This window comes from Puccinia triticina, chromosome 15A, assembly GCF_026914185.1.
Source record: "Puccinia triticina chromosome 15A, complete sequence".
Classification (NCBI taxonomy): Eukaryota; Fungi; Basidiomycota; class Pucciniomycetes; order Pucciniales; family Pucciniaceae; genus Puccinia; species Puccinia triticina.
Genome location: NC_070572.1, coordinates 1,099,132 through 1,169,882, shown reverse-complemented (window position 1 = coordinate 1,169,882; position 70,751 = coordinate 1,099,132). Strand labels below are relative to the sequence as shown.

At 45.8% G+C, this 70,751-nt stretch overlaps 8 protein-coding genes across 8 annotated transcripts in view; 4 read left to right on the top strand and 4 right to left on the bottom strand.

The window, feature by feature from the left end:
- Positions 1-1,017, bottom strand: part of PtA15_15A129 (uncharacterized protein) — a gene marked incomplete at both ends in the record, with an annotated part of 2,605 nt that extends 1,588 nt beyond the window's left edge. Inside the window, 3 exons of the mRNA XM_053163304.1 lie at positions 1-399; positions 458-562; positions 628-1,017. The exon at positions 1-399 is cut by the window's left edge and continues 37 nt beyond it. Coding sequence (XP_053027293.1) covers positions 1-399; positions 458-562; positions 628-1,017 — 894 coding nt within the window. The remainder of the gene's footprint in view (positions 400-457; positions 563-627) is intronic.
- A 449-nt stretch (positions 1,018-1,466) lies between these two features.
- On the top strand, positions 1,467-2,216 carry PtA15_15A128 (uncharacterized protein; the record flags this gene model as incomplete). Its single annotated transcript, XM_053163303.1, has 4 exons — positions 1,467-1,496; positions 1,560-1,676; positions 1,775-2,097; positions 2,195-2,216. 4 exons carry the CDS (start codon positions 1,467-1,469, stop codon positions 2,214-2,216), a joined length of 492 nt encoding a protein of 163 aa, XP_053027292.1.
- A 6,062-nt stretch (positions 2,217-8,278) lies between these two features.
- On the bottom strand, positions 8,279-8,479 carry PtA15_15A127 (uncharacterized protein; the record flags this gene model as incomplete). Its single annotated transcript, XM_053163302.1, has 1 exon — positions 8,279-8,479. The coding sequence occupies one exon, from the start codon at positions 8,477-8,479 to the stop codon at positions 8,279-8,281; it is 201 nt and encodes a 66-aa protein (XP_053027291.1).
- A 15,988-nt stretch (positions 8,480-24,467) lies between these two features.
- Positions 24,468-27,063, bottom strand: PtA15_15A126 (uncharacterized protein; the record flags this gene model as incomplete). The annotated part of the gene is made up of 8 exons (XM_053163301.1): positions 24,468-25,213; positions 25,273-25,379; positions 25,446-25,573; positions 25,632-25,703; positions 25,772-25,938; positions 26,010-26,445; positions 26,504-26,608; positions 26,674-27,063. 8 exons carry the CDS (start codon positions 27,061-27,063, stop codon positions 24,468-24,470), a joined length of 2,151 nt encoding a protein of 716 aa, XP_053027290.1.
- Positions 27,064-27,503: 440 nt separating this feature from the next.
- Positions 27,504-28,148, top strand: PtA15_15A125 (uncharacterized protein; the record flags this gene model as incomplete). The annotated part of the gene is made up of 4 exons (XM_053163300.1): positions 27,504-27,533; positions 27,607-27,723; positions 27,822-28,077; positions 28,129-28,148. 4 exons carry the CDS (start codon positions 27,504-27,506, stop codon positions 28,146-28,148), a joined length of 423 nt encoding a protein of 140 aa, XP_053027289.1.
- Positions 28,149-34,332: 6,184 nt separating this feature from the next.
- PtA15_15A124 (uncharacterized protein) lies at positions 34,333-36,303 on the top strand (the record flags this gene model as incomplete). The annotated part of the gene is made up of 2 exons (XM_053163299.1): positions 34,333-34,608; positions 36,241-36,303. The coding sequence occupies 2 exons, from the start codon at positions 34,333-34,335 to the stop codon at positions 36,301-36,303; spliced, it is 339 nt and encodes a 112-aa protein (XP_053027288.1).
- Positions 36,304-45,212: 8,909 nt separating this feature from the next.
- Positions 45,213-48,963, bottom strand: PtA15_15A123 (uncharacterized protein; the record flags this gene model as incomplete). Its single annotated transcript, XM_053163298.1, has 4 exons — positions 45,213-45,843; positions 46,032-46,153; positions 46,377-46,455; positions 48,908-48,963. The coding sequence occupies 4 exons, from the start codon at positions 48,961-48,963 to the stop codon at positions 45,213-45,215; spliced, it is 888 nt and encodes a 295-aa protein (XP_053027287.1).
- A 19,383-nt stretch (positions 48,964-68,346) lies between these two features.
- Positions 68,347-70,751, top strand: part of PtA15_15A122 (uncharacterized protein) — a gene marked incomplete at both ends in the record, with an annotated part of 4,210 nt that continues 1,805 nt past the window's right edge. The window contains 6 exons of the mRNA XM_053163297.1: positions 68,347-68,436; positions 68,498-68,572; positions 68,637-68,701; positions 68,804-68,972; positions 69,052-69,330; positions 69,393-70,751. The exon at positions 69,393-70,751 is cut by the window's right edge and continues 237 nt beyond it. Coding sequence (XP_053027286.1) covers positions 68,347-68,436; positions 68,498-68,572; positions 68,637-68,701; positions 68,804-68,972; positions 69,052-69,330; positions 69,393-70,751 — 2,037 coding nt within the window. The remainder of the gene's footprint in view (positions 68,437-68,497; positions 68,573-68,636; positions 68,702-68,803; positions 68,973-69,051; positions 69,331-69,392) is intronic.

Sequence of the window (70,751 nt, the reverse complement as noted above, 5' to 3'; positions counted from 1 at the left end):
GTAGGCGGGCGGGACGTGGAGGAGGGCGGAGAGGGGGTTGCGGACGAGGGGCGCGGCGGTGGCGAAGTCGGAGAGGAGGATGTGGCCGTCGGGGTGGTTGATGAGCAGGTTGCTGGGCTTGACGTCCCGGTGGCAGAAGCGGTGGGCGGTGTGGAGCCAGTCGAGCGCCGCAAGCACGTCGATCGCCCACGCCTGCAGCTGGCCCTCGCCGATCGGCCGCCCCGCCAGCCGCGCCACATGGTCCGCTAGCGACCCGCTCGCACTGTACTCCAGCACCAGATGCAGCTCGGTCTCTGTTTGGAAAGACAGCTGCAGCTCGGGCAGCCGCTTGATCGCCCCGGCGGCGCCCGAGGCGCGCGAGAGGAGGAGGATCGAGAGCTCGGTTTCGATCGAGCTGTACTGTGCTTCGGCCGGCTCTTCAGTGCGCTTCCGCTGACGGTTGGGACGGGATGCTCACCTGCTGGATCCTGCGGGAGACGCGCTTGGAGACGGTCTTGAGGATGTAGAGGTTCGTCTGGTTGAGGCTCTCGAGGCTGGACAGCCTAGTCCTGACGAGATGGACCTGAGCAAGGATCGGAGTAGTCAGCGGGGATCGAGCAGCAGCAGGAGCAGCAGCGAGTCGCTCACGGCGCCCGACTGTCCGTCGGAGATCTTGCGGAGGAGGACGAAGTCCTTGGCGGGGTCGATCTGGGCTTGCCGCGTGCGTTGGAGCAGCCGCTGCTCGGCGGCGGCGGGGGCGTGAGTTCTCTGTGCGCGTTCGAGCAGATATCCGAGGTGGGGGCTGAGGGCGAGGGCGTCGTCGGAGTGGATGGCGGGCGGCTTGCGGTGCTGGTAGGCGGCGAGGGCGTGCGTGCTGGGCGGGAGGGCGGCGAGCAGCCGGGTGAGCAGGCCGTGGCGCTGGGTCCATGGCTGGATGTGCTCGGCCTGCGGGTGGGCGTGGGCGGGGTGGGTTTTTGGGTGGAGCTGCTCGCTGGATGGCTTGAAGTGCACCCCGCGGCTGTTGCGGGTCGGATCCATGCACCCAAAACTATACTTTGCAGCCGAGAAGTATGCTGTACTGTTCATGACTCACCCTCAGGTTTGGCTCGAGGGAGTGTAAGCTTCGAATATCCATTTGCAGGCAAGTTTTAACAATCCGATTAGCTCGTTGAAACCACCGGCACCAATCTCGCTAGCTGCCAGAGTCGGAGGAGCACATGAAGCTGTGTGCCCCCAAACCAACAACTCCTTCTTGTTGGTGCTCCCTCAGCCAGACCATCCCTGACTGACACCCCTTTTGATTGAGGAGAACTCTGCGTGAGACCCTCATATACAGCTTCCTGTCAAGAGAATTGATCTTGGACTTTCAAATTGGAACTTGATAGGATTCAGCCAGCGCCAAGACACAACACACACTAGGAAAGAGGTACTAGCTGCTTCCATCCCTTTCGCAAACCAGCGTCTGTTTCGAGGAAATTCTGGCAATCATGGCTGTCTGGCTCCTATATCTCCTCATAGTTAAGCACTCTTCTCCGATGCCCTGGTGCACCCCACAAACCTGACACCCAATGGATCTCTAGCTGATTGGCCATAGCTTACAAAGCGAACACCTGGTTGGCCCGGGGCAGATCCACGACGCAGCAGTGCAAGGTGCAGAGGCGCCCATTCATGGCCCCTCCAAAGCACTCCAAAATCAGGTCAGCACTGTGTGGAAATCAACACTATCGAGCGTGGAATATCCAGAGATCCGGCCAGGGGCTTATAACAAAATACGAAAATCGTCCTGTTTGAGCAGTTTGAGCTGGCCATTCCAATCGGCAACTGCCAAGATGGGATGTGCATTCGAGAGAAAGCCCCGCAAGTGCCGGGTGACGGGCCCGGCAGTGGCGACAGATCCGGCGGCGAGGCCGGCGACACTGCCATCGCCATTGCTCCAGCAAACACAGATGCGGATCATGGACAGACTGAAAGACTCTCCACGGCCCTTCAACAGCAGACTCCAAACACCCCCGCCACCCGGGGCCATCCAATCAGCAAACCAGCTGCTTGGTGTATGCTTGGTTCTGCAGTGGTGTTGATGGCAATGTGCATCGCGTTTATAGTGCTTGCGGCTAGGAAGTGAGTGTTCTGGTCTTCTAATCTTATGGGATCCCTGACGTCTCACTTGGATTCATCTCGCAACTGCTGACTTATTGTCTATCCTTAACCATGGAAGACAAATAAAGTTTTATGTCTGAAGTGTCCATTTTCCCTTCTCACCATCTTGATCAACATTGAACTGTCAGCCTTGTGTTTCAGTTCATCCATCTATTCTCATATATAGTTCTGTTAGACTCCCACACTTTATATAGGTCATAGTGTGAAGTAGCTCTCAACCTGTTTGATAAATTCTGGTTCTCTTGCCTGTCAAAGTTCTCTGATAGAAAGTCATTGAACTCTCTAGTTTCTTTTGCTTAACTCATCCCAGAAATCTTGTTTAGGTTTCTTGGTAGCTTTTATCTATTATCAATGTCTTCCTGATATAAATTCTTCCTTGTGCCAGGAATTTTGTTGTGCTTCAGAATTGCTGCCTTGACCAGTTTCTGTCCAATACAACCAAAGCGACTCTGTGCATGACAAAATACAACCAGGGCTCACTGAAATCTCTCATTGTTCTCATCTGTGTCAACAAAATTGTGGGGGTTTGCAGTTGTTCTTTAGTCCCAAGTCCCAAAATCATTGCTTGTTCTTCTCTCAGAAACCCCACCAGGAAAAAAACAATAGTCAATTAAAGACAAGTGACATTCTGCAACTCTGCTTCCAGCTCCAAAGCTATTCAATTCCTTCTCTGCCTGTAGATTTAATAATATTCACTGGTGGTTTAAATAAATAGTGCATTTCCCACTGGCACAGCTCAGGTTTCACATATCCTGCTCAGTTTGCAAATATTCTGCTCAGTTTTCATATGTTCTGCTCAGGTTGCAAATATTCTGCTCAGTTTGTGTCAGCTGGCTACTATAGCAGAGCCACCGTAACATAAAAATAAAAAATAGTATTACATATGAAAGAGATATTATTACACTCTTACACATGTAATACCATAAAATAAAATATAAAAATAATTACCTATGAAAGAGACATTAGTACTGTCTCTTACATAACTAAAAATCTGAATATTATGTTATATTCTTAATCTACACCCAAATTAACCTAGGGTACCCCACTTACAGGTACCCTTAATTCTCACTGCTTCATTGTGTAATCACCCAATTAGAATTCACAATGTACCCTCGAAGTTGAGCAACCTGTATGCTTGTATACATATGTACATATGCTTATAACACTTCAATAGCCACGAAACTGAAGTGTAATGTTTAGTTTAGAAGATAGCCCAACTCAGGTTGAGTTAACTCTAAACCCGCAGGCTGCGCGCTATGCCTAAAGACGGCGCAGAGCCCTAAAAATGAATGAAACCCTAAGAGGGGCTACCTGTACATTACAGCACGCCCACCAGGGAAGTAATGACATCAATTCTGCCCCTCCACGTGAAACACTACACACATTACATAAGCTGTACATATGTAATGATGTCACATGGATGCAAACAGAATATTCCTGACGCATTAAAACAATTCAATGCCTAATGCATACACAGTACAGACCAATTGGGAAGCACTGTGGCCCATTTGAATAAATGTGAGACACGTAACAGCTTATCTGCCTGGATGAGGGAATCCTGAACTGTAGGCGCCCACAAATGGCCAGTACATATTCCCAAAGAAGACTAGCTTCTATGGCGCCATCAGCCAGGCTGGAAATCCGCCTGAAGGCGCCCCAAATAGGCTAGTACATCTTCCCAAAGAAGAATTAGCCCTTGTAGCGTCAGCAGCCTGGCCAAAAAGCGCCCACAAGTTGGCCAGTGGCCCTGTAGCTCCCCCAGGCGCCCCAGAGAGCTGCCACGGGTATTTAAAGGGCCCTCTGGCCGCCCCAAAAGGCCTTTCCTCACGCTTTTACATACCTACTTGAATTTACCCGCCTTCAACACGTGCTCAATAGCCTGTTTCTAGCCTGGTAAGTCCCTTAGTAGTTGTTTTTAGCCTCATTTTGTCGCCAGAAACTGCCCAGTGTCCACCAAGCCTTCAGAATCAACCTCTTCAAGCGCTTTCAACTGCCCAGTTTCTACCCTGAAGAACCTCAAGACTTTAAGGGCTTTTTACTAGTAAGTTCAAACCCCTTTCTCTTGAGATTCTTCGCCATTCCTTGCTGGGATTTAAACCACACCTGTTTACAGGCCCCAGTGTTTGCTTTTGAGGGATTAAACACCCCTGATTTTATCAGGCCCCTCTTTATTTAATTATATTAATTTTGTTAATATAATTACGCCATTTTTCATATATTTTACGCCATAATTACCAATATATCATTGGAATTATCCCTTGGACTTTTGTCCCAGAGTTTTATACTCTTTTATACTAGTTTTGCACCACATGTAGCTAGAAGGAATAGTCCTTGGCATCACGGAGGCTGACAGTTTGCAAAAATTCCGCTCAGTTTTCACATATTCTGCTCAGTTTGCAAAAATTCCGCTCAGTTTTCACATATTCTGCTCAGTTCTCACTGGTTCTGCTCAGTTCTCACTGGTTCTGCTCAGGTCTCACTGGTTCTGCTCAGTTCTCACTGGTTCTGCTCAGTTCTCACTGGTTCTGCTCAGTTCTCACTAGTTCTGCTCAGTTCTCACTGGTTCTGCTCACTTCTTACTGATTCTGCTCATTTTTCACTAATTCTGCTCAGTTATCACTGATTCTTCTCATTTTTCACTAATTCTGCTCAGTTATCACTGATTCTTCTCATTTTTCACTAATTCTGCTCAGTTATCACTGATTCTGCTCAGTTATCACTGATTCTGCTTTTTTCAGTTGTTCTGCTCAACTTTTAACGGTTCTGTTTACTTTTCCGCTTTGACTCAGTGCTCACTGGCACAGTTCAGTGCTCAATCTGGCAAAACAGAGTTTTCACTCTGGAAAAAATTAATGTTCACTCTGGCACAGCTCAGTTTTCACTCTGGCATGGCTCAGTTTTCACTCTGGCATGGCTCAGTTTTCACTCTGGTGACAGCTCATTTTTTTGCTCTAGTATAGCTCAGTTTTCAAGCTGTTAAAGCTCATTAATCAATCTGGTAAAGCTCAGTGTTCACTGTAGGATAGCTCATTTTTCATTTTAGTGCAGCTCAGTTTTCACTCTGTTATAGCTGAGCCATGGACTTTTATCAGAAGGAAGGCAAGGTAAATTGAGGACAGTGGGAATACATCAAAAATTGTAAATGTGAACTGCAGGTAACAAAAAAACAGTGTTTGAGTGTTTTCACTGCCAACTAAAATTCCGCATAGAATTTTCTTGAGAGTCTAGTTTTTATTAAAATTTGAGTTTATTTTTTCAGTTGGCAGAAAACTATTGGCAAAAATGGAACAATAAAATCTTATATGATAATCATGAAAGTGTGATTTTCAAGATTTCCAAATGACATCTTTGAATTTGAAGTAGTGGGAAATTCAGTGCCCCAAAAGGGCAACTTTAAATTGTCCTTCTACCTAGAAAACCAAGCTTTTTTTTTATTTTCTAATGCAGAAAATGCACGTGAGAGCTGTTTCAGCGTGCAAGACCCCGTAGGGATAGCTATTTCTCCCTGCTTTTTTACCAAGTTTACATATGCCACTGCCTTCTTTGAGTTTCAGTAGGAGTTTCACTGGGAGTGATAACCATTACCAGTTTCTTCTACACTTGGCATTTTTCAAACATGGAAAAAATCAATACAAATTTTGAGGGAAGTTTTGGATTGGATGATACTCTCAAAGAGCCTACCAAAGTAGCTCGCTGAATCTACCAGTAATATCTGTCTCAAGGCGGACAGCCAATTGCCTTGGTTGAACTTGAGCACCTCCAAGTCCAAATCAGAAGATTGGAAATTCTCTCATTTGATTTTCCTTCCAACCACAGTCAAACCATCACCTTTCTGTGTGTTTATGAACTGATCAATTAAATTTGAAATCTGTGTGATCCTTACATAAATCCCAAAGCTTAAACATAAAAAATTAATCTCTAACCCATTAAACATAAAATTCAAAGGAAAATCCAATAGATCTTGTTCAGCTACAAAAGGCAGGACAAAGTATAGAGGTGCTGCTTTCATCCCTTACTCAGAGTCAAACCATCATCTTTTTCCAAGTGAATTTTTACACATCTTTCATAATGGATTTGTGTGTATTATTTCTCATAGTTGATCATTTTTCAACTCATTGTGATTCCTGATTGCAAAAATTTCCACAAGGCTCACAACTAATGATTCAATCTCCAGTTCATTGGAAATACCTTACAAATGGAACATGTAATCAACACTGCTCAGTTCCAATCCATGACACAGCACAGGTTCATCCCGTTGATCAATCCGACTTTCAAAACCACTCAAATCAGGTCAATGGACCACCTCCCACTGTAAGTACAAATTTTCTTTCTATAAGCTAGATCAGCTTTAAAATTTCAAACATTGTAGGGCCTGAAATATGCAATTTTCCTTTATGAGCAGGCAGAGGTAATCATTCCAATCAGTCAAGAAAAAATGTGTAGTTGTCCCAAAATCCTGGAAATGTCCATTTGCAAACACACCAATATTCCAAGAACCAGTGTTGGATCCCTTAACACTGCAATTCCAGCTGATTGAAAAATTCAGAGGGATCTCTTAAGAAAAATGTTAAAAAGAGAGAAGATTGTCCAGTTTGCTTGCATACACGTTCAACTAACAAACAAGAACTTGAAGCTTGCCATCACATATTTTGTAAAACATATCTTGAAGGGTGGGAAGAAACCGGGGCATCTACCTGTCCAGTTTGTTGAAAGCCCTTTACTCCGTTGAAGCCTGGACTGATTGCTTGAGTTCCTGGCAGACAATTTGTGGCAACCACTTCATCAGATGTTCATGAAACGGTCAGTATGAAAGCAAAATACTTTTGATAGCACACCAACTTCAAAATTGACACATCTAATCCACACAGGTCCAGCCATTGAATAAAAAGTGTGCTTGTTGCCTGGTTTCTAGTTTATTGTTGCTGAACTCATTTATCATCACAATGATAGTGCTTCTGCTCATGCAGTAAGTTTCATAGTTGTATTTTCTCATTATAAAATCTCAGTTCAACTCATCCTTTACTAACTTTTTGTGCTTCTTCTGTGCCCCCAAAAATTCAAGCCGTATACATTAGACAGTAATCTTCCCCCTAATCATCTTTATCAGCAACCATGTTAGCAACCTCCCTTTTTTTCAATCTTCAGTCAATTGATATCCAATTACTGAAGGATCCAATTGTAACATGGCACAAAATCAGGCCCACAACTAGTCTAATTAAATCTTTAGAGTCAATTTTAAGGCCTTTACACCAGGGGAGAATTTGACGCACTCTCCAGAGAGTGCCTGACTGTAATTGTTCTGGGTATGGTGTCAGTCGGATGTGTATTAGGAATGATTGATAAATTATTCAGAAGTCAATGGGAAGTCTGTTATGATTTATGAGGAAGAATCAAAGGACCTCAAGCAATTTTCTATAGAACCATTTCATTCTTTAAGTATAACTCAATTCCAACATATAATGAAATGATAGTTACTCAATGCCCAAATATTAATCATTTCTGGCAAATTTATGTGGATCAATTTTAGAGATGGCCTCTGTGAAACCGGGTACTTGCTGCCTTTTTTGGCCAATCCTGGACACCTGCACCCAAAACTGCACCTGCTGGGGCAGTTGCAGGGCTTACTCGCAGGTACCTGCACAGGTACCTGTGACTCAAAAGCCGCTATTGCAACTTCACACATTGGCTTTGATTTGCATGTCAAAATTTCATTTCATGTATGTATCTTGGTCTTATGTGTATCTTGGTCATATGTTTATCTTGGTCTTATGTATCATGGTCTCTCAGTCCAATGAAAGAACTTCCCTGCCTGTAGTCCCCTTCCCCTTTGCTTTGGTCTTGCATTCATCGTTTTTCTTGTTCAGATATACTCATTGAGCGCCAAAGGTTTGATTCTGTTGTTCTTTGAAAAGAAAAACAGTGCCATACCTCTGCTTACCAATTCTGGATCAAGGTTATGTTGCCTGGCGGAAACACATTCTCTGACAAAGTTGAACGTTTTTTCAACATCAACAGTTGTTGTTACATGTGTAGACCTTCATTTGTCAGCAGGGTGATCATGAAAAAAGTCAGGAAATTTGCCTGGGCCGAGAGTCATCTGAGTGGTTGCTTTCTTGTAGAGGGTGAGATAGTCATCCGGGTCTCACTCGAGGACGAGTTCGTAGAGTTCGAGTGCTTTGGAGGCTTGGCCTGTCACTAGGAGTGTGTTGGCCTTGGTGATCAGTTGCGAAGTGGGTAATTCGGATGAGGAGGACGAATCGGAATAGGCCATCCGGGCGAGAAGAGAGATGACGGCGAGTAGGAGCAGGGACTTGGTCCGGAATGGAGGATGGAGGGCAGTCATCGTGGTGATATAAGATACGTTCGAGTCGAAGGAGAAGCTGGGTGGGAAGCAAGAAAACTGGGGAAAAGGGTGTTGGTGGCCAGGCTCAGGACGGTCAAGAGAGGTGGCTCTTTATGTTCTCCGGCTGTTACAGGCGCCTGACAGCCACCGTGACAGCGCCCCGACCGAATACAGCCCAACTCCACGTCACTGCTCAACCATCGCCAAGCAGTTTTATCCAACTAGCATATCTCCATACGACTTGTTTCATCCAGCCCTCCAGCATCGCCTCGACAACCACAACCACTCAACATCCAAAAGAAACCACTGGAATGTTCGGAGTGATCTGTTGTGGATTAGTTTGCGGCCAGCTCTGGGGCAGCTAGTGCGTGGGGATGTTCAATCAACACTTTCAAATATATATTTATCTTGGTAGGTATCATCTCTTGCATACTTGACACTGCTAGGAAGGGGCTTCATGATCAAAATTTATAAAACTGAAGTCAAACCTATTATAAGGTTTTGAAGCATCAACAACTTTAAAAAGGTAGAACTTGACAAGTATAATCCATGCTGTAGAAACCCCTGCCAATTGTTTAGGCTTTCCAAATTTCTAAGATTATGTTGTTGAGAGCCTTCAATCATGAAACCTGCCAATATACAGTTTTGACAGATCTCAACTTCCTAAATCTTATTCACTCATCTGCTGTTGGATTTCAAGATTTTCTTGATTTCTATGATGGCCAGCTGGTGGATAGACCATTGTCATTTCACCAGGGGGGAATGTGTGGCACTTCCTACAGAGTGCCATACCGTAATGTCTTTCAGTAACCTCTCATGAAGTCAACTGCTTGTGCATTTGTAACTAATTCCTGAAGAATTGTTAATCTAATGTTGAACTCATGCTGATGTCTTGTCTAACAAATAACCAGGGGGGAATCTGTGGCACTTTCTGTAGAGTGCCATTATAAGACAGTAGGTGAAAGACAACAGAAATTCAATCTACATTAACATCACAAACTATATGTTTTGTTCTACAGGCCGCTCTTAATTGGTTTTTGTAAGCCACCAATCACTTTTTGAGGATCACATTTCCCCAGCACAACAACCACCATCACTTTCTTTTTTGAGTGGAAAAATCCAAGTTGTTTATGTTTGACGTTAGGTGAGCATCCAAGCAGTGTCTTATTTCATCATCATGAGATTCAAAGAAAAAGAGGAGTACCTCACATGTTTTGCTCAATTCCAGAACACTTTGGAAATCACAAAATCAGGGTCCCCCAATGATTTCAAAGTGTTCATTGGTAGTTCAATGGTGAAGATCTCTGGATTTTCTGGCATTCTGGAATTCAAGATGGGAATCCAACCAACCAATGTCCATTCATTCACATTACCATCCTTATGAGGTTTTTGTTTGAATGGGAGATCTCACATGGGACATATGAGAAAACAGGAATTATCCAATTAGCTGTAGGGCTCACCATACTTGGTGTGACTTTCTCAATGGAAGGTATTTGAGATTGATAAGCTTTTCTTGATAAGAATCACATACCCTACAAGCAACACCCCCTCAAATGCAAAGATAACCATACACCAGCTTCGTGCCACACAAGCATTTAACATGGTGGCAGCATTGATTGGGGTGGGGAACACAAAAACACAACCTCTTTTGCATCTTTGGCAGGAGGGCTGTGCCTTTATTGCCTAGTCCCTTTGTTATTGGGCAAAATCTACTTTGACCTTTGCAGAAATTTTGATTTTGAGAGGAAAGGTCATCACATGCAATCTGATTACGTCCCCAGGCAGAAATATTCACTCAAATTTTTGTATCACTATCAGAGGTCAAGGGAGATATGATTGTCAGAAACATGCTCATATTCCATGTGTTTATATTAGATGTGTTGATTTTGTGATTTACTCCTGGCTGGGCCCAATGTCCAGCACAGGTTCCAGAAGAAGCACCTCTAGAGACCCCATAAAAAGTGCCTCGCGGGGGTCTTGGGGGAGTCTTCCCCAAAGCCCCCCGTGTTGCTGTGTGATGTTTGTCCACCCTGACGTTCGCGCAAACCTCACGGTGGACATTAGACACCTTTTACCAACTCCTCAACTCCCCTTCTGCCTACGAGCTAGATATTCTCTTGTAGAGGGGGTGAGGCAGCGTGGAGGAAGGCCAGGACTTTTCCAAGCCTATCGGCCTCAGAGGAGCCTGGCAAGCGTTCCACATCCCTAGAGATGGCACCAGGTACCCTTTGCAGGTACCTGGTGTCCGTCAGCAGGTACCTGCTGGACTTCAACAGGTACCTGTCGGCGAATACGGGTGCGGGTGTCCACCATTTTGTGCAACAGTTCCCCGCTATATACCCGCCCACATCACCAGAAGCTCGCCGAGAGGGCCTCCTCTCGGCAAGCTGGAATACAAACACAAGCTTGCCAAGAGGGATTCCTCTCGGCGGGTTGGTATACATACACCAGCTTGCCAAGAGGGATTCCTGTTGGCGGGCTGGTATACATACACCAACTCGCCGCGAGGGCTCCCTCTCGGCGGGTTGGTATACATACACCAGCTCGCCTTGAGGGCTCCCTCTCGGCGGGCTGGTATACATACACCAGCTTGCCAAGAGGGATTCCTCTCGGCGGGCTGGTATACATACACCAGCTCGCCAAGAGGGATTCCTCTCGGCGGGCTGTCATACATACACCAGCTCGCCAAGAGGGATTCCTCTCGGCGGACTGGTATACATACACCAGCTCGCCAAGAGGGATTCCCATCGGCGGGCTGGTATACATACACCAGCTCGCCAAGAGGGATTCCTCTTAGCGGGCTGGTATACATACACCAGCTCGCCGAGAGGGATTCAGCCCACCAAGAGGAAGTCCTCTCAGTCTCGGTGTCTTGGCGAGCTGGTGTATGTGTATCTCGGCGAGCTGGTGTATGTGTATCTCGGCGAGCTGGTTTATGTGAGAGGGCTTATTGGTTGCAAAAAATCTCTGCACCCGCGGGTACCTGCCGCAGGTACCTGGGTACCTGCTTGCAGGTGCAGGTGTTGAGAATATGACATTTTTAAGAGGAGGTACCCGCACCTGTGGCGGGTACCCGGGTGCAAAGTGCCATCTCTACTCCAACTGATCACTAATTCAACATCTGATCAACAGATCAGTTTTTCATACATTAGACTACAGTTGCTGTTGGGATACAGTAAAAAGTTACACAAGAGTTATGGTTAACTGTACCATGACTTCAGTCCCTGGGTCTGATGGAATTACGGTGTGGCACTCTGTAGGAAGTGCGACACATTCCCCCCTGGTGTTTATCCTGAATAAATCTCCTTGAATTTAAAATTGGGACTCTGTACAGTAGAATGTTTGGGGTCCTGTGGGAAGCAGATGAGGAATATTAAATGGAATAGAGAAAGAGGAAGGAAAGTGAAACTCAAGGCCCTAGAAATTCAAGAAAAATAGGAAATGTTTCTCCATGATCTTGTACATCTTTTGGTCCTGTAAAATCTATCACACGATTGCACTTTGGTGACCCTAAAAAGGATTGAGAAAAAAATATTTCTTAAATATCTATAGGCCAAGGTTTTAACTGAGTGAATCAGCCTCTCCCTTGTTGGATAAATGTTAGAGATGGCACTTAATACCTGGGTACCCAAAAGGGGTGCGGGTACCTTCCCAAAAAATTCAAGAATCTAGACATCCACAACCACACCCACATGAAGGGTGGCAGTAGGCAGGTACATGTAGATGTAGAGTTTTTTTTTTTTTTTTTTTTTTGCCACCAATTAAGCAAGGAATCCCTCCCAGAGATCTTCTCTGATTATACCAGCCCATCAAGATTAATCCTTCTTGGAAAGCTGGTGCATGTATAGCAGCCTGGTGTGGTGAAGTGGTTTATGTTTTATAAAAGTCTGCCAAGTGGAATCTCTCTTGGTGAGCTGAAATATGTATACCACCTCTTTGAGTGGAATCCCCCTCAGCAATCTTTTTTTATTGATATGATTACTCTCAGCAGGATGGTATACATACACCAGCTTGTCAAGGGGGATTCCTCTTGGTGGGCTGGTATCCATACACAAATTCATGTGTAGATATAAATATGCATTTTGGACCAGCTATAATGCATGGGTTTATGGCAGGCACCTGGTCCAGTTAACTGCTGGTTTTTTGCCCTCAAATGTGTACACCAATCTATTATTTCATATAAAAAAAGCCAAAGCACCCGCCTGCAGGCTGCAGGTACCTACCCTTGGCACCCAAGTAACTGCCTATGGGTCCTGGGTGCAGGTGTCCAAAATCCTGGAATTTCAGGTGGTAAAAACAGATTATTTTTTTTACAAAGATGTTCAGAAATAAGATATTTTGGACAGGTAAACACAAAAAAAATCACAAGTATTTTCTCTTGATATTGTTCAATGTGATACATTCAAGTTTGTCTCAGGCAAGCCTGACTAAAAGGTACAACATAAGGGCCATGAGAAGATTTGTTAAGATAAACATGTAGAATAACAATGATTTTATACTTCTCAAGTTTTCTAAAGCATCTAGCTCAACTTTATCTGATTCATCTGCAACATGATTTGCTTGTGTTTGAGTACCAAAGATAGAATTAACACTTCCTGTTTGTCAAATCACAATTTTTTTGTGTTGAGAATGGTAAGTAGGGTTGTTTGCTCTTTCATAATTACGCTGTGGATGTACTTGGAGGCCAAAATTTTGGTGCTCACCTGTGTTGAGATAGAAGCTGTTGACATTGTTGTCACTTGTTTTTAATTTGTGTTGAAAATTTTGATGCCCTGCCTCTTTCTTTCCTCTTTCTGCATCACAAGATGTTTCCTGCTCTAGTATTTGTTTGGAATATATTTCTGGAGAAGAGTATGTGCTTCTTAATTTAGAGTGGATTGTGGGGGTCCTTGTATTGTACTTTATTTTCCTATTGCAAAGCCCAGTGTTTGGTGAGTTAAATCCCTTTCTCTGAGACCACAAACAATCACAAATAAAATTTAACAACATGTTTCACAGTAATTGTTTCCAAGATTTAATTTTCATAGATAACTCACCGAGAGAAGTGAGCTGTGATCCCCGTCCAGAATTGAATGCTTTGGGTCAATGAAAACTGATTTTTCCATGGAAGACTGGATAACTTTGCCTCCCTCAGTTGACTGGGTTAACTTGAAGGAAGATAGTGCTTCGCATCCGGCAGTGGGATCTTGCCAGGATCTCTCATTTTTAGGTGCATTATTGAGTGAATCCATGGCACCATATCCTCCGAAAAGCTATTAAAGATGATGATAGGCTGTCAGTCCAAAATTCCCCCAACTGTACTATTTTGTTGATAGATAAAGCGGAGAGACCGGGCTTAACTATTAGGTGAAGAATTGATTGAAAAAACATTTTCAAATTTTCAAATACTTGATTGTAGATTGAAATTATATGCTGGATTCAAGGCACAATCAGACAAGATGTTTTAGTGCCTTTTCCTATAGGATTGAGGGAAGAAGCTATCAAGTCATCGGATTGAATCCACAAGTTGGTTATATCTCTGTGAAAGAACACGAGAAAGGAGGCTGTTATGAGGGAAATCGGGCTGGAAAGAATGCCGAGTTGCTATTAACCGCAACTTTTGCGTGCTTTGTCTATCTATGTTTTGACAAACTGCTCGATTAGTAGAGAACTGGAAGGTTGATGACTGCAGTTTGCGACTAGAAAACTTCGAAGCTATCCCGTCACTGGTCAGAATGAGGATCTCGGACGAGGAAGAGCTTGAATAGGACTTGCGGTCGATTTAATGTTCTACGTCCTGTAGCGTTTCTGAAAGGCCCGATGAGGCGCAGGGGCCCACTGGGTCGACTTGAGTATCACGCTGCGTAAAAAGAGCACGTTATAAGGCTTGTTTCATTATACTTGTTTTCCAACTCGGCCTGAAGATGAAGTGGGCTGCAGCTATGTATAAAAACTAAAACATAATACTACTTCCCCCACCTCTGATAGCAGCAAATTGACAGAGTTTTGACTTCATAGTATTACCGTATTCTTCTCATGGAAATATAGGCTTAATTAATTTATCCATTCTCTATTGTATTCAAATTTTGACATGTTGATGGGTTTCTTTTGAAAAGACATGCCAAGTTGATGATCATGAAATATTGGAGCATGTTTCTTGGTCGACTGTTACGTGTTTGGAGATCTCTTGTCACATCGAAAGCCGGTCGCAGCATCAACTGCTGTGTCGTCTACCTAGCATTGATTCTAACTGAACACTCGCTTCGGAGGGCCGTACCGCCTGGGCTGGCGTGAGCCTCTGAAGCCTCTTTCAGAGGCTCGCTTCGCGAGGCGCCTTTGGCGCGCCGGGTCCTCCGGCCCCTGAAACGAGGGGATTGTGCTAAGCTAGTGAAACAAGGGGATTGTGATAAGCTAGGCATTGATTGTTCTCAACTTTCACCCACGACTTTAGAGCCTCCCCAGGGCCCGAATTTTACTGCTTGCAAAAACCGGTCATGACTGCGCTATCTTGCGCTATTGTTGCGCTACTTTAGCACCAAGCGCACTTCCTGCGCTGACACATAGCGCTCCAGCTCTAGTAGAACTGAACTCAACGAAGTCCCTCGCTGCTGCGGGCGTGTGTTTTGCAAAGCGAGCCTTCAACAGCCCTTGGCAGGAGGGACTCGCGCTGTATTGCCCCCTTTTGCGGGGGCAAGATTCTAAATTTAGGTGGCAGGAGTTTTCAAACTTCTATAATTCCTTTCTTCCATAACTTTATTTGGAATAAAACTACTTAGGTGAAAGACTAGCTTGTTATCCAACCTACAGAATTTGGGTAACTTCACAATGTTCCTCCCAATCCAAAAAAATCTTTAAATACACCCAAAATGAGGATTTTGTATAGAGAGGGTCTGTGCTCACCAACTCAGTTTCCACAGTTTGCTCTCCACCAGAATGTAGAGGGGATCAAGGGAGATGTGAATTTTTTTACTCTTTTCTGCAGCATGTTCCGATGACATTGGAAGACTCCCCCTCAAATCTGTAGGGGGCTACAAAGTGATATCTGCAGCCTCTGGGACTAGATTTCCCCATAAAAATCTGCACTACAGGCTGCAGATCTGGCTCTGTAGGGGGCTACAGAACCAAAGGGAAGCCTTCCATTGAGCTAATATAAAAGGATTGGATGTGGTAGGTGAGCTGTAGAAAAAATAAACCCACTACCTTGAAAATCCATTCTTGGTGCGCAAGTTTGGGGAGCTAAGGGGTAAGTCCCTCCTGACAGAGGCTTGCTTCGCGATTTCACCCCAAATTCTGAAGGGTTTTGTTGAGTTTGTAGTAGAGTGCTGCTGCATTAGCACGCTACTGGAATGTATTTTTTGCTCCACCACCAACAAGCAGCCCTTGCACTACAGAGCAGAAAAACACAGCGGGACAAAAATGCTCTGCACAATCCACAGACCAATGCTTTCACCATTGTTGACACCAGGTGTTGGGTTCTGGCTTTTTGGAAAAAAAACGCGGGTAGGTACCAGCAGTGCAATCAGTACCCGGGTCCATTTCAAAATTCTCTGTCAGCCTTAGAGTCAGCGCAGCTGACCTAAAGTCTGCCTTTTCTACCATTTTACATATGAATTACTTCTTATCCTTTTAATCTTAAGAGTTACACTTATTTTGACTTCATATTCTGTTTTCTGATGCAATTTTAACCCTAGTTACAACTTACCATTTCTTTGTAACTTCACTCCTTCCCTGAGTTCTTGAGTTGCAGCGCGCATGCGCAGTTGTGACGTGTAAGCGCAACCAGGCGCGCCAAACCACATATACATATGTAATTACATAAGCAAACTGTGAAAAATTTTGAAGCCAGGTTCTCCCTTGCCTGAGGAGGATCTACAGACTTCACACACCCAGAATCACACCCCCAGATAGCCCAGGATCACCATCAAAGAGGATACCACGCTCCCAGTATACCTACCGTCACAGGTGCCTAGGATATTGACTGTAATTAGTATCACTCTTTCACTGAACCTTGACTATCTCAGAGGTAAAACTCTGTGTCTCTTTATTACTCTCTCTTTTTGCTTGCTTTTGCCCAATCTTTGTTCACAGGTCTGCACATATCTTGACATCATCAACCAAAGGATTCTGCTGCATCATATCCTTCTTTTTCTGTGGTTTTTGTAAGAAACAAACCACATAGGTTTCCCTTTAAAGAAACTTGACTTTCCAGAGGGAAGTCTAAAAAATTGTGGCTTTATTAAACTTGTCTAATCCAGGAGCCCTCCACATCACCAGGGGAGATATGTTCCCACTCCCCAGGGAGTGCCTTACCGTAACTTTTTTCCATAACTGTGCTGGAGGCCTTTGGTAAAGCAATATTGAATAGGTATGAAAAAGACTGGAAGTCAGCGTGGAAATCAGTTGGAAATCATCCTGAAATAAACCATAAATTGCCAAAAAATCATCCAGAACTCATCTATAATTCATCCAGAACTCATACAGAATATAGTCCTTTCTTGGCTCCATGACCAGTGTGTCCTTTCCATGGAGATGTGAAAGGCCCAGCCTGTGATTTTTTCCCCCTCATGTACTCGCGTACATCAGGGGGACAATTGGTGTCTCAAAACAAATTTTTTACTTTTCATGTGGCTGTGAAAGGCCCATCCTGTGATATTTCCACCTCAATGTACGCGCGCACATCAGGGTGACTATTAGCAAAGTGCAAAAAGGTTAACTTGCATGTGCACATGTGAATTTTGAAAAGCAAAAAAATACAAAATTCACTAGATCATTTTTGTGAGGAGGACAGGATATATGGCCAAAGTGAATTGGCACCGCAATCCAACCTTGACTTAACTCAGACTTTCACCCTATTAAAACAGTTTTTTGTCATTTTTATCAGCCAAATTCAAATTAATTCCCGCATTTCCAAGAAAATGGGTTTCAATTTCAATGACTGCAACATTACCACATTCCAAAAATCTAAACCCAATAATACCAAGTCGACTTTTAGTTTAATTTTGTACATCAGGGCATATAATGTGAATTACAAGAAACCCATTTTTTTGGAGGAATTACTTTTGAGAATGGGAATTTTGCTTTGCTATCCTTAAAAATCAGTAAGCAGGAGCAATTGATGAGTTGGACTTTGGTGAAATATCATTTCATCATATTTCTTCCTACAGTTGTACATAGAAAACAAAAGAATTCTACACAACATTGTGTTGACTTCCAAATCAATTGTGACTGACTTTTCACTAACTTCTCCATCCAATTTACTATTTTGGGGATGAGTTACTAATCTACATCAGGCTCACATCCTACCAAAACTCACATAAAATTCAGCTCTGGCACTCCCTGGGGAGTGGGAACATATCTCCCCTGGTGCATGTCTTTGGTGAGAGGAGGCTGTTGCACTCTCTAGCACAGCTTGGCAGCACTCCCTTAAGGGATATTGGATAGATGGTGGGTAGCTGGCTGGAGCTGGTGTGATGTCACTTGTCATCAACTGACTATTTTATGGGGTGGGTGAATTTTACAAAGTGTTTTTTACAAGGTACAAGGCCCTGTAAAAAATTTATTTGTAAAAGTACAAATTAAGGGGGGGTATGTGTAATTTTACAAAGTGTTGGCTAGATTCCCACCTTGTAATGTAAAAGCAACCATGTAAAATTATACCTGAATTCTTCCATGTGGAATTTTACTTGGTGTTTTTTTACAAAGTGCCACCTTGTCAAAAAAGTACCTTGCAAAATTGCATATTTGCAGCAAAATCCTGAATTTTACAAGACAAATTTTGAGGAAGCAGTACACCAAGCAAAATGTGTGTTGCAAAAATCAATAGCAATGACTACCAGGTTGAAATTTACAAGGTTTTGTGGAGATTTGACAGGGTGTTTTTCCTCTGGAAAATTGACTTCCCCAAACTGCACATTGTCCAGTATGCACTCCTGCTGAATGTTTTTGAAATGACAACCAAAGAACAGTTGAGGACTCAAGGAAGATAGCTCCAGTGAGATTGTGAAGGTTTGAGGCCTCAAGGAGAAAAGCTCAGAGGCACCCAGAAAAGGAGAAGAAACCCCAGAAAGGGGTCAAGCTACTAGCTGTGAGGAGGAAAAAAGGCTCCTCACTACAAGAGACTCACTGGTCTCAGGGAGAAGCGCACAGAAAGCTGACAACAGTGGGTCAGCTACGCTAACATAGCTGTTAGCGTAGCGTAGCACAGCGCAAATGCACTATTTTTTAGCGTAGCGTTAGTGCAATTGGGCGCATCTGCGCTAATGCTACGCACAAAGGATGCAAAGCTATTTTAGCTTTTAGCGTAGCGTTAGCGCAGATGCGCGCAATTGCGCTAACGTTAAGCACGCAAGGCGCAAAAGAGCGCGCGCTATGCTGCGCTACAGCGTTTTTCGCGGCAAAAAAGTGCCTTTTTTCCGCTAAAAGCGCCTTAGGGAAACGTAGCGTAGCGTAGCGGCTGTAGCGCAGGGCTAACGCTAAACAAAAATTGGTATGCTGTTAGCGCCGCTGAAAATTAGCGAAGCATAGCGGCGCTAACAGCGCGCTAACGCTATTCAAAAAAGGTTGGCGCTTTTTGCCGCTACGCTAAACTTTAGGGCTAAAATAGCGTAGTTTAGCGTAGCGGCCCACTGTTGAAGCTGATGATGTTTTGATTATCCAGATGAGCAGACTTTGTAGCTATTACAACTGAGGGACAAGTTGTGGGCAGAAGGTGAACAAGCATATTCATCTGGAGGGAGGAAAAAGGAGTGACAGATGTGTGACAGGGAGAGAAATGGACCCTGAGCTGTTGCAGTTTCAACAAAATTATTGAAGGTGCAGGACTCCAGGAGCAATAAGAAAATTCCCTCCACTGAATTAAACCTTGACCAAGGGTTATATGGTGATTCATGACTCCCAGAAACTTCATAATTCCAGCAGAAGTTCATATTTTCCAAGTGCAGTTGGTAGTAGTGGGCTTTCTAAAAAAAAAAAAAAAAAAAAAAAAAAAAAACTGCCTTGTAAATTTCTCACAGCAACTTGTAAATTTGAGCTTTGTAACCACTTTTATTGATTTTTACAAGGTAGATTTTGTGCAGTATACCAAAACCACCTTGTAAAATTTACACAACACATTGTAATTTCAAACCTGCTTGCCATTATTATTGATTTTCACAAGGTATGTTTTGCATGGTGTACTGCTTCCCCAAAATTTCCCTTGTAAAATTCATGTTTTTGCTGCAAATATGCAATTTTGCAAGGTACTTTTTTCACAAGGTGGCACTTTGTAAAAAAATACCAAGTAAAATTCCACATGGAAGACGTCAGGTATAATTTTACAAGGTTGCTTTTACATTACAAGGTGGGAACCTAGCCAACACATTGTAAAATTACACATGACCCCCCTTAATGTGTACTTTTACAAAGGTATTTTTTACAGGGCCTTGTAACTTGTAAAAAACACTTTGTAAAATTCAATATCCCCCTATTTTATTTTCCTGGTGTGTCCTGCAGAAAAGGGTTTATGAATTTATGCATGCACAAATCAATTAGAACACAAAGCATAAAAGGCTTGCGCATTCATGAGACTGTTTCTTGCAACAAGTTCTTTGTCTCCAAGAACGGTGCCAAGAACGGGCCAATCCGCCTCATTCCAGGCCCCGCCCCGCCCCAAAATCCCACCATGTGGAACCCAACAGCGCCCTTCCTCCCAGCCAAACAGTCCACCAAGCAACTTACCAAGTGCATGTCCCGGAGAAATAAGGCGTACCAAGTATGCCCACATCCACCACTACATAAGTTATGGTATTCAAAATTGCATGAGATTTTTTTACGTAAAATCATAACCTGCATTGTGATAAATACCATCTTTGACATTGTGATTAATACCCTCTTTGAAATCTTGATGAATGCCATCTTTGAGTGTGTGATCAATAACGTTTGTGAACTGCAAGGGTAGGAAAGGTTTCAGAGTTTATCCCCCAGCTGTTGCAGGATGCAATAAGGCTGTGGGTAAGACAATTCTCTCTGCTGTTTTACTGAGTTCATTGAGCTGCAGTCTTGGGGTTTCAGCTGAAGTGGCACCAGGAGTGATCACCATACACTTGGCTTTGTTCAAACTTTGAGTGCATCAATATTAATCTGCAGGGAGGTTTTAAATTGGATGTTCTGTATTCAAAGGCTCAGTCTGACAAAACATCTCATTGACAACATAAGCAAGATATCTAATTACCTGGGCCAAGTACGTCTTAATAGGAATCAATTGTTTCTTAAAATTGATGCTGCTGCCATCCCACCATGACCCTCATTTATACACTCTTCAATTAACTAATTTTTGAAAAAATTTGATCAAATTTTCATACAATTTCCAAAGCGTATATCTTACAAAATAATTTCCAACTCATCAAACATAACCTGCCAAGCAGAACTTCATAGAAATAAGCTAGCTCCAAGACGCAAGACAAAGTATACAGGTGCTGCTTCCACCCCTTACCCCAACCTTCATATTTTTCAAGTGAATATTTGTACCTCTTTCATAATGGCTGTCTGGGTACTATTCCTCATAGTTAAGCATTCTTCAACTCCTGATGATAGTAGAAAATGACACAACTTCAAAAGCTCACACCTAATGGTTTTATCTCTAGCTCATTGGAAATACCTTGCAACATGACCACATAGTTGACACTGCGCAGCTCCATGGTGCAGCGCAAGGTGCAGATCCCATTGGTGTATCCAATGTACTTCAACCCCAATCAAATCTGGAAAACAGACCACCTCCCACTGTAAGAATTTTTTGAGATATAATATTTAGCTCATGCCAATGATTTTGAGGCTGAAATCTCCAATGGTTTGAGCAGTTTGATGCAACCATCCCAATTTTTCAAGATGAAAGCTGTTCTTGTGAGAAAGCCCCAGGAATGTCCAGTTGCAAACCAACCACTGTTGAGAGCTCCCATGGCGTCTCCTCTGACACTGTAATCACCATTGATTTGAAGAATGAAGGAGGATCTCTGAAGAAAAGCGGTCAAGATATAGACGTTTGCGCGGTTTGCTTGGAGAAGCCCTCATCTAAAAAAAGAGAACTTGATACATGCCACCACATATTTTGTGATAACTGTATTCAAGGATGGGAAAACATAGGGACCCATACCTGTCCCCTTTGTCGACAGCCCTTTACTCCCTCAGCACCAAACCGCAACGCAATCTCACAGGATGTCCATGGACAGCGTCAACACAACATAAAATCTGTAACTACCCAGCGGCAAAACAGGACTACCCCCTCCACACAGGAAAACCAAATGAGTAAAAGAAAAGCTTGGTGTCTCTTTGGGAGTTTATGGGCAGTGCTTGCACTTTGCATCACGATAATGGTGCTGAATGGCAAGGGGTAGGTTTTCTAGTTGAATTTCCTCACAAAATTTTGGCTTAATGCTTCATCTTATACTAACATAAACTGCTTCTGATCTATCCCCAACAATCAAGCCTCCTACATACTCCTGATTTTTAAGATTAAACTTCCTTCTCACCATCTTAACCAGTACCCAAACCAACAGCTTCCCCCTTTATACAGCCATCATACAGTAGCGCTAGTGTCCAATGTTTGACTTATCCATGTGTCAAAGGGTAAAAACATTGGTACAACAATTGTATCCTCCCGTTCCACACCTTCAACAGAAATGACCTCAATGTATGTCCATGAAATTGAAATCCCATTTATCTGTTTATCTTAAATTACAAAAAGTCACTACAAAAATAATGTCTTTCCATAGGGCTTGCAGCAGTGTGTAAGGCGGCTATCCCATAGCAGTTTCTTGATCCCTTTTTGACTTGAATTACGGTGTTCAAAGTTGATTTATGCATGCATAAACTCATAAATTTGTAACACTTTTCCAGTGGGATTACATTATCACACTCATGCCCTGCAAAAAAGGGTTTATGAATTTACAATTAGGACACCTAAATACAGCATGAAAGGCTTGCGCATTCGTGAGACTGTTTCTTGCAACAAGTTCCATGTCTCCAAGAACGGGCCGATCCGGCGCATTTGAGGCCCCGCCCCGCCCCAAAAGCGCGCGATTCAGAACCCAACGGCCCCTGTCCCGAACTTAACTAAGTCCCTCCCCCGCCTGAGGCTTTGCCGGAGGGACTTACGCCCTATCAGGAATTCTCGCGTGAGACTATTCTGAGTTTTGGTGGTACTCAACTTTGAGTGCCCAGAACTCAACCTAGATGATTAGCTAGCAATTCAAAAACTTAATGCATGATAGGCCTACATCGTGCCTTTCTTCTAATACAATTTGGGACCATCTCCTCTTCATCTTTGTGCTGTTTTTATTTTTTGAAAACTATGTAAAACTTGATTCCCCAGGTTCGGAGCGGATCACTAAACAACAAAGCCCGTACGCGATTGGCAGATCTGATACAACGTGATATCACGTATGTGCATCCTTTTTTTTCACTTCCTCTCTCCCTACTGACATTTTAGCTTTTATCTCTCGACCATTAGATCCGATCATTCGCTCTCGCCACCAATCATTCTCCTGAAACCCAACCACCCCACGCAAAAAGTTCAACCGAGTCAGCTACCGGCAAGAGCTGACAAGACGACGATGTGCCTACAAAACCTACCAGCACTGTCGGACCAGGCCGAAAAGTTGTTATTCATCGATCAAGTCTTACATGCGTACAATCTAGACGCAAAGCACTTCATCCAGGCCTACCTCCAAAACCAATGTCCGAAAATCAAATCAAATCGTCGAATTTGGGGGGCACCCGATGGCCGTCGACGATGCTGCTTATCAACACCATCAAGGAGCTTGTACACAAGACAACTGAAGGAAAGGCTCGATGGAGCGCCTACATCCGTTGTTCTCTGCTTGTTGTAACTTGTGATTCTGTGCGGATGTTCGCGATGGCGATCAGTTGGCCTTTTTTTTTGTCATGCTTCAATGACCTTGCACGGAGTGCAAGGACTAGTCTCGATCAGGCTTGCTAGCCTCGATCAATCCTCGAAACGGTTGTGTTTTCGGCGCTAAGTAAAAAGTTGGTCTGTGCTCATAAATCCCGGTGGTATGCTGGGATATGATAGTTATTTTGCTTTTATTCAAGATTTTACAAAAAAAATTATAAAAAAAATTGAACAAAGATACAAAGAATGGTAAAAATATAACAAATAAGGGGATGAGGAGGCGCATCAGGAAAAATGGGTTGGAAGAACGGAGGATGAGATCTGCAGGAGTGGCGAGGAATATAACGTTTTCACGGATCAAATATCCGAAAGTCTCACGCGAGAATTCCTGATAGGGCATAAGTCCCTCCGGCGAAGCCTCAGGCGGGACTTAGTTAAGTTCGCCCCCGTCCTCCCAGCCAACCCGTCCACCACGCAGGCCGCTTCCCACGTGCATGTCCCGGAGAAATAAGGCCTACCAAGTATGCCCACATCCATGACCACTACGTAATTAGTGCCCAGAAGAGACGCACCGTTTCGAAAACCTTGTTGGTCCTTGACCAGCCCCAATTGATCATCCGCTGGCAAGGAAGTCTACTTGCGGCTCGCCGCCGGGCTCGAGCGTGCCGAGTGACAGGCTTCGCCACCCCCCACTTCCGCACCACAAGCGAGGACGGCTGGTTATGGGCGTTTGCCCTCGATGTCTGCGCGAGAAGTGCCAGATGAAACACCCCGCTGTCCAGGCCTCTCCGTGGCGTGGTTCGGCCACCAAACGCGGTGCTCGTGTGGCCCGTGCAGTAAGGGTGCGGTTCCTGCTGCCCAGGTGGACAGGGCCAGGGGGCTGTTTGTGTGCAACGCAGGCCCAGAAAGGGCAGCCGTGTGCTCCGAAAGCGGCTCTCTGCATTCATCATGGATCTGGAAACGGTCCCTGAGCGCGTGATTCCCGCCGACCCCGTCTCTGCTGCCACTAACTGAGGAAGAGCAAGTCCAACCAAACAACCCCCCCCCCCCCCCATAAAAAAAAGCAAGTACATAAATTAACCGTTAAGAAGATCATGTGGTGGATTGAGAAGACCGGACAAAGAGCTATGGGGACGACGGGCGGCCCTCCTCCCCAGGCGGCGGCAGCGCGTGGAGGATGAGGGCATCAGCGTGGCGAACAAGAGCGTCGATAGAGTGCCTGAGCGCGGCGATTCTGGTCTGGAGGCCGCGGACATTGGCGTCGAGCGGGGCGGGCGGGGGGGCGTCAGATGAGCGAGGGGGGTGGGCGAAGGGGGCGAGGGAGTGGGGGCGTCGGAGGGGCGGGATGGGAGCGGCCTTCTTGGCGGTGGAGCGGACGAGCCGGTTGAGCAGGATGAGCTGGTCGATGTGGCTGAGCGGGACGGCGCTGCCGTCGGGCCTTGTGAGCAGTCTGACGGAGCGGGCGGCGGTGGCGGGCGGCGGGGGGTCCAGGGGGGTCGAGCTGTGCGGCCAGGGCGGCTTGATGGGCGTCGAGAACCGGTCGTCCCGGGCCCCGCTGGCGCTGCGCTTGATGCTCGACTTCAGCTTCTGCCGGCTCGACGGCCCGCCGGCGTCGTGTGCATGGTTGAACGCGTCCGGGTCCCGCGGCAGATACGTGAACCCCGCGACCTCCTCCGCCTCTTCGTCGCTGCTGGCGTCGTCGTCGGACGAGGAGGAGTCGGAGGGGTCGACGGAGGCGCCGGGCGAGGAGCCGAAGAAGGCCGAGAAGTCGAACCGCGGCTCGTCTGCGGCGCCCGGGTCGGCGTCGAGACACACGCTGTCGCCCACCCGATGGATCTCGGTCGCCGCGCGGACGTGGCCCGGCACCGGTTCTATTCACACGCGCTTGGTCAGTGTCTGGACGCGGGGAGAGGGGCGGGGACGGACTGACGGCGCTGGACGTCGGCCCACTCCACGCCTCCGAACCAGGCGTGTCTCTGGAGCGCAGCCAGGCCATCAGGCCCGCATCCGAGCCGCTCTTCCCGCCGACAAAGCAGCCTGAAAGCCACACACACCGTCAGCCTCTGCACCGCCCGTGAAACACGCGAGCGGGAGCCGACATACGCCTTCAGGAAGCTCTGGAGGCCGGGGGACACTGGCGTTGGGCCGTCGGCGGCCGCGGCCAGCTCCGGCAGCCCCGGCCCCATGCCAGGGCTCCACCCGTCCCGGACCGCCGGGACCTGCAAATACGACTAAAAGACAGCCGCCGATTAGGCTTCGAAGGGCAGAGGAGAGTGGGGAAAGACACACTTGGTGGGCGACGATCTTGGCGTACGTGTCGTTGATCGACGGACAGAAGAACGGCAGCCGGCTGTACACTAGCTGCTCCGCACGCACACACCAAAAGAGTCAGCCAAAGGAAAGGAGGAGAGAGGGGGGGGAGGACGGACTTCGAAGAGGGAGACGCCGAAGCTCCACAGGTCGATTTCGGGGCCGTAGGACGCGCCGGCGTCTGCGTCAGGATGGCCGTCCGGGTGGGCCGGGCCGAGGGCGGTGGTGGCCGCGGAGTGGGACAGGGTGGCGATGGTCTGGGAGAGATGGGCCTGGAGGACCTCGGCTGTGTGGGCAAGAAGAGATCAGCAGTGCGGAGTGTGTGTTTGTGTGTAGGGGGGAGGAGTGAAGACGGACGGGCGATGTAGTCGCAGGTGCCGACGATGACGACGCGGTGGGCGGGCGGGACGTGGAGGAGGGCGGAGAGGGGGTTGCGGACGAGGGGCGCGGCGGTGGCGAAGTCGGAGAGGAGGATGTGGCCGTCGGGGTGGTTGATGAGCAGGTTGCTGGGCTTGACGTCCCGGTGGCAGAAGCGGTGGGCGGTGTGGAGCCAGTCGAGCGCCGCAAGCACGTCGATCGCCCACGCCTGCAGCTGGCCCTCGCCGATCGGCCGCCCCGCCAGCCGCGCCACATGGTCCGCTAGCGACCCGCTCGCACTGTACTCCAGCACCAGATGCAGCTCGGTCTCTGTTTGGAAAGACAGCTGCAGCTCGGGCAGCCGCTTGATCGCCCCGGCGGCGCCCGAGGCGCGCGAGAGGAGGAGGATCGAGAGCTCGGTTTCGATCGAGCTGTACTGTGCTTCGGCCGGCTCTTCAGTGCGCTTCCGCTGACGGTTGGGACGGGATGCTCACCTGCTGGATCCTGCGGGAGACGCGCTTGGAGACGGTCTTGAGGATGTAGAGGTTCGTCTGGTTGAGGCTCTCGAGGCTGGACAGCCTAGTCCTGACGAGATGGACCTGAGCAAGGATCGGAGTAGTCAGCGGGGATCGAGCAGCAGCAGGAGCAGCAGCGAGTCGCTCACGGCGCCCGACTGTCCGTCGGAGATCTTGCGGAGGAGGACGAAGTCCTTGGCGGGGTCGATCTGGGCTTGCCGCGTGCGTTGGAGCAGCCGCTGCTCGGCGGCGGCGGGGGCGTGGGTTCTCTGTGCGCGTTCGAGCAGATATCCGAGGTGGGGGCTGAGGGCGAGGGCGTCGTCGGAGTGGATGGCGGGCGGCTTGCGGTGCTGGTAGGCGGCGAGGGCGTGCGTGCTGGGCGGGAGGGCGGCGAGCAGGCGGGTGAGCAGGCCGTGGCGCTGGGTCCATGGCTGGATGTGCTCGGCCTGCGGGTGGGCGTGGGCGGGGTGGGTTTTTGGGTGGAGCTGCTCGCTGGATGGCTTGAAGTGCACCCCGCGGCTGTTGCGGGTCGGATCCATGCACCCAAAACTATACTTTGCAGCCGAGAAGTATGCTGTACTGTTCATGACTCACCCTCAGGTTTGGCTCGAGGGAGTGTAAGCTTCGAATATCCATTTGCAGGCAAGTTTTAACAATCCAATTAGCTCGTTGAAACCACCGGCACCAATCTCGCTAGCTGCCAGAGTCGGAGGAGCACATGAAGCTGTGTGCCCCCAAACCAACAACTCCTTCTTGTTGGTGCTCCCTCAGCCAGACCATCCCTGACTGACACCCCTTTTGATTGAGGAGAACTCTGCGTGAGACCCTCATATACTTCCTGTCAAGAGAATTGATCTTGGACTTTCAGATTGGAACTTGATAGGATTCAGCCAGCTGCAAGACACAACACACACTAGGAAAGAGGTACAAGCCATCCCTTTCGCAAACCAGCGTCTGTTTCGAGGAAATTCTGGCAATCATGGCTGTCTGGCTCCTATATCTCCTCATAGTTAAGCACTCTTCTGCAACTAATTCCGATGCCCTGGTGCACCCCACAAACCTGACACCCAATGGATCTCTAGCTGATTGGCCATAGCTTACAAAGCGAACACCTGGTTGGCCCGGGGCAGATCCACGACGCAGCAGTGCAAGGTGCAGAGGCGCCCATTCATGGCCCCTCCAAAGCACTCCAAAATCAGGTCAGCACTGTGTGGAAATCAACACTATCGAGCGTGGAATATCCAGAGATCCGGCCAGGGGCTTATAACAAAATACGAAAATCGTCTTGTTTGAGCAGTTTGAGCTGGCCATTCCAATCGGCAACTGCCAAGATGGGATGTGCATTCGAGAGAAAGCCCCGCAAGTGCCGGGTGACGGGCCCGGCAGTGGCGACAGATCCGGCGGCGAGGCCGGCGACACTGCCATCGCCATTGCTCCAGCAAACACAGATGCGGATCATGGACAGACTGAAAGACTCTCCACGGCCCTTCAACAGCAGACTCCAAACACCCCCGCCACCCGGGGCCATCCAATCAGCAAACCAGCTGCTTGGTGTATGTTTGGTTCTGCAGTGGTGTTGATGGCAATGTGCATCGCGTTTATAGTGCTTGCGGCTAGGAAGTGAGTGTTCTGGTCTTCTAATCTTATGGGATCCCTGACGTCTCACTTGGATTCATCTCGCAACTGCTGACTTATTGTCTATCCTTAACCATGGAAGACAAATAAAGTTTTATGTCTGAAGTGTCCATTTTCCCTTCTCACCATCTTGATCAACATTGAACTGTCAGCCTTGTGTTTCAGTTCATCCATCTATTCTCATATATAGTTCTGTTAGACTCCCACACTTTATATAGGTCATAGTGTGAAGTAGCTCTCAACCTGTTTGATAAATTCTGGTTCTCTTGCCTGTCAAAGTTCTCTGATAGAAAGTCATTGAACTCTCTAGTTTCTTTTGCTTAACTCATCCCAGAAATCTTGTTTAGGTTTCTTGGTAGCTTTTATCTATTATCAATGTCTTCCTGATATAAATTCTTCCTTGTGCCAGGAATTTTGTTGTGCTTCAGAATTGCTGCCTTGACCAGTTTCTGTCCAATACAACCAAAGCGACTCTGTGCATGACGAAATCCAACCAGGGCTCACTGAAATCTCTCATTGTTCTCATCTGTGTCAACAAAATTGTGGGGGTTTGCAGTTGTTCTTTAGTCCCAAGTCCCAAAATCATTGCTTGTTCTTCTCTCAGAAACCCCACCAGGAAAAAAACAATAGTCAATTAAAGACAAGTGACATTCTGCAACTCTGCTTCCAGCTCCAAAGCTATTCAATTCCTTCTCTGCCTGTAGATTTAATAATATTCACTGGTGGTTTAAATAAATAGTGCATTTCCCACTGGCACAGCTCAGGTTTCACATATCCTGCTCAGTTTGCAAATATTCTGCTCAGTTTTCATATGTTCTGCTCAGGTTGCAAATATTCTGCTCAGTTTGCAAAAATTCCGCTCAGTTTTCACATATTCTGCTCAGTTTGCAAAAATTCCGCTCAGTTTTCACATATTCTGCTCAGTTCTCACTGGTTCTGCTCAGTTCTCACTGGTTCTGCTCAGGTCTCACTGGTTCTGCTCAGTTCTCACTGGTTCTGCTCAGTTCTCACTGGTTCTGCTCAGTTCTCACTAGTTCTGCTCAGTTCTCACTGGTTCTGCTCACTTCTTACTGATTCTGCTCATTTTTCACTAATTCTGCTCAGTTATCACTGATTCTGCTCATTTTTCACTAATTCTGCTCAGTTATCACTGATTCTGCTCAGTTATCACTGATTCTGCTTTTTTCAGTTGTTCTGCTCAACTTTTAACGGTTCTGTTTACTTTTCCGCTTTGACTCAGTGCTCACTGGCACAGTTCAGTGCTCAATCTGGCAAAACAGAGTTTTCACTCTGGAAAAAATTAATGTTCACTCTGGCACAGCTCAGTTTTCAATCTGGCATGGCTCAGTTTTCACTCTGGCATGGCTCAGTTTTCACTCTGGTGACAGCTCATTTTTTTGCTCTAGTATAGCTCAGTTTTCAAGCTGTTAAAGCTCATTAATCAATCTGGTAAAGCTCAGTGTTCACTGTAGGATAGCTCATTTTTCATTTTAGTGCAGCTCAGTTTTCACTCTGTTATAGCTGAGCCATGGACTTTTATCAGAAGGAAGGCAAGGTAAATTGAGGACAGTGGGAATACATCAAAAATTGTAAATGTGAACTGCAGGTAACAAAAAAACAGTGTTTGAGGTGTTTTCACTGCCAACTAAAATTCCGCATAGAATTTTCTTGAGAGTCTAGTTTTTATTAAAATTTGAGTTTATTTTTTCAGTTGGCAGAAAACTATTGGCAAAAATGGAACAATAAAATCTTATATGATAATCATGAAAGTGTGATTTTCAAGATTTCCAAATGACATCTTTGAATTTGAAGTAGTGGGAAATTCAGTGCCCCAAAAGGGCAACTTTAAATTGTCCTTCTACCTAGAAAACCAAGCTTTTTTTTTATTTTCTAATGCAGAAAATGCACGTGAGAGCTGTTTCAGCGTGCAAGACCCCGTAGGGATAGCTATTTCTCCCTGCTTTTTTACCAAGTTTACATATGCCACTGCCTTCTTTGAGTTTCAGTAGGAGTTTCACTGGGAGTGATAACCATTACCAGTTTCTTCTACACTTGGCATTTTTCAAACATGGAAAAAATCAATACAAATTTTGAGGGAAGTTTTGGATTGGATGATACTCTCAAAGAGCCTACCAAAGTAGCTCGCTGAATCTACCAGTAATATCTGTCTCAAGGCGGACAGCCAATTGCCTTGGTTGAACTTGAGCACCTCCAAGTCCAAATCAGAAGATTGGAAATTCTCTCATTTGATTTTCCTTCCAACCACAGTCAAACCATCACCTTTCTGTGTGTTTATGAACTGATCAATTAAATTTGAAATCTGTGTGATCCTTACATAAATCCCAAAGCTTAAACATAAAAAATTAATCTCTAACCCATTAAACATAAAATTCAAAGGAAAATCCAATAGATCTTGTTCAGCTACAAAAGGCAGGACAAAGTATAGAGGTGCTGCTTTCATCCCTTACTCAGAGTCAAACCATCATCTTTTTCCAAGTGAATTTTTACACATCTTTCATAATGGATTTGTGTGTATTATTTCTCATAGTTGATCATTTTTCAACTCATTGTGATTCCTGATTGCAAAAATTTCCACAAGGCTCACAACTAATGATTCAATCTCCAGTTCATTGGAAATACCTTACAAATGGAACATGTAATCAACACTGCTCAGTTCCAATCCATGACACAGCACAGGTTCATCCCGTTGATCAATCCGACTTTCAAAACCACTCAAATCAGGTCAATGGACCACCTCCCACTGTAAGTACAAATTTTCTTTCTATAAGCTAGATCAGCTTTAAAATTTCAAACATTGTAGGGCCTGAAATATGCAATTTTCCTTTATGAGCAGGCAGAGGTAATCATTCCAATCAGTCAAGAAAAAATGTGTAGTTGTCCCAAAATCCTGGAAATGTCCATTTGCAAACACACCAATATTCCAAGAACCAGTGTTGGATCCCTTAACACTGCAATTCCAGCTGATTGAAAAATTCAGAGGGATCTCTTAAGAAAAATGTTAAAAAGAGAGAAGATTGTCCAGTTTGCTTGCATACACGTTCAATTAACAAACAAGAACTTGAAGCTTGCCATCACATATTTTGTAAAACATATCTTGAAGGGTGGGAAGAAACCGGGGCATCTACCTGTCCAGTTTGTTGAAAGCCCTTTACTCCGTTGAAGCCTGGACTGATTGCTCCAGTTCCTGGCAGACAATTTGTGGCAACCACTTCATCAGATGTTCATGAAACAGTCAGTATGAAAGCAAAATACTTTTGATAGCACACCAACTTCAAAATTGACACATCTAATCCACACAGGTCCAGCCATTGAATAAAAAGTGTGCTTGTTGCCTGGTTTCTAGTTTATTGTTGCTGAACTCATTTATCATCACAATGATAGTGCTTCTGCTCATGCAGTAAGTTTCATAGTTGTATTTTCTCATTATAAAATCTCAGTTCAACTCATCCTTTACTAACTTTTTGTGCTTCTTCTGTGCCCCCAAAAATTCAAGCCGTATACATTAGACAGTAATCTTCCCCCTAATCATCTTTATCAGCAACCATGTTAGCAACCTCCCTTTTTTTCAATCTTCAGTCAATTGATATCCAATTATTGAAGGATCCAATTGTAACATGGCACAAAATCAGGCCCACAACTAGTCTAATTAAATCTTTAGAGTCAATTTTAAGGCCTTTACACCAGGGGAGAATTTGACGCACTCTCCAGAGAGTGCCTGACTGTAATTGTTCTGGGTATGGTGTCAGTCGGATGTGTATTAGGAGTGATTGATAAATTATTCAGAAGTCAATGGGAAGTCTGTTATGATTTATGAGGAAGAATCAAAGGACCTCAAGCAATTTTCTATAGAACCATTTCATTCTTTAAGTATAACTCAATTCCAACATATAATGAAATGATAGTTACTCAATGCCCAAACATTAATCATTTCTGGCGAATTTATGTGGATCAATTTTAGAGATGGCCTCTGTGAAACCGGGTACTTGCTGCCTTTTTTGGCCAATCCTGGACACCTGCACCCAAAACTGCACCTGCTGGGGCAGTTGCAGGGCTTACTCGCAGGTACCTGCACAGGTACCTGTGACTCATAAGCCGCTATTGCAACTTCACACATTGGCTTTGATTTGCATGTCAAAATTTCATTTCATGTATGTATCTTGGTATTATGTGTATCTTGGTCATATGTTTATCTTGGTCTTATGTATCATGGTCTCTCAGTCCAATGAAAGAACTTCCCTGCCTGTAGTCCCCTTCCCCTTTGCTTTGGTCTTGCATTCATCGTTTTTCTTGTTCAGATATACTCATTGAGTGCCAAAGGTTTGATTCTGTTGTTCTTTGAAAAGAAAAACAGTGCCATACCTCTGCTTACCAATTCTGGATCAAGGTTATGTTGCCTGGCAGAAACACATTCTCTGACAAAGTTGAACGTTTTTTCAACATCAACAGTTGTTGTTACATGTGTAGACCTTCATTTGTCAGCAGGGTGATCATGAAAAAAGTCAGGAAATTTGCCTGGGCATCCCATGAAATCAAGGGCCATTTGCAAAAGGCCATGGTGAGTGTTTCCCAAGCGTTTCTGATTGGCCCACTACTTGAGTCCATTTATTGGGGCCCCATTTTCCAACACAAGCCCACCCAATAGCCATATGTCAATCGGGTCTGAAATTGTATTGGCTGACCTTGCAACCACAGCTGCTCTGTGAGCCTGAGTCTCTATAGTGACAGCAGGACACAAGAAAAGAGGGGGGAATATTTGGATTTCTTTGGATAAAGAAAATACAAATATGAGAGAGAGAGAGAAAGAGAGAAAGAGACTGAGCAGGATCAAGATAAGCAGATATTCAAGGTTATTCTGGTGGGAATGCACGTCCACTGGCAATGCTACCTCTTTAGAAGAGTGCTGCCAAGCTGTGATAGAGAGTGCAACAGCCTCCTCTCACCAAAGAAACGTGGAGGGCTTCTGGATTAGACAAGTTTAATCCAGCCACAATTTTTTAGCTTCCTTCTGGATAGTCAAGGTTCTTTGAAGGGAAACCTATGTGGTTTGTTTCTTACAAAAACCACAGAAAAAGAAGGGTATGATGCAGCAGAATCCTTTGGTTGATGATGTCAAGATAGGTGCAGACCTGTGATCAAAGATTGGGCAAAAGCAAGCAGAAGGAGAGAGCAATCAAGAGACACAGAGTTCTACCTCTGAGATAGTCAAGGTTCAGTGAAAGAGTGATAATTACTGTCAATATCCTGGCTGCCTGTGACGGTAGGTATACTGGGAGCATGGTATCCTCTTTTGTCAGCCTTAGAGTCAACACAGCTGACCTAAAGTCTGCCTTTTTCTACTTTTTACATATGAATTACTTCATATCTTTTTCATTTTAAGAGATATCCTTGTTTTGACTTCATATTCTGTTTCCTCATGCAATTTTAACCCTAGTTACAACTTACCAATTCTCTGTAACTCTACTCCTTCCCTGAGTTCTTGAGTTGTGGCGCGCATGCGCAGTTGTGACGTGTCAGCGCTACCAGGCACACCAAACCACATGTACATATGTAATTACATAAGCAAACTGTGAAAATTTTCGAAGTCAGGATCCCCCTTGCCTGAGGAGGATCTACAGACTTCAGCAGACCAGAACCACACCTCCAGACAACCCAGGATCACCAGAACAAGGCCACTACACTCCCAGTATCACCAACAGGAATATTGACAGTTAGTACCCTTTTCATTGAACCTTGATTATCTCAGAGGAGTTCCTCTCTGTCTCTTTGACTGCTTTCTCTCCTCTCTTGTTTGTTTCTCTCCTCTTTGATCACAGGTACATATACCTCTAGACATCTACTCTTGGCCGCTTACAGGGAGCGCAGCGGGATGTGGGCAGAGTCCAAGACACGCTAACGGATAGGAAGTACACCGCGCTAAGGCGCGGCAACAGAGAGCGGCCAACCTCAAGGATGTCCGCGCCCCGCAGCAAGAGTCGCAGCAGCGGGCCGAAACCTAGTTTGTCCCGGAGCAACCGGTAACGGGTAGCAGCACCTGACTCGGAACCGCGAAATCACCGAATTTCCCAGATCACGACTCGCCGCTGGTTTATCGCCGAAACGGGATAAAATTTTTTGCCTGAAGAAGATTAGCGAAGCAGCCTTAAACTAACAAAATGTTTAATCTACTCTCAGTCTCAGAAACCACAGCGGCCGTGAAACAAGCAGCGGGGATAGATACGGAAGGAGAGGGGACGCAGGAGCAAGGAGCATCAGGAGGACCCAAGCAGTCTCAAGATGAAGACGAGATACAAGGGCCGATTGAACAGCCGATCCCACCATCAAAGACCCCGGCGGCAAAGAAACAAAAGAAGGTGACTGTACCAAAAGGGCCGACGAGGAAGATCGCGACTCGCTCTACGTCGCAAGCACCGGAGGAGGTTGAAGAGGAAGTAGCGGGGAGGTTGGAGGAGATCGAGGAGGCAGGGTCAGGGGGGAAGAATGGAGAGAAAGAGGGAATAGATTTGTCAGGAGGGGGGCTAGAGGGGGACTCGGCACGGATTGGTCTAGGTAAGTAAGGAAGCTGGCAGAAGTGGACAAGTAGGAGATCGGAATGCTGAGACAACTGCAACGCTTACACCGTTTAGCAGGAGGTCCAGCAAAGGGGAGAGATGCCGCAACAGAGCCACGGTCGGCAGAACAAAGGACCCTCGACCTTCAGGATGCGATGCTCGAAATGTTGGGGAGGGCAAAGACGGCAGAAGCGAGGGGTCAGGCAACGCAATCAGAGATTTTCTTTCAAATCTGCTGAGGCCTTGGGAAGGTTATAGTGGGACACGCGGGCAATCAAGCGAGCGCCGAGCCGAAGATTGCAACACCGGCATACAATCCCCTCCCTCCTTCACATCCCATCCAACCATTGCCAGCCCTCCCTTCGCGACCTACCGACAGCACCCCGAGCGGTTTCTTAGCGATCCCTGGAATCAACATCCCGACCCCAATCCCGTCTGCCCCGACCAAGACTAGGAGCTATGACGAGATGATAGGCGCCTCGCGTCAAACCGGGGCATCAGCCGTCCTCTTCGATAACGACGCCATCCCCACGAATGACGACCTGGGTCTCACACCGTTTTTTCAACAAAACCTAGTCGAATTCAGAGCACCACTCCCCCTGACGATCTTCAACGAAGAATGGCAAGGCAAGGCGATCCTGTATTCAGCGGAGAAGCGGGTAAAGTCGGAGTCAGGGGACAAGGATAGGTACACGGGATACCCCTACCCGAGCGAATATACACAGACATATCAAGAATGGTCTGTGAACCATCAAGGCTTCTTAGCGGCGGTCCGTAAGATCCCTACACACGCGAATCTGGCGGCCTGGCTAGTAGCGCACAAGCAGAACACGGATGGAATCATCCGAAGAGAAGGTTTCATGACGGCCCTTCGCTACGACATCCATGTTAGGACAAACGCCTTGACGCACAGGGTCCCAATGCCGAACGGCTCCTTGTCAGTGGCCAATATCTCGGTTTTCAGAAGAGAGATCGCCTTGACCGCGCACGCCAAAGCGGTTAGATTCGGAGAGGCAGAGTATGAGGATAACCCCTATGCGCCCGGAGGATGTCGATTTGGTTGGGACCCAACAACTGGACAACTCCCGGCCAAGAAGGACGAACAACACGGGCGCACCCCGCTCCACCTTCAACAACCAATGACAAGAACCTCAATGAACCATCTGAAGCCGGGGCCGGAGACACCAAAAGGCCCAAGCGGGGCTAAAGATCACCAGGCGAGACAAGGCGGCCACAAAGGAGCGAGATGGGGAGCTGGTGGAGGCGATAGAGACACAGGGGGCGCACCGTGGGGAAACAATGGAGTTGGCGCAAATGGAGGAGGGAGCGGGAGTGGAGGTGCAGGGAAAGGGAAGAATCATTAGTTAGCGTTTAGAAAATTTCTCTTCCTTTGTTTTTATTTTTTGTCATGCCCCCCCCTGGTTTAAGGAATGGAATAAGTGGATAAGAGGCAATGTTGTGAGCGTTAAGAACAGGAGTATCTGACTTAGGAACGTCTGTGTCCCAAAACAGTCCAGGCTCACGGGTCCAGCTGCAGGCGAAGCTAGAGGGAGAGACACCCTCCCAAACCGCTAACCCCAAGTCCACTCATCTAAGAAAGGGCAGCGGAAGCTGGCCAGCGGGTGTGTCATGTGAGATGAATGTCACGGCGTGGAAAGCGGCCCTAGAAAAAGCAGGCTTGCTGCCAGAGTTTCAAGATGTGCTGGATGGATTCCGGAACGGCTTCGACCAAGGAATCCCGGACCATCGTCTAGGAAGCTTAAGCCACTACACCCCTCCAAACCACGCGTCCGCTCTGATGGCCAAGGAGAAGATAGAAAAATCCATCAAAAAGGAGCTCGCAGAGAAACGGATGTATGGACCATTTTCTTACGAAGAGGTGGCAAAGAAATTTGATTTCTTCAGGTCCAATCCACTGGGAGTGGTGATAAACGGAGACGGATCGCTAAGGCCAATCAGCGACCTATCATTCCCGCGTGGGAAAGACAGAACCCCATCCGTAAATTCTTTCGTGGCCGCAAAGGATTTCGAAACGACCTGGGACGACTTCAACACCGTCGCCAGCTTCCTTAAGAACGTCAAAGAGCCGGTGCTTTTAGCCCTTTTTGATTGGGAGAAAGCCTACCGTCAAATACCGACAGCGCCCCACCAATGGCCCTTCCTGATGATCCGAGACTTCAACGATAAATTATTACTGGACACGAGAATAACCTTTGGAGGGGTTGCGGGGTGCGGCTCCTTTGGACAGCCGGCAGATGCGTGGAAGAAAATAATGCTAGCTGAATTTGACGTTTTGAATGTTTTCAGATGGGTTGACGACAACCTCTTTGTGAAAAGCAGAGTCTCAGAGACACTCATGACGGATGTAGTCAAACGGTCAGATGAACTAGGAGTGAAGACTAACACAGAAAAGTACTCACCATTCCTCACGGAACAGAAGTACCTCGGATTCATTTGGAACGGCACTGACAAAACGGTCAGGCTACCGGAAGGAAAATTGGCGAAACGCCTCACACAGGTACAACATTTCCAGGAGATTGGAGCGGACTTCTCCTACGGGGAGGTGGAAGTAATCGCGGGCCGCCTAAACCACGTCTCATATATCCTTCCGCAACTAAGGTGCTACTTGTGTAGCATTTACCGATGGTTACAAGACTGGGTACATAAAGAAAGGAAGCGCCCAATCCCGAAAGACGCAGAGGAAGACCTCCACACCTGGCTGACGACCCTCAAGAACTTCACCCCAACTAGGCTAATCCCAAGACAAGAACTAACGGAAATTGGATGGGTCGGAGATGCATCAACCAGTTACGGCATCGGGGTATTGATCGGTAGACGATGGGCACAGTTCCGGCTCCGATCCCTGGTAATTCTGGACAAAGACTTGGCGGGAGAAGTAGAGGAGGAACGGATCTCTCGGCTTGAAACGGTTGCGGTACGATTAGGGCTGGTTATGCTGCTGAAACTAGGCGCAAGGAGAGGGAAGAACTTCATCGTTTGGACCGATAACACCACAACCGAAAGCGTGATCCTCAAAAGGAAATCCAAGGACAAGTTTGTCAACAACGAGTGGAAGAAGATGCAGAAGGTGTTGATTGAACAGGAGATAAATTTGGTGGCGAAGCGGGTAACTTCCGCGGAGAACAGGGCGGACACCCTTTCAAGAGGCCTCAGGGAAGGCCATTGGAACAGGGATCAGCTACGCATCGAGGTGCCACAAGACCTAGAAGATTTGATAGAACAAGTGACAGAAGCAGAGTAGACCCGGGCTAACAATGCAATTAGGATCAAATTGTATATCCACGGTCCCTACGTGTCGCGCGGCCGTCCGGCAAGAGGCACCGCGAGGCCCTGGAGTTGTGGGCTAGGCTCAGAGTGGATCACCAGAGCGAAGGGATAGGGGATAGGTTGGTCTGAGCTGGCTCCAGGCCCTGGAGTTATGGGTCGGGCTCAGACCTTCCTGTGAAGAGGTTCTTAGGGAGGAGACACACCGCGCTAAGAAAGATACGCCGGCGCGTCTTCATACCCCTCCACTTTCCATACCCGTTCCCAGCCACCCGCAAGGGAGGCAGGGGAGAAGGGAACAGGGAAGGAAAGGAAGGAGAGACCTCTTGTCCCCTTTTCCCGAACTCTGGATGACTTGGGGAGTTATCGGAATAACTCCCGGGCCATCCTAGGCGTAGAGAAATGAATAACATCATTCCTACTGCGCTGAAAGAGTAAACAGCCATAGGCCAGTGAGTCACAGTCACTCACAGGCCCACAAACACCTAGTAGTGCCAGTTAATTGGACAAGGATCAAATCACTTCATATCCTTCTTTTTCTGTGGTTTTTGTCAGTAACAAACCACATAGGTTTCCCTTTAAAGAACCTTGACTATCCACAGAGAAGTCTAAAAAATTGTGGCTGATTAGACTTGTCTAATTCAGATACCTTCCACGTTTCCATTGTGAGAAGAGGCTGTTGCAATCTCTGGCACAGCTTGGCAGCACTCCCTTAAGGAGTAGCATTGCTAGTGGATGTTAGTTCCCACCTACAGGTCTACAGAACCTTGAATACATCTCTCAGATCATCTCTTTCTCTCTCTCTCTTTTTCTCTTACTGTTTGTTATTTCTTTATCCCAAGAAATCCAAGCAGTGCCCACCCATTTTTCTTGTGTCCTGCTCCTTGTGTCCTGCTGTCACATAAGAGACACAGGCTCACATCTTTGGTGGTGATCCTGGGCTATCTACAGGTGTGGTTCTGGGTGTCTGAAGTCTGTGGATCCTCCAGCTGCATGGGGGATCCTGACTTCAAAAAAATTCAAAGTTCGATGACATAATAACACATGTACATGTGGTTGGGAGCGCTCAGGCGCGACTACACGGCGCTCCTGTGCATGTGTGTCACAAACCACAAACTCTATGAAGGAATAGAGATATTGTAAAGTGATCTGTGAACACTAGGGTCAAAATTGCATGAGAAATCAGAATCTGAAGTCAAAACAATGTTATGTCTTGAGGTTAAAAAGATATGAGCACATTTAGGTATAAAATGGAGATAAAAGGCAGTTTTAGGTCAACTGTGTTGACTCTAAGGCTGACATTCTCCTAGACCTACCAGGACCCCCGTTTGCTTCTGGGAGATTAGGTTGGTCAGTTCTGATATTGTACATATGTTGTACAATCCGGTTATGACTTACCTTTGGAGGGCCTTTGTTCAATGATGTTGGGGCTGAGGTGGCCTGCTTTGGCCTATACCAGTTATTGTACATTGTACGAGTAAGATCAATTGCCTCTTGAATCCACACCTTGGGCCATTTAATTGCCAGCTTGAAGTATTCATCTTTAAGTGATGGGTGCAGAACTTGATTTTCTCCAGAGAGGTTCAAGTTAGTACACCAATAGCATGAGGTGTATCAAATGAAATGCTCACCCATTGGGATACTGTAAATAGGCAAACAATTGGGGAGTGAGTAATACTTGTTGGTGATCAGAACCCCGGTCCGGCAAGTGTTCTGTAAAGCAGGCGGGTAACAATCGTTCTCATTTGCAATCACGTTTGATAGGCTGGCGGTGATTTGATCAATCATAACAACAACCTCAGAGACTCGAGCTGAGGCCTTTGTAGATACCTGAAGGGTGAATTCATAGAACGGCTCAAGAACCTGCAGTAGGTCTTGTGCCAAGTTGACATTGGACTGGATGATATGGGACCTGCGGGGAGCTCCATACTGCTTGTCCCGTTGACACACCCATACTGCTTGTCCCGTTGACACACCATACTTGAAACAAAATGTCAGTGCAATCAAATTGATGAGCCTATTTGAGAAGAATAAGCTCACATTGCCTTCTCACATCTGACTATGCTTTTGATTTGCCTATAAGTTGAATTCCAGCGAGTTGGAACATCACACTCAATATTGTGAGGTTTCTCATATTTGTTTTCTCAACATAACTCCAGGAACTTGACCTTGGAGTTTGGGGAATTTTCCAGTTTGGTAGCAATTGCACAAAACTAGAAGAATAATCAACATGCAATGTCAGTGCAAACCAAATAGAAAAATCATTGAGAGAAAATAAAATAAATTACCTTTGCAAGGGTACCACAACACAAGCTGGTAGTATAAATGTCAGCATTTTCTTCCTCTTCAAGATCATTAATATTGGCAAGGGTGAGCTCATTGTTGGCTGTCAATTCGCGCTTGGCTGCCTTGTTTCCAATTGCGAGCTCGTTTTCATCCTCTGATTCAGTATTGATTGCTTCTTGATCAAAACGTGACATAAAGTAATGCATAGGGTGATGATCAGATGATTTCCAATCACCATGTGAGTTTGCTTGGCACTTGCGTGCAAGTGCCATTGCACAATATTGTTTAAGAACCCTGTTAGATATATCCTGCAACTTGAGCCTCAATGTATGCTGAATTAATGATGAATTTATCTTTAACTTTGCTCAATTGAGCTGAAGGCACTTTGTAAAGGAGTTGAATTCAATTGAAAACCAGCTCCAACTTGACTCTAGCTATTACTGGAACTATTTGAGAACACATTTTCAACTACCTTGCAAGGCAATATCAAATACTTGGAAGAAACAAGGTATTTATGTACCACGGGAATCATATATATTTCCAGAGCTGCATCTGTTGGCGGGTACTTGGCACCCACAGGCGGGTACCTGTGGAAGTGCGCAGGTATCTGCCGGGTGCGGGTGTGGGTGTCCAGTCTGGTTCCAAATTCAGGCAGGTACCTGCGCACAAATTGCCATTCTGCACAGCTCTGCTTGCCCCTAGTGCCCATTGGCAGGTACTAGGTACCTGTACGGGTGGGTACCCATGGAAGTACACAGGTAACAGCCAGCAGGTGCGGGTGTCCATTCTGGGTCAAACTTCAGGAAGGTACCTGCACCCGCTGCGGGTACCCAGGTGCAAAGTGCCAGCTTTATATATTTCATTCTATAATGTGTTTATCATAAATCCCAGAAATTCTAATGGTACACAAAAAGATACACACAACAGTGCCACAGATACGATGCGCGCATTGATATTGGGCCATATTGCATCAACAATACCTCCCAATACTGTGCATTGAATCACATTGTCTTGGAAGGCCGATGCAATATGCATTGTTCAAAGCGCATTGCTTGAGCGTTGCAATACAGGCTTTTTGTTGGATGTGCATTGGTTTAACTGATGCAATGCCAATAGATGTGATACCAATATTTATTGGTATATCTGCGCCTATATTGGTTGCATTGCATTGCATTGTCTCTACAATGCAATGCAAGGTTTTCTCACCCGCTGTGTCGATCAAGTGATGCAATGCCAATGCGATGCATTGGTTTTGCAATGCAATACAGCAGATTAGCAATATGGTGCATCGCCCCAACAATGCAATACCAATAAATGTGGAATATCGCATTGTATGACATCTGTTTCACCGTTGATACACATGTGAGTTTGTGTGACACACTCTTTAGTTGTTGAATTTTTTCACAAAATATTTGAAGTTCTGGGAAAAGTACATTGGAAAAAACTTCATATTAATTAGGAGTTGTGTATGACTTCAGAAACTATCACCAAAATCATTTGTGTACATATGGCTGAATGTTATAAACAATTTTTGAAGGGTTGGCCTAAGCCCCTGGCTCCGCACAAGCACTCAGGTTGGCATCACTTGGCTCAGTGATGAAAAATGTGACACACCAGCGCACATGTGAAAATTTGTGTGACACATTCTTCAGCTGCTAAATTTTTTCCCAAGGGAGTTAGAATTCTGGGACAAGTCCAGGGGAGCCACAGATTACCCAGTGTTTGTGAATGAATTCAGAAAATCTCCTCAACAGGATTTCTGTACTGATGGATGAAAGTCAGATAATGCAATATGCATTATGCATAAAAAGAATCAAATTTGCGGTAACCAAAGATGGTGGACGGAAATCCTATGCTTACAGCAAATTATGCTTACAACATGTATGCTTACATGGCGGGGTCACTGTACAATTATTGAAGGATTCAGCTAATTTGCCCCTGGGATTGCAGGGCACTCATCCTTGGCATGACATGGCTGGGAGATGGTCTACGTGTCACACAAACGCGTGCGTGTACGTTTGTGTGACACAATGTGTCGGAGAAACCGGCACAGGTTACATGGTGTTGTGACAGTTGGCCCCACAGTGCCAAAGTCAAACCGTAGTACCAGAGCAAAATCAGACCTCCCACTAGAGCTGACACTTTGCACCCGGGTACCTGCGGCGGGTGTGGTTACCTGCCTGAATTTTGACCCAGAATGGACACCCGCACCCGCTGGCAGTTACCTGCGTACTTCCATGGGTACCTGCCTACAGGTACCTAGTACCCGCCAATGGGCACTAGGGGCAAGAAGAGCTGTGCAGAATGGTGATTTGTGCGTGGGTACCTGCTGGAGTTTGGACCCAGACTGGACACACGCACCCGGCAGATACCTGCACACTTCCACGGGTACCCGCCTGTGTACCCGCCAAGGGGTACTAGGGACACACTCTACCTCCCACAGTATCACTACACTCCATCCAAAGTTTTAACCATGTGTAATAGAAACAACTCAAAAAAAACTGGCAGCTTTTTGGTGTGTGCCCTGAAAATAAATACAAAAACTGTTTCAGAGAAACCTGATGGGTATGGGTTTCCAAAGAGGTCAAAAATCATGATGATTGAAATATGAGGAACTTTGGGGTCAAGCTTGAGGATCAAGTAAACCTTATCATTAAATTGGCCTGGTTTTCAGCATAGGTATTGCATACATTTTACACAGACATTGCACAACACATTTGGTATGATTCCAGTTCTTATAAAATTACTTTTTGGCAGACATGAAATTGCCTTCCAACCAGCATCTAACTGAGATCCAACCAAATCTATGACTGAGTTCAGAGATGGCACTTGCACGCAAGTGCCAAGGAAACTCCCATGGTGAATCTAAGTCAAAGAGTCCGAGCACATCTTACTTTTCAATAAGATCTTGTGGTTCCTCTTTGTGATTGGAATTATCAGAATCTGGTGGGCCACCACTACCGGAAGACTTTTTTGGACGACCAAAAGGTTGAAGTATTGCTTTGACTACCAGATTGAGGATATGAGCAAAGCAACATATCCACTGTGCCTCTCCCTTGTAGTACAGTGTGGCTTGCATGCACTTTTGCAACTCAGTGTTCAAGAAGACTTGCAAAAGTGCATGCAAGTCGCATCTGGTCAGCTTTGAAACCCCTATTATCAGTAGCAATCCCGCAGATCTTTTTTGTTTGATGAGAGGGAATGTGTGAGAAATTTGATAATGGATAGGCAGTGTAATTAAAGGCTCACTTGGTTTTACAATCCAAATTTCTCTACTACATATGTACTGAACCATGCAACCTAGGTATTTGCCGGTGTGACTTTCCTTGAGTTGAAAAAAGTCAAGGGGCATCAAGTCCATTTTCATATTGCTGTTGGTTTCTTCATTTAGTCAATAGATAACAGCCCCAATGACATCAAATTCATTTGGTGCCTGCCATGCATCACAGCTGCGCAAAAGAGTTGCTGCTGCTGCACAAAGTGTCTTGAGCCGCGGCCCAAGTCGCAAGGCCTTTTGGACTAGCTGTATGCAAGAACTCTATGTGTTTAGGTGCCCAACACATAACATACAGGCACTTAAACACATAATATCCGACAGCCTTGGACCTGCAAATCTGCACCAATGCGGTCGGCCACTCTTTTTTTTCGGACTTACTTTGCGCACTGCACAGTGCGCGGATTCCCAAACACTTCGCGCACTGCGGGTAAAATATGCAACTTTTTGAATATTTTTCTTGACCAATCAATAGACAGGCTTCCCATTGGCCTCTCTGAATTTTTTGGGGGTTTGTTGAGGCATTCTTCTTTGTTTAAAAAAAATCATTAAAAACCAAAAGAAATGTGGGATTTGGGCACCTAAAAAACAAGGTTCCCATAGCCCAAAAATTTCAAATAATTTATTGAGTAATGAAACATGTAGGAACAGCTACTTCAAAAAATTTCAGCCACTTTGTGCAAGCATACAGGTCTGAAAAATAAGAAACTTTACCACATATTAGCACATTGCATCTAAGTCATCCTCATTTTTCAGACCTGTGTCCTTGCAAAAAGTGGCTAAAAACTTCTGAAGTAGGTGTTCTTATATGTTCCATTACTCAATAAATGATTTGGGATTTTGGGGCTATGAGAACCTTGTATTTTAGGCGCCCAAATCGTACATTTCTTCTTGGTTTTAATGATTTTTTTTAACATAGAAGAATGATTTGAAAAACTCTCAAAAATTTCAGAGAGGCCAATGGGAAGCCTGTCTATTGATTGGTAAAAAAAAACTTCAAAGAGTTGTGTATTTTATCCGCAGTGCGCAAAGTGTTTGGGAATCCGTGCACTGTGCAGTGCGCGCAGTGTTTTTCGCAGTGTGCAAAGTATGTAAGTCCGTTTTTTTTTTTCTTTTTTTTTTTTACATAAGTGTTATTGATTTTACATATCACACTATAATCTATAAAATTGCTAGTACTACAGAAACATCTTTAGATATGCACACATGTTGGCCACTCGGATTAGCATATTCCAAGCATAATCTGAGCTAGTTAGTCCATACTAACTTAGCCACCGATGCTGATGCTCTAAACAAATACCAAGACAAGGCAAAATAGGTCCAAGCTTTCGGTCAAGACAATAGAAACACTTCTGTGCTCATTTTCACAAGCAAAATCACAATGAGTGGAGACATGACATTCAAAAAAAGATGGAGAACATTGCTCGAGACGGCAATCAATGAAAAAAAGTTCAGAAGTTTTGACAGCTGACAGTGAGGACTGACAGATGGGGAATGTCAGCAAACTATCCAAAACTGGAGTTTGGCCGGCCAGCATTGGCAGCAAGGCACTAGCATTTCCTTTGAGAACTCAGCGACTTACAGTGTATCTCCCGAGGCTTGGTTCAACACATTGTTCCATTGAGTAATCTACCACCACTCATAGCCCACCACGCCGGACCAGTTTAGCCTCAAGCTCCTCAAGTTCAGCCTCTAGCCCACCACGCCTGACCAGTTCAACCTTAAGCTCCTCCTCTAGCCCAGCACGCCGGACCAGTTTAGCCTTAAGCTCCTCAAGTTCAGCCTCTGATTTCTTTCGTTTGGCCTCGAATTGGTTTCGTATCTCTTCTATCTGTTTGTCCGTCTCTTCTCTCAAATCTTCTGTAACTTGGAAACGCCAAGATGCTTCATATTCAGCTTCCGCAGATGCCCAGTTGTCGTAGGCAAATTTTTCTTCAGGAGTAAGACGATCATAAAAGAGCTGATCAATGAGTAGCTTGGCAGGTTGGTCGGTCCGAGTCCATTCAGGCAGCATTTCCGACTTCGAATCAAGTCCGACATTGGCCAAAATCCAAACCAACTTGTCCAAGGTGTCGTTGACGCCGTCGCCCATAACGTCACGAGCCGTTGGGAGGGATATGAGGACGTGTTGAGTAGGCGGTTTCTTTTGTGGTATAGCCGGGACGTTGTCCGGTTTTCGGGAGCGGTGTGATTGTACTTTGTAATGTGGTGCGATCCACAGAAGCCAATCTTGGTGCACATCCTCAGGAACATCCGGCAGCCTTTTCCACCTAAAATCACATATTGATATAACGTAGACTGGCTTGGAGCCGTGTACGCAATTCTGTCGAGGTAGAAAGGCTGAGCAGCTCGCTGCATTTCAATGTTGATAACAGTATTTTGATCAGTTACCACTACAAGATCGTAGCGCCCGGTTCAGTTTGATTTGTCAAGCCCCGGATGCTCATTAGCCGCGTACCGCACGTTACCGATTGTTGAAGCTGGCTGCCGTTGCTGCCAACTTTCCTTGACTGGATTCGATGGAGTGGAACTTCTGACTTCGACAGTTTTTTCAATCTTAGCAATTACGACGCCTTCTTGCTGCAAGATACTATTGAGAAATGGTATCAGAACCGAGGACTGTCCCATGATTCTTTTGAACGCTACGTCGGATGTAGGTGAAATCAAGTCTGGCATGTTGGGGCCTGCTTTGCTGTGATTGTAAATTTCAAAGGCAGGTGTTGAACAATCATCCAGTTTATGGAAGAAATGAGTGAAGAGCTTTATGGTAGATGTAAGACGACGCTTGATTGACTGCACATACCTGGTTGATGTAGAAAACTGGGTCGTCTTGGATCGAAGTGTGTAGATTCGCAGCGACTCCTGGTTTGTGATACGCACACCTGAGTAATGGTGAACAATGTCAAAAGTGATCAAGTGTGAGTGGGAAGCCGTGATGAGTTTGGTGGGTGGGAGATGGCCGCAAAATGGCAAGAGGCTAACTTAACTAAGTCCCTCCCGAGGGAGGCCGAAGGCCTCCCTCTGGGAGGGACTTAAGCCTTACAGGTGATTTTGGCCTGAGAGGTACATCAACATTCAGGGCCTCTGGGTGGTTCTGTTTTTGTGTAATCACCCTCTACATTCAGACTTAGAATCATCAGAAGGCTGGGTATATCATACCCTTTTCTGGTGGCTCTTGCTGGTGCCCAATCGTACAATGTGGTCAATGTAGAATTGAGAAAACCCCATGACAGCTAAGACAGATGAGTTTTTGATGTTTTTTTTAAGAGGTGGGGCAGGTAGAAATGTGACATGAAAGTGCATCAAAAATTAGCCAAGATGTATGGCTTTCAGATTATCCAAAAATTTTGGTGGAAACACCGGGGGTTATGGAGCTATAGCAACATTTGTTGGGGAGTTGGTTTTTGGCCGTTGCTCTCAGCCCTAAATCACCGATACCGCATAAGTCCCTCCGGTGGAGGCGCTTCGCGCCTCCAACTTCGGACTTAGTTAAGTTAGGGCAAGAGGGCTCAAGAGGGCGAGGGAATTGAACTCACAACAGCGCCGCCAATTACGAAGTGGTAGCGAATCGCCAGCTCTCCAGGAAGCTCCAGGAGAAGATAGCTCGACTGCGGCGAGGAGCAGAGTGCGTAGCCCGCAGGCTACTACAGCCATTCCGAAAAAGCTTGGCTTTGTTGGAAGGAATTTCCACCCAAACTTTGTCTCGGATTTGCCAATAATCACTGGCAAGGTTGGAGATATGTATATTCATGCCCACCTCATTCTTATATGCAGGGTGCATATGCAGCAGCCAGATGCCCTCAATCATCTCCTTGCTTTCATTTTTTCCTAATTCTGAGTTCAGAATCAAGCGATTTGGCTGATTTTACCCTGGATGGCGTACTTATCCTGTTCGCGAGGTTGGATGGTGCTGGTCCCAGCGGCCGGCGTGTTTTTTTTCCGCTACCAAACGGCTTGATTGGTGGGATCCTGCAAGCAACTGCGCTCGCAGGTCTGGATATCATGTGTCCAACCTTGATGTTGGATGCATAAACATTGGCAAATCCAGAAGGAATTTCCAGTGGAAATTCCTTCCAAAGAAGCCAAGCTTTTTCGGAATGGCTGTACATCGAGCTAAGAGCATCCACCACCTTCTAGGTAAATCTTTAGGTAGCCAGCGAGTCCCGCAAGGCTCGGTTGCTTAGCTAAAGAAATAATCCACCCTCGCCAGCCGGTATTGGCTCGGTAGGCAATGTGGATTTAGATAACGACACCAACTAGCAGCAACTCCACCCTTGTGTTTATGTATGTACATACATACACCCCTCGGTAAGGAACACGACACCGCTGATGACACCCTCCAGTCATACAATTGGTGGCCGGTCGACTTATCAACTGGTCATACTATTGGTGACCGGTCATTGTACCATCAATGACCGGCCATCAAATCGTCTGACCGGTCATCCAATTGAATGACCGGTCATCCAGTCGACTGACCGGTCATCCAATTGAATGACCGGTCATCCAGTCGACTGACCGGTCATCCAATTGAATGACCGGTCATCCAGTCGACTGACCGGTCATCCAATTGATTGACCGGTCATCCAGTCGACTGACCGGTCATCCAATTGATTGACCGGTCATCCAATCGAATGACCGGCCATCTAATCGGATGACCGGCTATCAAATCGTATGACCGTGACCGGTCATCCAGTTGACTGACTGGTCATCCAGTCGACTGACCGGTCATCCAATCGGATCAACGGCTATCTAGTCGAATGACCGGTCGTCCAGTATCCGATTGATGAATGAGATGAATGACCGGTCATCCAGTCAAATGACCGGTCATACTATCAATGGCCGTTCAAACGGCAGTCTTTCAAGTGCAGTGTGGTGGTCTTAACATTTGGCCGGTCAACCTATTGAATGACCGGTCATGACTGGCCGTTATGAGGACTGGTCATCCTATCATGACCGGTTGATTGATGACCGGTCATCCCATTGATGACCGGTTGATCGATGACCGGTTGATCAATGACCGGTTGAGGGGTGGAGAGCTACTGGCATGTATGTATTTATCTGCTGTGTATGTACATGTGCTGGGTCTTGTGGCGAGGGCAGTTGGCAGGCTTGCTAGAATGGTCTTACAGAGGCTCTGTAGCCGTTGGTAAATCTAGCGAGCCTTAAAGATTTACCAAACAACTATTTAGCTAAAGAGCCCTAAAGAGGGCACGGGGGTAGAAAATTGCTTACATACTCGGTAAATATGCCTTACCGAGCGGGTTTACAGAGACGGTGGTGGATGCTCTAAAGCCTCTCTATGCATGAGCCGGCCAACCCATACAATCGACGGACATTGATGGTGTGTATGACCGGGGTTTCACACATGTACCGTATGTTGAGCTGGTCATTCTCTTGTGCTGTGCTACTTAACCAAGGGTATTTAAATAAGTACTTACATAGACATGAGGGTGCTGTTGGTGTCTTTAGCTAAATTTGTGTTACCTATTGAGCCGATAACGGCTGGCAAGGGTGGGTTTTTTCTTTAGCTAAGCAACCAAGCCTCGCGGGACTTGCTGGCTAGCTAAAGATTTACCAAGACGGTGGTGGATGCTCTTATAGATGAATGTATGTACATAGTAATTGGGTTGGGGAGAAAACAAAAACCATAAATACATAATCTGTAGTAAAATAGCATGTGAAATAAAATGCAAAAGTGATGTGTCACAACACTCCCCCCCTCACCAACCCCAAAAATGAAAGAAGGGAAGACAAGTGAAGTGGAAGAAAAGAAAAAAAAGAGTGTTATAACTAGTCAAAGATACACCACGGGCCATCCAGGACATCCATTGGTTGGACCAATGGTTGCACCTTTGGCTGTCCGGCTCTTGCGCGGGGGAGTCCGTCCTTTGGACGGACATTGTACTTCCCTCGCGTCGGATGGTTCAAACAAACCATCCCATGTACGGAACAGGGAACGTTCAGGGGATGATTGAAGGACCATCCGCTGGATGGCTCCACACTCCAGCCGGCATCAAAAAATGAGTGGCCTGACTCGCGGACGGGGTCAAACATGCAACCTAGGGCACATCTGATCACATGGCACTACAGGCATGTAGCTGTTGCTGCGGGATGCAGCGTCACCCTGTCGTTGCAAGCCCGCGTGACTGCGCAAGTAGGCGCAGTCACTGCGGCCGCGACCCCAAATGCAATGTCAGATGACGCTGCAGGCCGCAACGACACCTATTTGCCCGTTGTGTGGGGAGCCTCGCTCTCCCAACTACACCACATAGATAGCACATTGAAAGATCCCCACCTTCACCAAGAATAGACCGCAAAAACCACAACCCTTCGCCGTCCAATAGTTTATTGGACACTCAGATCAATTGCACAGTCTTGATCAAGGGTGTCCAAGGGGTTTTTTTTTGTGTCCATTGGACACCCTCATGAATCAAGGGTGATGCACAGTGTTTCTTGCAATCATTGGACACTCTCAACCGAGAGTTTCCGCTGGGCAACTTGTTTGGTGTCCATCGGACACTCCGGCTGGAGTGTCCGATTGTCGGAGCGCACATTTGCGTGAAAAGCATCCATCGGACACTCCTGGAGGAGAGTGTCCAATGGATGCTATTTTTTGGGCGTCCAAATGACGCTTTGGCCAGAAAAGCAGCACTTGGACGCTTTTTGAAACCATCCAAGTGATGCTCTTGCCCCGTAGCGTCCATCGGATGCTCTGGGAGCATCCTCTGGACGCTTCCAGGGCAAAACCGTCCATTGTATGGGGCAGTTTCCCAAAAACCTGCCCCGTGGTGTACAAAGAAGGTGAGTCAAGTGTGATTGTGAAAATTGTGTTGAATTTCATTCTTGTTTCCACTCATCCCTAAAATCCTTACACTTTGTACTCCCTCCACTCCACCCTTTTTATACTCCTCTCCAAGCTTGTTTTCAGATCAAATATATTCTACACTTATGAGTCCACATATTATTGTCTGCTTGTATTTAGTGGTCATGTTTTCTCACCATACTAGCCTTGTTGACTTTTCTCCTTGCCTAGATTAGTTTGTCAAACTTTCCCAAATCCTTCTTATCCTCTTGTGTTTGCACTCTCTGCTGGAGATATTGATGTACCTTTTGACATGTTACAATGACACCACAGGGCGCATTCCTGGAAATGCCCTGCATCCCGCGGATGTTTCTCACTGAGAAATGTCCAGAAGATTGTCCGGAGGGCATCCAGCGGACACAAGGGGCACTAAGCATCACTTGGACGCTTCTGGAAGCATCCAAGTGATGCTTGGCACGTGGAAATGTCCACTGGACATCAAAAAACACCGTCCACCGGACACTCCCAAGTGAGAGTGTCCAATGGACATCTTGATGTTCCACAAAGCTCAGCATCCATTGGAAACTCCAGCCAGAGTGTCCAATGGACACCAAAAACCACTGTCCATCGGACACTCTTGATCAAGAGTGTCTGATGGACACCATAACTCACCATCCATTGGACACCCAAGCTGGAGTGACCAAAGGAATTAATCAATTCAACCATTGGACACTCTTGGAACAAGTTTTGTCAGAGTTTGTCTCTTATGTGACGTAACTCTGATGGGTTTTTGTCTCACAAGCCGCGGCGGAGAGGTAGCGGCAAGCGGAGAAGAGGTCACACTACAGTTACTGAGAGTAACAAGTGGAAGAAAGTCCGACTTGATGCTGAGAGGCGGAGGGACTGGCACCCTTACGTATGTACGTATGTAAGGGGACGCGGCGAAAATCAAGCCAAGCGCCGTTGCGTTATAAGGATGAGATCACTTATCTTCTAGGTTACAGGTGTGATAACTAAACCTGTACCTAGGGGGAAGATACACGAGGAGAAGGGAAGCTGTAAGGGAAGAAAAAGGTTAGTGTAGATTATGTAAAACCCCACTCACTGTAATTTCAGTAAGGTACACGGGTTTGTATGGCAATAATCTGGGGGAAAGATCTCTCCAGAGGAAAGATCCACCCATTTTATATTACAGGGACCTGATCCTCCTTTGAGTCAAGGCCCCAGAGGGATCCTAAACTCCAAGGAGGGAGAAGAGGTCCACGGAATTCAGAGGAGGAATTACATGAATAATTATGTAATCTCTCTATGTATGGTAAATCCATAGACAGATATACTCCATTAGTACATTATTATTCTCAATCAAGGTAAATACATAATAAGTGTGAAATCATACAGTTTAGTACATATAAAGTGATGATTGCAACAAAAGTAATATTATAAGACAACGGGAGGACTTGAACACAGGATCTTACACAAGATCAAGGTCAATCTTAAGGTAGCCTTTGGCCATTGGGTTTCATGACTTGTAATTATCATTGCAGACACATGTAAAATTGTCTCAGTGGCTGACAAGTTTCCAATGGCTGCATCTTGGACTGTCTAGATTTTGACAGTACAAGATGTTCAGCTGCCTGTTGGGTGGCAAGAGGGTCTGCCTTTGCAAACTCAACCCTATATGGACTTAGTTTAGAGGTCAAGCACCAAAGGCATGATGTTGCAGTTGGTTATGGAAACTGCTTACACAGCGGGCAATTGGATGTCGCACGCAGCCCGCAGCAACACCCGAGTAAAGGGGGTCCCCTTGGCTTGGGTGTTGCTGCGGGCTGTGTGCAACATCCAATTGCCTGCTGTGTTATCTGGTACTGCAACCCGCAAGCGCGCACCCCAGACAAGCAGGTTGGTGTTTGAGCCCCACTCATGCCATGCCCCCCCCCCCCCCCGCTGCACCTGCTCCCACCTCCCCCACTAATCTCCATGACCCCCCGTGGTGAGCGCAGGTCAGCGTACGCATCAGATGACCACCGGATCTCCTACAATTTTTACCAACCTGTTGATAGTGGCTGATATCCAGCAGACATTTGCATTCCATCCAGCGGATGCATTCTGGCGAAACATCCGCCATTGTGCAATGCAAGTGGCATCCAGTGGACGTTTCCTGCAGCGCCAGAGCTGGAAATCCGCGGACATGTCCATATACATGTCCAATCAATTTCTGCAACGGCCCGTGGTGGAGTTGAGAAGTTTCTTATTCATTATCAATTTTTTATTCATTTTATTCTCACCCACAAGTTGATTCCATGTACATAGTCTATTATATATACTAGAGGCTAAGGCGGCTCCGCTGCTGTGGGTACAGCGTTAGATTAAAAATCTGCCCATTCCACAGGCTCGCCTCATCCACAAATGATACTATTAGTTCAACCTTCAATGTTCAATAGGAGCAATACCTCAATGGAGCCCAGCTCCAGGATGAAAATTTCCACCATAAAACTTTACACAGTGCTAGACATTCAATATCCTTGACTACCATTCCAATTATCCTTTTGATTTTTGTGGTGGATATGGCATATTCTATAATTTTATAAAATTTGATAAGGTTGCAGCTCATAATAGGGCGGGTTCACAATTGAATTTTATAAAACTTTGAAGGCCAATTTAAGGCCTTTATGAACATAATTTTCAAATTTTGGCAATATGTCCAGAAAAAGGTGTGGCTGATCAATCAGTGCAATTTATCAACTCTTTAGAAATATGTTCATAAACAGGTTAAAATGGGTCCCAAAGTTTTACAAATTTCAATTGTGAACCCCCACAATAGGTCACTACGTGAAAATGCAACAAATTTTACCCCTCATGTAGAAAACTTATATTTCACAAACAATATTGTGTGTTGTACAAGATGAGCCTTACTTGTAATTAAGCGCAAGGTATAGTTACATAGAACTACTTGTGTAGGCTAATAAAAGACTCCCGAAGGGATTCAGTCAACAAAAGATCCTGACAGTTAATGATGAAGCCAGTCTTTTTGCGATGCCTTATCATAACTGCGCTCCTGCTTATGTCTAAGGCATTAAAAATAAATGTATTGCAACAACGTGAGCAAAAGGGCGCTCGCAGAACTCCTCAATTATCCTTGGTTGTAGTGGTGAAAAGGCGCGCGGCGTCGCAGTTGATTAATACCCATCTTGAACAATTTTCAACGTCAGCAAACAAGACAAATTGATGAGGTGTCAGGAATGGGGGTCACCTTCCAGGGGGATGTTTAAATATTGCTTTATGTACCACGTTAACAATGCCTTATCTTGATTCTGGTTTGACAACAAGTAAATTATTGACGTTCAAAACCCTTGATACCGCAACATAAAGCTGGCCGTGGGAGAATATGTCGGACTCAAGGTAAACACCCACTTTGTTTAATGTCTGGCCCTGGCTTTTATTTACAGACATTGCATAGGCCGGGGCAACCGGAAATTGGTACCGGAAGAAAGAAAGGCCCAATCTTGCGTTTGACTTATTCTGTAATTTTATCCTTGGAAGTGTCACTTTGTCCCCAGCCGAAGGCCCAGACATCAATCTGCCTTGAATAAAGCCAATGCCGAAGTCGACAACCCTTATACGAGACCCATTGCAGACACCAGCTCCAATTGACATGTTTCTCATAATCACAAGCGGCATCCCCAACTTTATCCAAATTTTGTGTTCGGGAAACCCTGAAAAGGACAATCTGTTCAAACATTCTTCCGGTAAGCTTGAGATTGAATCTGGGTCGGGTGTATTGATTGATGTTCAAGTCATGGCAATGGCATCGCCTGGTAATTTATTTAACACTTCATCGTTAATCCTCTTGACGTCTTTATTTAACGGCACAAGAATACAGCGCTCGTTCAGATATGATGTTGCAGCATTCGCAGATCGTAATACATCCAAATCACCATAAACAAAATCAATCAGAGCAGCCTTCATTTCATCTCGAGTCTTAAGCGACACAACCAATATGTGACGGAGCTTTATAACAGCGAAGTCCGATTTTTGTCGTTTACCTTCCCCCAATAACAGCAATGACGACGCGAACTCAATGTTCCTCTTACTTTCTTCGTACGCTATGGCCTTAGCTAGCCGCATATTCTCGTCTAGGTTGAATTGCAAGACATGTTCCCAGATGCCGGATGATTTGATTGTTGAGCAGTATGTCGGGGGAAACTCGTTATATTTGACAACCGGCAAGATCTGTCGGAAGTCACCAGAAAATACGACAACTTTGCCTCCAAATTCTTTGTCCGAATTACATATTCTTTTCAACGTCCTGTTAACAGTGTTGATAGCGTTTTTGTGAATTGTGACCATTTCATCCCATACAATAAGCTTTGCCTTATTTAGAGTCATTGCTAGGTATGTGTCGTCATCAATTGGACATTCTCCTCCAACAGGTGCATCAATTGGTATCTTGAAAGCCGAGTGAGCAGTTTGGCCGAATTTGAGAAGCAATGCAGCTACACCAGAAGACGCCATGACTACTTTCTCATATCCTTTGACTGTGGCTAGATTGATCAGACTATTTAGAAGGAAAGTTTTCCCAGTTCCGCCGGGGCCGTCCAAGTGGAATAGACCTTTTTGATTCTTCCTCAAGGCGTTCTTAACCTTCATGTAAAAACAGTGCTGTCGCTGGTTAAATTTTCTCTCGTTTTTTGACAAACGCGTGGCCGTCACCGAAATGTCCTCTGATTCATCTTCATCAGATCTCATACCTACAAACATCTTCGCCTCCTTTTTTGAAGGGATAAGCCCGCATGAGATTAAGGTGTTTCCCATGCCCTGCAGGATTTCTTCCAGGCGGAATAAAGCCATCACTTTTCTTTCAGCGTTATTCAAGCGTTTGCTGTACCGTTGCCGCATGTTGACTCTTGACTAATCATCAGTAAATGAGAGATAGTGATCATCTAGCAATTTGAGAGGGTCCAAGGGAGGTGAATGGACACAGATGATCGCGAACATTTGAGCGAGCTGGTAACCTGTTCTTGCGATCGCGGCTTCACGTAGGGCTTCATCGTAAAGAAAATCGTTTACAAGGAGTCCCAGCACATTGCACGCCTCTTGATAATTCTGACATACTTCTTCATTAATCGTCCTGAGGTCAACAAAAGATGTGAATCCTTTGCGGTGGAGAAGCAACACTCTAAGGTAAAAGCGCTCGCCAGCCAAATACAATACGGAGAAGATCCTTCCAACGCAGTCATCCTTTGTTTTCCGCGGGATCCAACATTTCTCAGTTTTATTCCACCAAAAATAAGTCGGAATCTCCTCGTAGAATAAATCACAAGCACGTCGGCCATCCGCGCCGATCGCATCCTCAAGGTAAAGCATCATAAAGCCATTAAGAGTCGTTTGTGTAGCTTTGCCGTTGTTGATTTGGCCTTCAAGGCCTTGCTGATTCTCAAAGTAGACAACTTGTTCCCCTTCGTCGTGTATCCCCAAACGGGTTACAGAAGGCCAATGATCGGATAACGGCATCTTGAAGAGTCTCCACGCGGCTGACCAAAACAACTTAGTATATGCACTTGAAACAAGCGACCAGAAGGGCTTACCTTCACAAGGCCCTGCCTTCAATATAAGATTTGACTTCATCATTTGAGTCAATAGCCAAAGACAATCGGTCGTGTCCTTTAGTTATATATTTGTAAAGATAATTTATAGCCGTCGTGTTGACTGGGACCTCGACGTTAATATGACATTCGAACATTCTGGTTAAGTACGGAGAGTAAGGGACAACCAAGCCATTATCAAAAGTAGATCTTTGTTTTTTGACAGCACGACCATCATTTCTGCGAAGGTATACCGGATAAGTGCCATCAACGTTTAGGGTCCTTTCAGAAAATGGTTTAGGGAAACCCAATCTGCATGTCCTGCCATTCCAACAAGGCCGACTTTTGCAAGGGCCGTGTAGCATAAACTCGCATACCAACTTGTGCAAGACTGGGGATGTTGTAGGGTCGGGTAGTTCAGCTGAGATCATCTTGTTGATTTCTTCTGGAGTAACTGGTTGATCGTCTTCGTCAACTGTTATCATCAAATGCAAGTGGGGTAATCCGCGCTTTTGAAACTTGACAGTCCAAACATATGCAACAACGCGACAAAAACGCTCAAGCTTGACAAGTTGTACAATAAGCTCCTTCACCTTGAGATAAAAGATCCGAGCAACAATGGTTGGGTGTTCAAATGACTTTTTGTCTAAGGGGATTTCATCAACAATCTCTCGCCAGTTCGGGTTTGCCGTCATCGTGATAAAGTAGGACGGCGGACCAAACTTGCGGCAGAGAGCCATTGCATCCTGGTAAAGTTGTTGCATACAACGCGGGCTTCCAATAAAAGTAGACGGTAAAATAACCGTTCTTCCTGATGGAGTTTTCTCGTTTTCCAAAGAGGAGACCAGCTTGTTGTACTGGGACGCCTTGAGTTTTGTTTGATTATTTACAATGAATGACGTCCGTTGAATTTTGACACAAGCGTACATATCAACCAAAATCTCTTGTAGGAGTGACCGGCCAGCTAGGATAGGTGAGAACTTTTTACGACGTCGAAAAAGCATATAAGAAAACCATTCGAGTGATCCGACTTTCTGGTTATCAACTGGCAAAGATAAGTTAGTCCTAAGATTATGATTGTCTGCGAATGCAATAATTGCAGGGGATCGAGGAAGGAACTGACGAGTTCCCCCCTGTCCATGGAGGCGGCTAAGCGTAGGGCACCTGGGTGATCGAGCCGGAGCATCGCGCTATGCGCATGCTTCGCCAGCGAAGGCGGGTTTCCATATATGAACCCCGACGAGGGAGTAGCCATGGGGTCGAACTTAACACAAGTCCCAGGCTCCGTTGCGGGCTGTGCAGCATTTGGCTGGTCGCGAAGCGACCCCGACCGGAGGGAGGGACTTGCGTCTTAGCGCACAATTCTCGCGTGAGACGATTCCCAGGTTTGGCTGGGAGCGGCATAGTTTCCATCACCACACCTTCAATCCTGGACAAATTCTTTCTAGGTTTATATCAGTGGTACATCTACATGTTCTCAAATTTTCTATATTTTTTTTACCGCCCAATCTTGCCTGCATCTATGGAAAAAAAAATGTTGAAATACAAGATTTTGAAATTTAGTTCTTGAGACTTGTATGACAAGGACCGAGCGCAGTCACTCTACAAGGATATTTATGCTTATTGGGGACATCGGTGATGAAGCTACCGAAAATCCCACATCACACGGTAAATTCTGCAAATCCGCATACATCCCCTTTCCCGATCACCTCCATCCAACTTCGATCGCTCAATCAAAATACGGCCAGCCAACCGGACCCAAGCCTAACCAACCCAGCTGGACCAGACTACCCACCAGCCATCCATCCATAAACTCACCCGCGCAAGAAAAAAAACCGGTGAGTGGAGTTTCTTCTGGTCGAACTATGCCATGCCGTGGTGTGCGGCCGGGGCGGTTTATTGATTGCGTTGTGTTTCGCAGTTCTTCTTAGCTAGTCCGACTCCGCAATAGGCAGCCCTCCTATAATTGAAGATGTTACCACCCCCCGACCGACCCGCCGATCTGAAAACCCAGGCATCGAAGGTTTCATACATATGCGAGGTGATGAACTCCGTCGACATGAACCCAAAGAAATTTTTCCTCGCTTTCGTGGAGCAAGACGATATGAGCATAGTTAGTAGACGTCGGCTCTGGTCAGATGAACGGTGGGACTCCACAAAGATACTTCTGGATGCGATTGGAACGATGATCTGCTCCGGCGAACCTGGCCAAACAAAATGGAGTGGTTTCATCCTTGGCCAAGTATGTGTTTGGATTTTATCTGGATCTCCTGGTTTATGGACTCATCAAAAGCCTCATTTATTTTTTGCTTGTCAGGCCCAGAAGATTCTCAAGGTTGACAAGCAGCGTGAAAGAGCTCGAGGATTGTATTACAACTCCACCAAGATCAAGGCCGATTTTTTCAGCGGCAAAAACAGGGTGGCAAGGGACAAGCAAATGACGGACAAGGAACATCCTTTTCTCTACAGGCTCCTCAAATCGAAAATACTTCACCAATCTGCTACTCCAGATGAAGAATCAGACGGCGAAAGCGATGACAAAGACGACACCGACTCACTACGGGGTCCCTTTGATGAGCCTGTCGAGATTGATGCGGACGGTAAGGTTGCAGCTAGGAACCATTGAGCCCATGCAGTATGTCAATTTCTTGTCCCTCTGGTCCCAATCCTCTGGTATTTGTTGTAAATTCGTTGTTAATACATCTCAATTTTGGATCTATCCAGATAGCTAAAACCATGTGTTCAATGGTCACGTTTGCATCAAACCGGCGCAAAAATGCCATGCAGCTGGAAAACTCAATCACCTTTGTAGCCTGTGGGATCTCCGATCGGGTCAACAAATACCTTAATTATATTGGTTTATGCTCGTCTCGTCAGACTGCCCATTTGGCATTGCGCACCCTCGGGAAGAAAGCCGAACAAAAAATCAAGAACCGCATGAACCTAGGTCCAGCTTTGTCTCCGAACTTCTGCCCTCTAATCTGCATCGACAACCTGGATTTCCAAGAAGCCGTCCACGTCAAATCAGTTGATAACCAAAGCAGCATGTTTCACGGGACTTGGGGTTACCTCCATCAGCCCAGCCGTAAATTACTAGCTAGCGTCAATCCCACCGACCTAACCCTTGAAGCGTACAAGACTGCCATTGCGAATTCGGCGGACGAAATCATTTCACCGGCTAAATTTGTCTTGAACAAGGAAGAGAGCTCACACTACCGATCAGTCCTGAAAAGTCAAGTAGCAAGCGTACTCATGAGTTACATTGCGGAGACAAAGGACAAGACACCAACTATCCCACTGAAACCACCCCCTATTGAAGTACTAGACGCTCAGAAGCCCGACATCACCATGCTGAAGCTGATGATTGCATCCGACAACAGCTCCGAAGGCGTTGGCGAAGTTCTTGAAGGACTTGCACGACAAAGTGGACTGACACCTTCGAAATTTGCGTCTAGACTCATGATCGTCGAGGGTGATCTAGGCACCTGTCTCAATCTGAGTAGCTTGCGAGCCCAGCGTAAACCCAACAATCGCCCCGAGGAAAGTCTGGAAAACATTTTCACCTTACTAGGCGGGGCGCATACTCTCTGGAACATTGCGCAGGCGCTTCTTTCTCTGCATTTTGGTGACAGCTCTGATTCACGGGACCTCGGGTGCTGGCACTTTCTTGAGGCGCTAGGAGTCAAATCAAACCAAGTTCTCAACAAGAAAGACTTCTCGTTGATGCTTGTCCAAATACAAAAGGTTCATGAGGCCACTATAGCTTATCTTATACTGTAAGCTTCCTTCATTTGTTTCTTTGCGGTGTTTAGCCAGGAGCTTGTTAACACATACTTCCTTTAATTTGATTTTGCCTTAGATTTATTATGGGGAAGCAGACTGACTCTTTCCCCAAAGTCAAGCTTTCCATGAAAGCTGATGAAATCAATAAGATTGTCGACACCGTCTACGAACGATTTCTCTCTCCCCGAGCTCTCTTGAAAGCAAAGGATGCAAAAGCTACATGTCTGGCAAATATGCTCCTCCGCCTGCGCGATTTCTCTACGATTGTCAAATGTAATCGTGCTATGAAAGCGGGTGATATTGGGTGTGTGATGAATATCTGGAAGAGATGGGCGGTGATGGCAATGGGAATCCAAGGTCTTAATAACTATGCGATTGACTTACCGCGAATGTATCTACTACTCACAACAGTACTTCCCCCAGGACTTCGATTAGTGCTCAAACATTCGCTTCTTATTTCTCCGACGGGAAGGCCCAATCATTTTGTGGCCAAGGATTTCTACTTAGAAAATCAAAACTTCTTTTTGAAGTACTTTTACAACAACACCGGCATGGGTACGAAGATCGATCGGCTGAAAGATGAATACTCTCTGGCCATTCCAGTTGTAAGGGTTTCAACATTATTTGTATGTTGCTTGGTGAAATGATAGCGGATTAACAAGTTACAACATCCATATTCAACAGCTACGTGAGCTCCTCGATTTGCTTAACGACCAATGTGGACGAGAACATATTTATCAATCACACAAACACACGATTTTGATGCCGTCAATGCTCAACTTCATGAATATGGCGAATCAGTACGACATATGCGGTGTCTCGCCAAGATCAAACCGGACAAACAAAACGGAGGTTCTCGACGTGTATAGCAACGGATTCAAGGTTATGCAAACAGATGTAAAGAAGGGAAGTGCCAAGATGAACCGGCTCCGCCCCGCGACCACCCTCCACGTGGAAACCATTGATGACACGGAGGAAATCGATGATGAAGGGCAAGTTCACGACAAAGAAGACGATCCCGTGGCTTGAGTTTTGTCTGGAGCGTCGGGTGGTTTGGGCCCAGGGTTTGATGCGTTTTTCAACGAAGAGGGCAATGCGGTGGCTTGACTTTTGTCTGGAAGAGGTTCAGGTGCGTTGGGTGGTTTGGGCCCAGGGTTTGCTGAGGTTTTCGTTGGTCCCATTGCCCCCGGTATGCGTAAAGTATTCTTCTCCCGCATTCTTTCCTCATTATCCTTTTTGTACTGTTCTAAAACTACTCGATCATCGAGCCATTTCAATCGCTTCCTTTCCCTCTCCACCTCGGCTTTGGTCGGAGGTCTTTTTGATTTCAAGGCGTCCACTTCTATATGTTTCCTTTTCCGTGTGTTGCTGTTGTTTCCCTCAATAAATTCTTGGTAAGTACTACTCTCGCAATAAACATCCACCACCTTTGTTTGCAAATGTTCCATCTGGCCGTTGATCATCTCGCCTCCAATGATCCGAGTTATCTCCGTCAGCGGCAGGCCCCTTTTGACCGCCAGGGCAAACGCTCTGGCTTGTTGGATTTCAAACATCTGTTCGACATGTACTTCCGCCGTTTCTGGGTCAAAAGTCTCTTCGAACAGCCAACCAAATTCCTCAACAAGTCGATTGGCCAGTACTTCCAGCGCAGGAGCAAGTGGGTTTTTTTTTGATCCAAGCGGGTAAGTCGGCCGTTGTGACGCTCTTGTGTAAGTTGTGTTCAGAGGGTCCTCCGGCAAATCATCCCCTGTCGTCATGTACTGATCAAAGTTGGATGTTCTGAATTTCCGATAGTTATCTAGCACGCTGGAGACTTTCTCCGGCCCGCAGTTAGAACACAAACATCTGGGGAACAGCATCTCCACTTGGCGGGCACGTTCTCGGATCACGTTGGGGTCATCATTTGATAGCGGGATATATCCAACCCTAAAAAAACAGCAGCATTGTAAGTTTTATCTCCTCCAAAACCGACACCCATCCAGGTAAGTTGTCTTACTTGTTATCTATGGCAAAACAGATTTGCAAGCAGACTGGTGTGATGGCTAGAGCATCCATCCTCTTGTCGTCGGTCTGTTGAGTTTGTGTGGTGAATTCCTCAACGCTGTTCTTACCTGATCGACGATTTGGCTCAACAAACAAAATCGCTAATCCATTTGTTCCTCCTCTACCACAGCGCCCAATCATCTGGCAGATGGATGCCGGATCTCCTCGTCCTACATGAATGACTGATCGGACCCGTTTCCAGTTCTGGCCCAGGCCCAGTGCCATTGTACACAAGATTACTGGGAATTTGCCTGCTGCAAAGTTCGTTGTGGTCTCTTGTTTGCTAACATCACCCGAACAAGCATGGAACCTCCTAGTGAAGGAGCTGTTGCAATCTGTGTGTCCACCCGGAATCCGTCTAGCTTCGTGGATCACCTTTGAAGCTTGCATAGTCAGGTTCCGAGTTGGGCAGTAGATCAAGGCAGGTATTATCTCTTCGTCCGGGATGCAGGTACGGGGCCCATACAGTCTCAGGAGATCATCACAAGATTTGAGCGAGGACTTCATTGGTACCCGGATGATTTGAATCTCTGGTCGGCTGAGCTCGGCATGTTTGTAAGATATATTATCTTCAGTTATCTTCAGGCTCTCAAGTATCCCTTTGATTGCTTGTGGCCGGCAGGTGGCTGACAGAAGGAGCAAAGGAGCATTAATACCCAAAAGTCGCGCCGCAATGTCTCCGTACAATGGTCGAAAAACTGCCCGATCCTGATGACGGCCATGCGAGAACAGTTTCTTTGACTTCCCACTAGCCACCAAGCCCCACACATAAATCATGTGCGCTTCGTCTACCACCACCAACGAAACACGCTCCTGGAACATCTCATTGTAAAAGATTCAACTGAATATTGCGTTGTTCAACAACACTTCAGGGCTCTGTGAAGCTGTCAGCTCAAATTCTTAACACTAAGGTTAGTTGTGGGCTTACTTACCAGGTAGATAAAAGAATAAATTCCTTTCAATATATCTTTTTCGACCGTCTCGTTCAAATTCATCTTTGTGAGATTGATTGCTGATATTCCAAGGCTTCTTTTCTCTTCTACCTACAAATGCAGCTTGGTTGAGTTACTAAGATTTATGTATTAGTTCAGCAACGCAGCACATACCTGATTATCGCCAAGCGAGTCCAGAGGATTCAAGACCAGAACAATCGGCTTCTTATATTTGGGAAATAAGTCCCAGTAGATCTCAGTGATCCGACTCTTTCCAACTCCAGTTCCGGCAAGGACAAAGGTATCACGGCGGTAAATCAAATCAATGACCAATTCTAGTTGTACTTGTTTTGGCGCCTGGGGTCCGTAAACTTTTGCCAATCGATTCTTCAACATTTCGATTTGCTGGTCTTGGGTCATCTCAGTGATATTCTTGTTCAAGGTAAGCTGGCCTGGTTTGTTCTTGATCACTCGGCCGGATCGTCCCGAGAATAATTCTTCGGGGTGGTGTTCCACTACATTTTCGAAGGGTAAGGGGTCTTCCGTGCTACCGATTGCATCTTCTGGTAACGTTGATGGGAACATGTCTGGCCGATCATCGCCACAAGAGGGTGGATTGACCTGTGTATCGACCATCGCAATTGTGAGTGGTTCTTGGGAGTTGTTCTTGGTCTTGCTTTCGATCAATGTGTTTACCGAGTTGGACTCGCTAATCTATCTAATTGTTATTAATGATTTTTTAATGTTCTCTAACTCACTCTGTTGTTTCATTAATTATCATTAATGATCGATATGATGTGATGTCCTTCATAATAATCTGCCATCCTAATTAAATCCAAGAATTTCTTTGTATTTCTTGGAAGCCGGTTTCAAAAATGAAGAGATTTAAAAACAACAATAAAAAAAATATGAAAAAATAACTGACATGGCAAACAGTCAGAAAAACAAAACAACAAGAAACTGGGGTGAGTGGCATAGACGTGAGAAGAGAAATGGTTAAAACAGGGCTCTATATCACGCTCGTCTCATGCGAGCTTTGTGTTCTTGCACATAAGCCTCTCTGGTGAGACTGGGCTGCCGCCCAGACCCGCTCACCACGAGTGGCTTAGTTAAGCTCGCCATGGGGTACTCCGCTGCAGGCTGCTCCCCCCACCTCAGATCACCAGTGTGGCACTCGCTTCAGAGTTGCGAACTTAAAAGTTTGCAACTCCATGATTGCAGAGGATTGAGTTAACTGTGAGATTAACAAGAGGAGTTGAACAGGAGACTTGAGGTGTAATGCCGAATCATTTCTACTTTTGGGTAATCCCAAAGTGCACCCCGTTTGAGAAAGATCAAGTTTAACTAACATAAAATTCATGTCTGGGCATGTTGGGCACTTTGCTCTCAACGGAGGAAGATTATATAGTTGTGTCAATCGTTAAAGGTGTGCTCATTTGTCTTTCTGATGGATGGCCCTGGCAAAAAATGATTTTGCATATTTATTTACATGTAGATAGTAGGGGGTATCAAATATGACTAAATCCACCATTATGTAATTGACTGGTTTGAAAAAACCCATCATTTTTAAAACATGCTGGTCCTTCTTCTACCCCATTTTATGATCCACTGGTGAACAATTTCATTTTTGGCTAATTGACTGGTTTCTAATTGTGGATTTCTCATATTTGATACCCCCTAGTGGATGACTTCCCGTCGAGTCTGGGAGCCTCCCAGATCTCAATTTACACACCCAAATTCTTAATTTTTGACAAAAAGAGAAGTGTTTTCCCAACCCTACAGTTTATTGATTTCATGTGCACTGGTTGATTTTTTGATAGGTGCCTTAATTTAGGATTTAGAGGGGCATCTAGAGCTCTCTAAATGACGACGGGAAGTCATCCAGTGCCGGGGTGAGGCTGCAGGGTTAGAACTTGAAGTCCTGAGGGGTGGACTGTGAAAATGGTAAGTCAATTACTTTATAGAAACAGTTATTACTAAGAACTCAATAACAGTAATACACTTAAAAATATAAAGATAATTATTAGAACAGTTGTTTAAAATGATTTAGTAATAAATGATAATAAATACCTTGAAGAAAAAATCTCAATACAAGGACAACAATGACAACAAATAACACAAGGACTTTCACGACAAAACAGCCTAGCAGAAATAAGTAAAGAGGTCAACAACAGTTGATTTTCATGGATCAATAGCAATGTAAATGACTACCTACCCAGAAGCTGAATCTAGCTTGTCCTAGATGTTAGCAATCAACAACCGTTGAGATTGAATGTTTGATTTGTATTGATTGAAGATTGACAAAGAAGAACTAACTTCAAGTAGCTATTGTTCAATGATTTGAGTTGAAGATCAAAGTTGGAAATGAGAAGTGAAAGAAAGGGGATAAGATTTTTGTCGGCAGAAAGAGGTTTTTGCTGAGAATTGAGGGAGTAAGTCCAAAACAATTGACAGAGTCTTGAGTGTACACGTGCACGTCATTGTTGAATGCATAGACGCATGCATGACCTAAACTCAATGTGCAAGTTTAAACCTGACATGGACAGCAGATTGGCTTGGGTTTTTGCTGAACTAAGGGTGGTGAGGAGGTGTGTAGATCATTGCACAAAATATTTCCTGCAAAGGTGGGGTAGCAGTTTGGTATGTATTTTTACCTGAGCCAAAGGAACCTGATACTCAGCCAGGGCCAGGGCTTCAGGTGTTGAGGGATATTGTGATAGAGGCGCTGAGGTGTTGTACAATGTGGCAGAGGTAGAGAACAACCAGTATATTGGGATGGATGGGTCAAGATGGGTTCAATGTGGCCCCACACTGGGAGTTGCTACTGATAACGGTTGGGGCTGGGAGTGTGTGCTTGCTGGGGCAAATCCACAGGTTGAAGGTGAGTCAAGGCTATAAATAAGGCGCTGGGAATGAGTGTTGTCCCTGGCAATTCTCCAAGCTTGGCTTCCAGTCTGGGGGATTTTATCACCCCCATCCACTGTTGTGCTTTTGATGGGGGAATATTTGGGGACCCCCCTGTGCTTAGCCGCTGGGGGTGATCCTCCCACTGCCTTTCAACCCAGCTAGACAAGGATGGGCAGTGGGCCACGGTATACCAGCTTGCTAGTGTTGGGTGGTTTTTTGGTGTGGTGGGGAGGATTTTCCTGTTGTCTTATGTTGAATTTGTGGGGGGAATGGTGTTTTTCTGTTGTCTTTTTAAAGGGGGAACCTTTGATTTTTTTGGTTATTTTTCTATTTTGTAGGGGGAACCCTTGGAGTTTTTTTCATAATTTGGAGGATTTACCATACTTGGATAAAAAATATAGAATATGAAATAATAAAGCAAGGAATGGTGAAAAACTTATACATGAAGTCTAAGATCAGCAAAAGTACCAGAGTTTGTATGCCATACTTCTGGACATGGCTGATAGAATACAAGGCTCTTGTTCAAAAATGAATCTCATATATGCAAACAGACTGTATTGATTAATTAAGATGAGAAATACAACAAGTGGCTTAGAGATGATATATAAGGAAATCAAGAAAATTCAACAACCTGGGATTTTCCTCCTAGTCTTGAGGATTGATGAACCAGGTCAATTAACTGGTGGGTAATCAAAAGACTTGAGTGAAATATCTTAAATTTGATTTTTAGCTATTTGCTAGCAAGAATATGGTAATACAATGGGTAAGACTGGATTGCTGCCACTGTTGGGGATAGAGAAAAATATTAAGGTGATTTGAATTGCAAGCTATGATTCAAATGCAGTTTGCTTTATTAAGAGTTGATTTGCGCCAAGATACCAGAGGAATCTGGAGGATTCAATGGGAATAGGCCATATATATCTTGGTTAAAACAGCCACAACAACCAAAATAACGCCTGCAACTGCTAAGCGACAATAGCAACAACAGCGCGTGATTTGATCATGCCATTGAGCATCTGTTAAGATTCGGTTTTCCCATTCAATGTTGGAGGTGAAGATGTTGACGTGGTTTTGGTCTGGAAAGTCCCAGTTGCCAAGGTTTCCTTGAGGCACCTCTGACAGTGGGGCACCTGCTTCCACTCCTTCATGATCAAGGACTATTGCACGACAAAGTGGGCAGGTGGAATGTGTTTTTAACCATGGGGTTACACACCCATGACAAAAAGAGTGGCCACAAGAGAGCTTTCTGGCATCAGATGGGCACACTTGTAGGCAAAAAACACACTTTCCTATTTTTGATTGACTCCCTTGAATGTATTGATCTCTGTTTGTCAAAGCAATTGGAAAGGTGCTGTGAGCTGATTTGCCGCTAGAACTTGTGAGATTGATGAATGTTTGACTGGAAGTTTCTGGGGCTGTCCCACTATTGTTTTCTTCTTCACCAACATGAATTATTGCCTCTGGCTGCTCACCACCCCAGAAAACAAAAATTCTCAGCTCCCAGATGCCTCAAAACAATAATTCTCAATCTTTTGAAAAATAGACATACATTGGGAGGTGGATCTTGATCGGCCAAGTTCCCCTTGGGTTGTTTTGAGTGGGGGTTAAATATTTTTGTTTGATCCAAAGGATTGACACCATGTATCAAGTCTTGGAAATGCCCAAGCTCTATTGAGCATTTGCTTTTTAAGCTATGAAAAATGAGCTGAAGAATACACTGTTAGCTTTGGAGATCATACCAGAGTAGCCCAGTCAAGAAGTACTTAACTGTAAGTAATAACACCCAGGCAAACATACGGAAAGATGCAAAGAGTTACTAAGAGAAAGTAGATTACCTGGGTAAGAGAAAAAGGTATAATATATTGGGAGACTTGTGGCATCTTTGCAAAAAGTGGCCACCGGTAATTAGCTTGAGATTAATTACTGCTTGTCTCAGAGAGAATTTTTTTAGGATTAAGCTTTAACCTTTTGGTGCCACCTCATTACTGAATTCAAAAATTCTCAGCTACAGATTTCATTTACGTGTTTGAATGGAGGTCAGTGTAGGAAAATACCTATGTCACTTAGACTTTCTTGAGGTGGGTGTAGCCTGTTAGAACCTACTCACTGGAGTTCCCATGGTGCCGATTAATACCAAGGATCGATCCGGTTGGCTACTAGTTCGACGGATGATGCGCAAGTTGTTCCAAATCTTATCCAGATGCCAACAAAATTACCACATGACCTGATCAGTGTTTCACCTTAAGTATAGAATACTTTCTTAAATATTATTCTAACCTGGCCTAACCTGGCAAACTGATTTTTTTTTTGGTTGGAACTATTTTTTCATTGAAATGTACGTCACGTCCTGAGTGATAAGGGCAGACTCCAACCTGAAAACTGTATCAGAGTGATAATTTTTTCCAAATGATGGGAATTGTGGCATGTTTTGAGTCGAGACGATGGCACATAATGAATATATTCATAATCGGAGCATTGGGGCCTCTGCCCCTTGGGAAGCCTCCCAGGGCGATTACCTAACAAAATTCTCGACGCAACAACACCACTTCCACCACATAACGTTGTCTTAATCCGATCAGGTCGACTTGCAATCGATTCGGTCAACCACGAAACAGCATCACCACGGCAGCGGGCTCACCCCTCAGAACGCTGTACTCATTCCTCCCTAAGAATTTGCGACCGAGCATTCCCAGAGTCAGGGCGATAACCAGGACCACCAGCATCATGGCTCAATCTACAAACCCACCACCGTCATCCATCCAGGAACTCATGGATCGCAAACAGAAGGAGGCAACATTGGACATGGGTGGTAACGTGTGTAATTTTTTTGCCTGAAAACTGACCAGAAACTGACCTGTCCCTCTTGAATTTCCAGTTCACCAAACGTGATGACTTGATTAAATACGAGAAGGTGGCACAAGAAAAATGGGCGAAATCGGACATCTTTCAGGTCAATCACGCTCCAAGAAACTTGCTGGCCTGCCCGATTCTCAAGCTGATACTTCGGTCTGCAGACTGACTCTCCTTACATAGAAAACCCAGCATTACAAGAGCTTAGTGGAGACGAACTGCGAGAAAAGTAAGGGGGTTGTGAACCACTCTTCTCAGCGTTCCATCAAAGTTTGACGAACCCTACGCCTTCCGCCGACCCAAAAATAAATAAATAAAATCATAATCATAGATACCCGAAATTCTTTGGCACATTTCCTTATCCTTACATGAACGGCTCGCTCCATCTCGGTCACGCCTTTACCATCTCCAAGATCGAATTTGCTGTTGGTTTCGAGCGGATGCGAGGCCGGCGGGCTCTTTTCCCCGTAGGGTGGCATGCGACTGGAATGCCAATCAAGGCAAGTATCACATACAAACCTCATAATAAACACAAGAGTCAGACGAAGGAATATTAACCGTATGATCGACTTGTTTCAGTCAGCTTCGGACAAAATCATTCGAGAACTAGAGCAGTTCGGCCAAGACCTATCTAAGTACGACCCTCAAGCTGCGATCGCCGAGCCAAGTGAGACCACCCAACCTGCAACGAACGAAAGCCAAGACAAGAGCAAAGCGAAAAAGGGAAAGATTCAAGCCAAGTCAACAGGCTTACAATACCAGTTCCAGATCATGGAGAGCATCGGTGTCCCGAGGTCGGACATCCCGAAATTCGCCGATCCTCAATATTGGCTCCAGTACTTCCCCCCGATCGCAAAAGTGAGTCGTTGGTGAGCAAAGTACAAGACAGAAAAAACGAGGTGTTGATAATCATTTTTTAGAGTGATTTGAATGCCTTTGGTGCTCGAGTGGATTGGCGGAGATCATTCATCACGACAGATATCAATCCTTACTACGACGCCTTTGTTCGATGGCAAATGAACCGACTAAAGGAGAAGGGCTATGTGAAGTTCGGGGAACGGTACACGATCTACAGTCCTAAGGATGGTCAGCCATGTATGGACCACGATCGCTCGAGCGGCGAACGACTAGGATCGCAAGAATACACCTGTCTGAAGATGAAGGTGCTCGAGTGGGGGCCCCAGGCGGACGATCTGGCAACTAAACTCTCTGGGAAGGACGTGTTCTTCGTGGCGGCGACTCTCCGACCTGAGACCATGTATGGACAGACAAACTGTTTCGTGGGGCCGAACATCGAATACGGTGTGTTTGAGATGAAAGACGGCTCGCTGTACATCTGTACCGCTCGGGCGGCCCGTAACATGGCCTTCCAGAACCTCACTGCCGAGCGCGGACTGGTCAGCCAGGTAACCACCGTCCAAGGTAGTGCCCTTTACGGCACCAAGATTCACGCCCCCAACGGGATCCACCAGGCCGTCTACATTTTGCCCATGGAGACCGTCCTGGCCACCAAAGGGACGGGTGTAGTGACCTCGGTACCGTCGGACTCGCCCGACGACTACATCAATCTGATGCACTTGCGTAAGAAGGCGGCCTACTATGGCCTCGACCCCGCCTGGGTCAGTCTTGATCCGATCCCCGTCCTCTCGACCCCAGAGTTTGGGGAAATGTCCGCACCCAAACTCGTCAGTACTCTCAAGATCGACTCCCCCAAAGATACCGCCAAGCTTGCCGAGGCCAAGGAACGGGCGTACAAGGCCGGCTTCTACCAAGGCACCATGTCCGTCGGCCCATTTGCCGGCCAGCCCGTCGAGAAAGCCAAACCTCAAGTTCGCGAAGAGTTGATTGCTCATGGTTGTGCCTTCGCGTATGCCGAGCCCGAAGGACTGATCATCAGTCGGAGTAACGACGAGTGTGTGGTGGCCCTGTGTGACCAATGGTACCTCGATTACGGAGAGCCTACCTGGCAAGCCAAGGCGTTCAAGCTGTTGGAAAGGATGAACATCCGCGATCCGTCGACGAAAAAGAAGTTCCAAGAGGATCTCGACTGGTTACACCAATGGGCATGTGCAAGGAGCTACGGGCTCGGGTCGCGTCTGCCGTGGGACCCCGAGTTCCTAGTCGAGTCTCTCTCAGACTCGACGATCTACATGGCTTACTACACTGTCTCCCATCTCTTGCATGGCGGAGACATTTTCGGGAAGACGGTGGGCCCGTTGGGCGTCACTGCAGAGCAAATGACCGATCGGATGTGGGACTACATCTTCGGCACCGACGCC